Genomic DNA, 69732 nt, shown 5'->3' with positions numbered 1-69732 from the left:
GCAGGAAGTTCCTGGTATAGGGATAGAGGCTGTGACTCCTGACTGCAGCCTCCACTGTGCCAAGTCCCCAGGTGACCTGCCTTGGGATGGACCTCAGGGTCTGAGGGCTGACTAAACACCATGGGGTCTTCCAAGAGGGGCATTGCTGCATTTTCCAAGTATCTGCAGCCCCTCCAAGGACTTGTACTGCAAAATCTATTTGCTGGTCCCTGCAAGGGCCACGAGCTCCTGGGACTGCCCCACTAAGGGTGGACATCACCTGTGGAAGTTCTCATACAGCAGCAGCTGTCCCAGGGGATGGGCTGTGACACCAAGTGCCTCTTGTCCCATCTTAGGGGTAAGGGATAGCCCTGAGTGTGTCCAACATCAAGCACAGCGAGGTCCTAACCCTGAACTGGCACCCACCCAAGGCAACAAACACCACAAAAAGAGGGGATCCTCTCCTGGGAATTGCTGCGGCTCTCCCAGCATTGTCTCCCCGTGGCCTTGAGCATCTCCCTGGCGGCCGTGGTGCTGAGCTGCACGTTCCAAGGTGAGCGAGGCTGGACGAACAATTGCCCCCCAAAACACTGGCGCCTGCTGGGGAAGCCCAGACTGCTGTTTGTGCCAGAAGACACACAAACATCTCAGAAAACAGCCCTGACCTCCTTCCCCCTTTTTCTGCTTATCTCTGCATCCCTGGGGTAACCCAGAGCAGAGATATTCTGGGAGCCCAGCGCTGCCGTTTCCTCCCGGCACTGTTTCCTTCGGGGTCAGCGCCACCACCCTCTCCTGACAGGACCCCACGGGATGCCCACGGTCCCCTGGGATGCTCAGGGCTATCTCTGGGAGGACATCAGCCAGGGGAGGAGGAAACCCTTCGACAGGAGCTGATGGTCCAGGAGCCGGGCAGGCTGGAGGGTGCTGAGCGAGGAAGAAAAACAGGAAAGTGGCTACAGATAAGGAAAAGGACCTGGAAGAGGAATATTGAGGAATAATGGAGGGTAGAGAGGGGAATGAGGATCACAGCAGACGTCGTGCCGCGAGAGGAAGCTACTGAAAGGAAAGCAGCCCAGAAATATCCTTCTCATTGTAATGGGGAAAGGATCTGAGCCTCACAGCACAGGGGTGCTCAGCAGGTCTGTGTGCAGGGGTTGTCACACACCCACAGGTCATACCTGAATGGGAAACTCCAAAAACCTGTGAGAAAATGATAATTAGCCTGTTGTGAAGACTGCTAATTAATCTGTTAGTGGCCTGTTTCCCATTGTTCTCAAGCTACATCAGGGAAGGTATAGGTTGGATATTAGGAAGAAATTTTTCACTGAAAGAATAATAAAGTACTGGAATGCTCTTCCCAGGGAGGTGGTAGAATCACCATCTCTGGATTTGTTTAGAAAAAGACTGGACATGGCACTTGGTGCTATGCTCTAGTTGAGGTGTTAGGGCATAGGTTGGACTCAATCTTAGAGGTCTCTTCCAACCTCATCATTCTGTGATTCTGTGATTCTGTTGTGAGACTGAACTTCGTGCATGCTGTCCCTAAAGAAAGACAGTCCTGGGGACAGGGACAGTTCTGGATGGGGCTCTGAGCAGCCTGGTCTAGTGGAAGGTGTCCCTGCCCATGGCAGGGGTTTGGAACCAGGTCACCTTTAAGGTCCCTCCCAACCCAACCCATTCCATGACTGTCTGATTCTATGATTCTTTGTTTCTATGGTTGGGTGTGAACCAGTCCCTTGGATCCTGCTGGGCTGGAACAAACCATAGAGAGGGGCTTGTGCCCATATCCCAGGTGTGTCCTGCCTCAGGTTCCCTGTGCAGGTGCCCTGCTGTTTAATCTCAATGTGGCAGAACACAACAACTGCATTTCCTGGCTGATTTCTGCAGTCACCACCACTTTCTGCTGATCACTTCCATGTTATCACCTTGGAGCAGGTCACACTTGTGGCACATGGAAATCTCATCATTACTCCAAGACACTGCCTTTCTTCTCCATTTACATGGATAAAACCTCAACCCACATCCATCCTGATCAGCCATAACCCATGGAGGAACCCTCCCCAAAACACAGATGGGTGCAAAGGAGGCACACCCAACCTGGTGTTCCTTCAGAATCATTTCTTTGGGACCTCTTCCCTACAGGAGCCTGCTGGGAATGTCCTGATGGCCAAACTGTGCCGAGGGCTTGTTTAGCTCTGTGCTCACTGGTCAGTGTTAAAAGCAACAAGTGGCTAATTTAAAAGTGCAGACAAATTTAATTCCCTCCTGGATGGGAAGGATTATCCCTGTCTTGCCAAGGTAACTTGGCAGCAGCGAGGGGCTCATAGATGATAACCCCAGAAGGGAAGAGGTCAATCCTCCAGACACAGCAGAGGTTGAGGAGACCTCCATGGTGCTAGCATCCCCTGGGATGAGATGGGATGCAGAACACCAACTCTGCTGCCAGACAAGAGGTGTGAGCAGAGGAGCCTGAGCAGAATCATCCCAGTGACCTGATCCAGGAGCCACCACTGACAGCGCTGGGGATGGAAACTGAAATTCCAGCCTCAGAGTCACAAGCACACAGGGAACTTGACCAGGATGTGGTTGGTGACACATCCTGGATATGAGAAAGTGGTGTCTGGGACAAGTGTGATACAAAACTGCCACTAATTAGGGAAAAAAAGAAGGGCTCAGTGAGTTATTTGTGCATGGGATGCAGAGAGAAGCAGCCCCTTTTCCCCTCTCCAACATAAAAAGAGTGAAGTGAGAGATATATGTTAAATCCATGTGCTCTCTGGAGTCATCAGCACCAAAGAGACATGGACCTGTTGGAGTGAGCCCAGAGGAGTCCACAGAGATGCTCCAAGGGCTGGGGCCCCTCTGCTGTGGAGCCAGGCTGGGAGAGCTGGGGGTGCTCACCTGGAGAGGAGAAGGATCCAGGGAGAGCTCAGAGCCCCTTCCAGGGCCTAAAGGGGCTCCAGGAGAGCTGGAGAGGGACTGGGGACAAGGGATGGAGGGACAGGACACAGAATATGGCTTCCCACTGCCAGAGGGCAGGGATAGATGGGATATTGGGAAGGAATTGTTGGATGTGAGGGAGGTGAGGCCCTGGCACAGGGTGCCCAGAGAAGCTGTGGCTGCTCCTGGATCCCTGGAAGTGTCCAAGGCCAGGTTGGATGGGGCTTGGAGCAGCCTGGGATAGTGGAAGTTGTCCCTGCCCATGGCAGGGCTGTGGAACTGGATGAGCTTTTAGGTCCCTTCCAGCCCAAACCATTCAGCCCTGAAAAATCGGATTTGAACAGAACCTGACTTTGAACACTCCCAGAGACGGGGCAGCCACAGCAACTTTTTCCAGGGCCTCACCACCTGCACTGCACAAACTTTTTCTCATATCTAATCTTAATTGACTCCCCTTTAGTTTAAAACCACCACCCCTTGTCATGTCACAGCAGGCTCTGCTAAAAAGCTTCTCCCCATCTTTTGTTCCACCACCTTCATCCACAAACCTCATTTCTTGGTCTAAGGCTGATGAGAGAGTCACTGTTGCAGATCATCCATGAGAAACGCACTCATCTCTGCCCCATGCCTAAGTTACAGAAGGTCCCTGCACATATTTTGGGATCCACTTTTACCTCAGGATTGTCCAGCTGGTGACTGACTATGGCTGGTGGGATGACTTCCCATTGTCTCTGAAGGCATTTTTGCAGTGTTCCACCATGTGACTCTGGTGAGTGACAGGGCTGTTGTGGGGGCTGATAACTGGATTAGCTCGAGCCAGGAATGCTTCTGCCTACAGTCAGCAGTGTCAGAACTCAGTGCATCCCTCTGGGTGTCCAGAGTTGCCAAGGACTCCGCTGGGGGGCTCAGAGACCCTGGCATGCTGCCCAGAACACCTGGGGATTTGATTTGGACCCTTGGAGCAAGTTGCCAACTTTGTATGAGGACGTGAAAGTAACACAGGTTTGAATAGTGTAATAATAAAATGATCACAGGGTGAAAATATAGATTTTAGGATTTTTGGTATAGGGGTTATGAAGACAAGATGGAGGAACTTGGGCATGTCCAGCCTTTCTTCTTCTTCTTCTTCTTCTTCTTCTTCTTCTTCTTCTTCTTCTTCTTCTTCTTCTTCTTCTTGCTCTCCATTTTCTGCAGTGATTTTGGCACTTTGTGTTTGCTTTGGAGTAGAAGTGCATGGTCTAACATAGGTGATAGGTATTGGGAATTAAGTGTAAATATGTTACACGTAGTTTGTAGTATAAAAGGACAACACCGCCTCGGGGGCGGTCAGAATGCCTGTGGCTGCCTTGCTGAGCAGATCTCGGCTGGGTAGAAAGAAAATTTTATAGATAAGAATTAATAAACAACCTCAAGACCAAAAAGTGAAGAGTCCAGACTCGTCCTTCAGCCACACAGGCCGAAGCAGAGACATCCTGCACATCTTGGGGCAGCAATTATCAACAGCAACCTGAGAAGCAGGGGCTCGGATCATCCCCCACCGTGTCAGCTCACAAAACCCAAAAATCCCTTCTGCAGCCTGTGCTGAGCCCACCGCAGTGTGTCACTCCCCAGGGGACCCTGCTAACGAGCTGTGCTTGAGGAGCAGCCTCTCCCAGCAGATAGCAGCTCCCAGAGCAGCATCTCCCAGCAGATAGCAGGGAATAGACAGCCTGGGAGCCACCATGCTGATGGTGAAACCTCCCATTAATCACAGGAGCACGGCCACCACCTCCCCATCCCAGCCACCAGAAGCAGTCACAGCCCCAGGCAGACAAAACATCCACGTTTTCCCCACTCCCATGTGTTTCCCCTCCATGTGCTCTGCGTCAGGAGTTGTCTGGTGCTGAGATAGGGCTGCCCCTGGGTTGTGGATCATAAATTGAAGGATTGTGTTGTCATCCAGCCTCATCCTTGGAAACATCAGCCTGGAGGGTCCGTAATGCAAATCCTTAACTGTTCCATTGTGCAGGTCCTAACAGGCAAATCCATAACTGTCCTGCTTGGGGAGATAAAGCTGTTGCCATGCCAGCAAGGGGGACCTCAGCTTCCCTTTTGCTTCCAGAGTTGGTTCCTTTGGGCCATCACCTTCCCATGGTCTCAAGACAGCACTGCCAGACTCCTCACCTTGAAATAAAACCAGGGCAGCATCTTCTTGGGCTTTCCTTGAAAGCAGCAGCCTGGAGGGAGGGATTATTTAATTTCTGTGGTTTTCACCCCAACACAAATGAAATGTGTTTCATTTGAAGTGGCTGCTATGGGCCAAGAAGACACCCAGACCTTTGGGAGAAAAGGGGCAAATGCCAAACTCGAGATAGGCATGAACTTGGAATAAACGTAGTGATTTCCAGAGCAAATTGAAATGAGGAAGAGCCTTTGAAATGAGGAAGAAATTCTCTATTATAGGGGTGATGAGGTTGCCCAGGAGAGTTGTGGATTCCCTGTCCCTGGAAGTGTTCCAGGCCAGGCTGGATGGAGCTTGGAGCAAGCTGGGATAGTGGGAGGTGTCCCTGCCCATGGAAGGGACTGGAATGGGATGGTCTTTCCGGTCCCTTCCAACCTAAAACAATCTATGATTCTGTGAAATCACATCTGTATTTTTAGCTTGTCCTGCAGACCTCACTGGGACGTGTTGCCCTGGCAAGTGCTGCCAGCTCCACATCTCTATCCCCAAGTTTTGTAGCTCCCTAAAATCTTCCCATCACCCAGTTGCAGGTTTGGTTTTGCCTCCACAGCTCCTGCAGCAAAAACTTTGCCGTTTCTTGGTGCCTCAGGACCACGGTATCAGGTCCTCCAGGCTGGGGATGAACTTCCAGTTTTAAAAAAAACTCATCCCCTAATTCTGCTTCCTCCACCTCCTCCAGATGAAGACAGGGATAGGCAGGCTTCAGGTTCTACCCTAAAAACCTGGATTATAGGCCCAGAGCTTGAGAAAAGTGGCATCAGCAGAAACCCAGAGAGATGCAGCACACAGTTTACAGCCATAGATGCAGTAGCTCTGTTGTGGTCTGATACAGCTGAGATATTTTCCACATTAATGTCTTCCCTGCTGGCTGGAGCTTCCCTCTGCCCTGGGAAGGATCTGCCTGACACCAAGGAGGGGTCAGACCCCTTGGGGTCCTGCTAGCCCAGCCAACATCCTTGCAGAGGCTCTCCTCATGTGTACATACACCCATATGAATTAAGAGATTCTTTTGCAGGAAGGGTGTTTTTGGATCTTACCCAAGGAATTTAGGACTGGCTCTAAAGGGTCAGGAGGCCTTGGGCCTGGCACAACTGTTCTGACAACACAAAATTCTCTTTTTCCTCTCCTTCTTCCATAGATGTGGGATCATGGGCTGGATGGAGGATGGGCTGGGTGGGCGTTCATGCCCATGCACCTCCCCTCCCTCCTCCTCCTCCTCCTCCCCATCACCATCCCCACCCCCTTCCACTCTTCTCAGCCATGATAAGCCCGCTGATGGAAAAAATGTTGTCACACATATCTCACTTCCAGTGTGTGGGAGTCGCTGATAATGGCGCAGAGATCTGGACAATAAAGACTCCTGACAGCTTTTGTGTCCATCCCAGGCACGGGGGGATAGTCCTGGATGAAGACCTGAATGACTGTGGGATTTGGGGAAGGGTCCTGCAAGCTGTGATCCTGGGGAGGAGGCTGGAGAGGGGAAAGGGCTCATCCACCCTCCCCATTTGGGGTGCAACGCCATTCCCTTGTACATTCCCCAAATTCCACCCTGCTCTGGGGCATCTCCAAACTGAGAGCCACGAGATTTTGGCTTCAGGTGGCTTTGCTGTTGTGCTGGGGAGCAGCCCAGCAGCTGCTCAGCACCGTGTTTGTTTTGGAGCGTCCCCATCAGCAGCGCTCCCTCGGTGGGGAGAGGGGGCTGCGCTGCTCCATCACTGCCCTTCTTCCACGTGGAGCTGATGAAAGAGCCCAGAGCAGCTCGCCAGGAGGGTGAAGTCATTTATTTATGCCTAGAAAAAAACGTGTACTTTATTGCACAGCCCCTGAGATGGGCCACTGAGCCACTGCCAGGTTTTTGTGCTGATGTGGAGAGCCGAGGTCAGCAGGGGCAGTGCCAGGGGCTGAGTTTATTCCCAGAAGAAGAAGGGATGTATGAACAGGGCATCAATTTATTCCTGGAAAAAAGTGACAGGTTTTGGTGGCAGAGGTTCATTTGACACAGAATCACACAATCATTTAGGCTGGAAAGGCCATTGAGACCATGGAGTCCAACCTGTGACCAATCCCTACTTTGTCACCAGCCCAGAGCACTGAGTGCCACATCCAGGCATTTCTTAGACATCTCCAGGCATGGAAACTCCAAACCTCCCTTCCAAAGGAGGTTTGGAAGCCCCTTCCAAAGCCTGACCACCCCTTCCGTGGAGAAATTCCTCCTGATGTCCAACCTGAACCTCCCCTGGCACAGCTTAAGGCCATTCCCTCTCATTTTATAACATTCCTAGTTTTTCGGTATCTATTTTCTCACTCTGGTTACAACAACTGAGAATTACTTTTGCAGAAAACTTTATTTATTCCAAGCAAAAGAAAATCAGCTTTATACATTTTCTAGCTGGAAGGAGACCCACCAGTTGTTTAGATTTCTGTCCCAATCCTCAGGGGCTGTAGATGTTCTCCCCAAAATTTCCCTTTCCCTCCAGAGCACTGGTCTCCAAAGTGAGCATGATGATCCATCAGAACAGGGGGTAAAATATTCTTTCTAACATAAAAAAAAATAATACAAAATTGAATTTATTTGAAGACCATTGCTGTGGGGAACTGTCTCTCTCCTTGGGCTCCCATGTCCCACAAGGCTTTTCCCTTCTGAAGGCTGTGTTGTAGAATATAGGAAGCCCAGTTTTCCCTGGATTTAGCCAAAAATATTTCACACTTTTCTGATCAAGCTATCTTTCTGGGGGAGACAAGAAAAGAGGGGGTGGTGTTAGCATTTTAAAAAGAATTAAGGTTTTGCATTCCACCTTGGAGAAAGGTGCCAAAACAAGAGAAGGACACAAAAGTCCATCCCTATACCATTTCCATGGTCAATTTGTACCCAGCTCTGCTTGAGAGCACTCCAGACCCTGAGCTTTGGGTATGGGACACATTAATTTATCTCCCTCCATCTGCCCTGATCTTCTCCTTTGATGGCAAGGGGAATCTTCTAACCTTTTCTAGATGGATTTTCCAGGTTGTCTGCCTGGGATATGAGAGGTTAAACCCCCCCAGTGTCATAATTCAGGACATCCCTCTGGCTGTCCTGGATTGCCCAGACCCCTGCCAGGGGCCTCAGAGACCCTGGCACAGAGCCCAAGGCATCGGTGACTTTGACAATGACCCATGGAAAAAGTCACCAACTTTATATGAAGATCTGCAAGCCATGAAAGTCTAAGTAGAATAATAACTAGTTTGTCACGGGGTGAAAAATAGATTTTTTGGGGTTTTTAGAATGGGGGTTCAGGGGGCAAGATAGATGAATCTGGGCATGTCCAGCTTTTCTCCTTCTTCTTGGCCTCCATCTTCTGCTGTGATGTTGGCACTTTTGTATTGGTTTAGAGTAGAAGCTCACTGTCTAACATAGGTGATAGGTATTGGGAAGTAATTGTAAATAATACACATGTAATTTTTGGTATAAAAAGATAAACCAAGGTGGTCAGTGTGCCATGAACTGACATGCTGGACAAATCTCAGCGGGTCAGAAAGAAAATGTATTAGATAAGAGCAAATAAACAACCTTGAGAATGAGAACTGAGGACTTCTGACTCCTTCTTCAACTGCTGGGCTGGGAAAAGAGACTTTCTGATGCATCTCAAGGTCATTCTAACCAGCTAAATCCCCAAGACCCCAGGAGCAAATCTGGGTGACAGCATCACCCTTGACTAGGCCGGGCTTTGGCACAGAGATGCTTTCCCCCTCTCCTGCAGCTGATAGCCAGCTCCATCCTTCAGGGAGTGATTTCCCTGCTGCCAGCGAGCTCAGACACACACACAGACACATCCCTGTGCACACAGCCTCTCACAGGGCTCATTCAGGGGCTCCCCACCTCCTTTCCTTCTCAGGTCCGGCATCCCAGCCCCGGGATGTCACCCTGCCCCTGATAAGGCGCAGGGGCGGCTGCCAGAGGAAGGCTCCCAGTTGCTCCCGGCGCCAGGCTGGGTAGAGGCAGACGTGTCTAACCCTCTGAAGGGCCAAAAACAGATGACATCACCCCCTGGTCGTGTCCATCCTCCCCCCAGAATCCCTATCACGCTTGGAGGAATGAGGAGGAAGAGGGAAGGCGAAGGGGGAGGAGGCCAGGGAAAAGGAGGGAAGGCAAAGGCTGGAGCTGGAAGTTGGTTACTTTGGCAAAAAGACAAAGTTCTGCAAAACTTCACCGTCCAGACTTCAAAAAGGTGGAAAAAGTGGAGGCTCAGTTCTGGCAGGTCCTGTTATCAAGGGGAGCCTTATCTCTCAATGGGGCTGATGGCTCCCGCTAGCCGCAGTGGCTGCTAACCTCTGGCTGAGCTTCCCGAGGCCCCTGAGGAGCCAGAGTGTCACTCAGCAATGGAGAGGACAAGCATCCAGGAGAGGGGACTGCCTGAAAGCATTGCCACCCTGTTTGCAGCCTGCAGAGCCACAGGAGCAAGGATGGGGTGTCCCAGCACAGAGCCCAGCAGGCCCTCACTGCCTCAGTTTGTGGTGGGGAGGAGTGAGGGGATCTTTCCTTGCTCACAATCCAGCCAGAGATGGGGCAGGTCTCCAGTGGGGTCACTGATTTTACTGGTTTCCTCCAGGGAAAGACTGGTGCCTCTGGGATGGAAAGCAGAGTGGGTTTAGGTTGAAGCCAGGTGTGTAGCTGGGGGTGGGAATTTTGCCCACCTCATTTTTTCCATGTCCTGAGTACCATACTGGGTGTTTTCCAGAGATAAATCTTCCAGTTTTTTTCTTGAGGAGATTTTCATACTCTTTCAAGCCAACTCTCTACTTACACCTCCTTCATCTCTATTTCTGCTCTCCTACACCAACTCCTTTTCACCTCACCACCTCCAAGGTGAGGAATTGTTGGGGGGTCCTGCTCCAGAGCACACCAGAGTGGGCAATTCACAAATTCCTTCAGTAAACAACAGTCCACAGCCAACAACTCTCATTCCCTGGTGAGGAACTGCTGGAAGTGAACTTGGCCTTGGCTCATTCCCACTCTTAATTCTACTCAGTAAATCAGCTTATGCAGGACAAGAGGCAGTGATACCCCTCGGGTGATATTGGGGTAGAGTTTGGAATCACTTGCACTATTAAAGTAAGATTTCACCTGGGAATGGCTCCATGCAGGGCAGATGCAGAGCCCACCACACTCCCTGTGAGACCAAGTGAATTGTTTGAATTGTTCTCCCTATGGGGATTTCTCAGCCTTACTCACCTTTACCTCCTCACAGAGGTGGATCACAGAATCATGGAATGGTTTGGGTTGGAAGGAAGCTTTAAGGGTCATTTATTCCAGCACTCCTGGAATGAGCAGGGACATCTTCCAAGGAGATCAGGTTGGATAACCTGAGTCACACACCCAGGTTCACCTTCTTGCTGTAGGAGAGGAAGAGTGGAAGAGGTTCTACAGTGACTTCTGAGAGAAGTTTGATAAGAGAATCCATGTTTACCCCTGAAAGAATTTTCTACCAAAGTCGTTGACATAGAAACCAAGAAAGAAAGAAGGATAAATAAGAGAAACCTGCAACTGCCTGTTCCAATGAGCACTTTCTTTGTCTTTCATGAGCAATGACTAAAGTGAAAACTTATGAGTTTTGTAAGAATGCATAAAAAGCATGCATCAGTTTGAAGCCTTCTGAAAATGGAGTGTGTTGCTTTGTATTGTTTTCACCTCAACTACAATAAGGAAGAGTAACTTCTGGAGGGAAAACCATACCTCTGTCTTGGATCCATCCCCTTGAAGAGGATGAATCCTGCCATGGCCTCTTCTGAGCAGAGCTAGAAATTGAGGTTGTTAAAGGCAATGACTGAGACAGAGGTGGAGGAATGGGTCCAAAGAGAGGTTTCATAACTGCTTGGACCAGCCCAGCAGATCCCTCTCTTGCTGTCACTCTGGAAGGACACTCCTTGTCCCTACACCACTGTTGCAGACATCTTTTATGAAAAATCCTTTCCTTAGGATTTTTCCTCCTGAGAAGCTGAGAGGCCTCAGGAACAAAATGTAAACAATGGTTATCTGCTGCTGTGGAATGCAACAGGTGGATCTGTGATTGGTCACATAGAGTTATTTCTAATTAATGGCCAATCACAGTCAGCTGGCTCGGACAGAGAGTCCAAGACAGACCCTTTGTTATCATTCCTTCTTTTTCTATTCTTAGCCAGCCTTCTGATGAAATCCTTTCTTCTATTCTTTTAGTATAGTTTTAATATAATATATATAATAAAATAATAAATCAAGCCTTCTGAAACATGGAGTCAGATCCTCGTCTCTTCCCTCATCCTAAGACCCCTGTGAACACAGTCACACACCACATCTGCCACCTTTGTGCAGACAATCTGGATCCCCCAGTGTACCTCCAGCACCATCAACCCCTGAGTGCCAGGCAGGGAGCTCCATCTGAGGGGGAAACACGGATCCAGCAGGACACAGCAAACCCAGAGGTTTATTGGTGGCGGACAAACCGAGCTGCACGTGGAGGTGCCTGAGGGCAGGCTCTGTGTACAGTTCTGGCTGCAGGATCGCTGTGCTGGCTCTCCTGGGGCTGTCACAGCCTCCTGGGGTGGCCGCTGTCACCGGCAGCAGCGCAGGCGGCCGCTGCTGCAGCTCCCTTCCCAGCGCTCCATGTGGAAGCACAGCCTCCGGCAGTGGCCACGGCTGTTCCTGCACTGCTGCGTGTCTGAAAGGCCTCTGGCTGCTGGGGAAAGAGGAGAGGACACCTGGTGAGGAGAGCTGGAACCTACTCAGAGCTCTAAAACCTACTGGGAACTCCACTGGTGCTGGTGGCTGAGCAATGGGATGCTCTCAGCTGGCAGCAGGGAAATTCAGGTGGTTCCATGGTGATGATCAGATGTGCTTGGGAGGAGCTTCTCCATCCAGCAAGCACTGGGAGTCTCCTAAAGACTGGCCTGGGAGAGACAGCCAGGTTTGGGTTGGCTGTGTCAGGTTGGGTGAGTTAGGTGAGGCTGGACAGCATCAAAAGACAGAGGAGGGCCTTTTGGACCACTTGTTTTACCTGTTGTTTCCTTTTGAGGTTTTTTGGCTTGGTGTTTTGGGGTTTTTGTTTGCTTGGGTTTTTCAAATCTTTTGCTTTTGTTTTGATTAAAAAGGCATGTGCTGCTTCTCTTTAGACACAGCAGAAACACCAAATTTGGGGGTTCTGGAGGGTCCACCACCACCAGTGGGGTGGGCAAACCCTTCTCTCTCCCTTCGTTGTCCCCAGGACTTGGGTTACATAAATGACAAGATAAGCAGGCTAAGCAAGTAATTATCCTCTTCTTTGTTATCAGGTTTGCCTTCTGCAAAAGTATATCACCAAAGTCCTGCTAAGATCAGAGTGACCTTACACCTGAATGAAACCCAAATCTCTGACATGTATACAAACAGACAGCAAAAAATGCCAAGTCATGGAATAAATTTCTATCAAACCAGAATCCCAGAAGAAAACAAACAAACAAACAAACAAAAATTATCTGCCTTTCCTTCTTCTTTTCCCCCTGAAAGATAGTTTTGATTTTATAGAATCAAAGATACACAGAATGATTTGTGTTGGAATGGACATTAAAGACCATCTACTTCCAACCTCCTGCCATGGGCAGGGACACCTCCCACTATCCCAGGCTGATCCAAGCCCCATCCAACCTTGCTCTGAATACTTCCAGGGATGGAGAGTCCACACCCTCTTTGGGCAACCTGTGCTAGGGCCTCACCACCCTCACAGCCAAGAATTCCTTCCCAATATCTAATTTACACCTACCCTCCTTCAGCTTAAGACCATTCCCCCTTGTCCTGTCCCTCCAAGCCCTTATCCCCAGTCCCTCTCCAGTTCTCCTGGAGCCCCTTTAGGCTCTGAAAGGGGCTCTAAGTTCTTCCTGGAGCTTTCTCCAGGTGAGCACCCCCAGCTCTTCCAGCCTGGTTCCAGAGCAGAGGGGCTCCAGCCCTTGGAGCATCTCTGTGGCCTCCTCTGGACTTGCCCCATCAGATTCTGATGCTGGGGATCCCAAATCTAGAGGCAGCTTTGCAGGTGGGATCTTACCAGAGCAGATCAGAGGGTGAAAATCACCTCCCTCAAGCTTCTGGCCACACTTGCATCTTCCTGCATTTGCCACACCTGTATTCCACTCATGGAGAATTTAATGGGATTCTCCTTGTTTGGTGGAGGATGAGGCTTTTATCCTGGTCAGGAGCAAAGCTCAGGTTCCTGGCTTAGGCTCAGCATTTCTGGGTGAGTTTTGAGGGTGCAGAGAAGAGGGGATGCACAATCCATGAACTCAGGACAGCTGCCTCCAGGAACTTCATGGAGAACCATCCCAGGAGAAATTTTTTCCTTGGAACCACGAGTTAGCTCAGCCTTGACCTGGGGGCCCTGTCTTGTCCTCTTCTACCTCAGAAGAGCCGGAACCTGCCTTTTCTCTCTCCACAGTCCTGCAGGAAGCCCTGTGAGGATTTTGTCCTTACCCGGAGTGCCCTGGAGGAGGAGAACGACAAGGACTGCCAGGAGCAGCTGGAGAACCCTCATGGCTCGGTGTGGGTGGAGGTTCCACCCCCAGGAGGAGTGAAGGGCCCTAAAGAGAGGAATAATAGGGAAATTCTGGATTTATAGAGGCCAGGGAGAGGGTTGTGTAATTTTCCTGGAGTGGAGGGAACTTTGTCAACCTCAGGTGCATTTCAACATGACGGCAAACAGTTGCACGGGGTCTGCCTGCTCTCAGTCACATCGTGTTACAGACAGAAAGGGAAAATAAAGGAAAAAAAATAGAGGGAAAAAGACCAAAAAGTGAGGGGGGAAATCAGGGTTTTGTTGACAATTACACTGAGCACTGGGGAGGCTGCTACTGCTTGCTGCTGGAGACAGGATGTTGGGACTGACCCAGTCTGGCTCTGCGTGTGTAGGCTTGAGCATGTGATGTTAAAATCCAGTCCAAGTGTTTGCAGTATCAAAATGTTGTGTTATGATTTGGTTTTGTGGTTTTTTTTTTTTTTTTTTATATTTCCAGCTCTCACTCTCTGTGTTTAGCACTGACACAGTCAAGTATGAAAAAATCCAGAGTCTCCTCCACTCCCCAACACACAGAGCTGGCTTGAAAATAATGGGATCCTTAAAGAAATCATGGATCTGCTTCAATTTCCCAACTTACAGGCTGCAGAGAGGATGCTTGCCAAGGTTTTGTTTACAGCTGCCAAGAAAAAAAAGGCAATTTAATATTTTATTCATTTATGTACTCATTCAAGGGGAAAGCTGGGATACCTCCCTGCAATACATTAGGAAAGCAGGTGGATTATAGCTCTCCCAGGGATCCTGGCAGGCTCTCAGGTTTGTACCAGTTCTCCAGGTCAGTTCCAGGAAATCAGTAGAGGTGAGACCTGCATTTCAACTTGGGAAAACAACACAAAGCAAACAATGAACAGGAATGTCCCCCAGCCAAGAACAAATGGAGGAAGAGGAAATAGAAACTTTATAAAGGTTTTTCCTACAGTAGTGATGCAGCGGAGGCCATCACCAAGTCTTCCCTTTTCCCTTCAGAAGTCGCCTCAATGGATTTTTCTTTGCAGACTGGATGCCAGGGGGTGCTGGATAATGCAAACCCCATGTCCTTCAGGCTGCTTGAACAGAACAAGGATCACCTTCGTCAAACAGTGCAGATAAAGGGGCCTTCACCAGCTGGACTTTGGAGTAGGGAACACCGAGCTCTTAGGAAGGGTGAGCTGCAAACTGGCCAGGCATAGCCTGGGAAGGGAGATGGACTTTGGAACACACCTGGGGGAGAGCTGGATGCAGGGATGTGTGTGAGTTTCTGGAAAAGGCAATAGCCCACCCTGTGCCTCTGAGGATTGGCATCTCCAATTTGAGAGATGGTGCAGTGGGATTTTGTGGAATTTTGGAATCATAGAATGGTTTGAGTTGGAAGGGACCTAAAAGCCCATCCAGTTCCACCCCCTGCCATGGGCAGGGACACCTTCCACTATCTCAGGCTGCTCCAAGCCCTGTCCAATCTGGCCCTGGGCACTTCCAGGGATCCAGAGACAGCCACAGCTTCTCTGCGTAACCTCTGCCAGGGCCTCCCCACCCTCTCAGGGAAGAAGCTCCAAAGCAAAGAATTTGGGCAGAGCTCATCCAGCAGAAAGGAGACAGCAGTCCTTGAGCTGCAGTCCAAGCAGGAAGGAATGTGTGGATGCTCCTGTGAGTGTCCTGCTCTGAGTGTGTGACATACAGTGTCTGAACATGTGTGTGCAGATGGTTTGGTGCTCTCCAGAGAGGATGTGGAGCATGGGGCCAGGGTACCACGTGGCCACGGTGTTCCCAATGTTGGATGGCAAAGGTCCAGGTGTTTGTTTGTCTCCAGCTCAGCTGCTCTCCCGTGCTGGGAGCAGCACCACTGCAGAGGGGGATTTGTGCCTGGAGCTGTTTGGATGCTGCAGGCTCCATGGGGACCAGGCTGCATCCTCTGCACCACTACGCTGCAGAACATGCCTTGGGAAAGAAATCCAGGACTATCCAATACCAACAAAAACCAGATTTCCTCCAGAAATCAGGGGCAGGAAACTTCTGTCCCATGGGCAACTGCTTGTACAACAGCTGGTCTGGCTCCCCTTGGCATGGTCCTGCTGCTGTGTTGGCCCCAGCCTCTGGTGAGCCCACTGGGGCTGGCCCAGCAGCCTCCCAGCCTCCCCTGCTCCCCAACCTGCCAGCAGATGTCTTTTCTCAGAGCTCACCATGCACAAAGGCTGATCTGTGCTCAGACACGTGGAACAGGAATGGGCTCCTGGGTGCTTGAGAGGTTTTGGGGCTGGGAGGAGCTGAATCAATCTATATCTGCTCCCTGGCCCCAAATGGGAGGGATGTTTCCACTGACTTCATTGCCTTCAGGCCGGGACCTGAGCAGGCTGATTTTTAAATGCATCTGGGATAAGTTCTTATTTTAAATGCAAACTGGGATAAGGTTTTGCCAGCAGGAGCAATTCCTGAAGTGAATAAACCCTTTTGCCAGCTTGTGATGCCACCTCCTACGCCCAATCCCACTGACAGCATTTTGCCAAACAAGCAAGCACTGATAGAACCCTGCAATTCAACCTGTGAAGAAATTATTGTGGGCTCAGCTCTGGGCTCAGATCTGGGCTCAGCCCTAGCCCAGAAACCCTCCATGGCTCTCTTTCCAGACACTCTTCATGGCCTTCTCAGAACTCTCTTCAACAGGTCCATGTCTGTCTCAAGTAGAGGCCCCAGAGCTGGACACTGCAAGAAATTATGGTTTTTGCCCCACAGAAAATGGCCAGAGCACACCTTGTGCAAACAACTTCTCCTTTCCAGTGCAGGGCCACATCCAGGTGTGAATTTTTGATCATTCCTGGCATGTGCCCACCTCCAAACCGTGCCAAGGAACAGAGGGGAAAACAGTTCATTTTCTGGCAGCACATTTGAGCAGCCATTGACTTCTGAGCCTCATGTGATTTGGTTTACTCGTGTAGGAGCAGCCTCAGTATCGTGGCCTGTCTTATCTCCCCAGCATACCCTGGAGCTGGGCTGTGCTCAGGTGATTCCTTTCACCCCACAGGACTGGGAAGAGCTCCAGGTGAGAGGGTGGAATGTTGGAATGTGACCCCTTTTCTCTTTATGTAGGAAGATCTGGGCACGCAGGGGGTTGCACTGGTTTGTGTGGCAGGGATGTGAGGGACACCCTGGATCCAAGGGGCTGCCCACGGCTGTGGCACCTCAGCTTCCCCAAGCAGGAGCCCACCCAGCCCCATCCTGCTCCTGACTGCACATCGCAGGGACGTTTTTAGGGCAGGAGAGGAGGATTTGGCTCTCTCTGCCAAACAAACACTGGCCTATTGCGTGGGAACAGCAAACAAATCCTGCTGAGGGAATTCATGCCATGCTTTGATGGACTGAAATCCCCAGTTATGCAGGAGGGTTGTGCTGGCTGACAGAGCTGGCACGAGGGTAGAGCTCTGTCCTGCCTCTGTGTGGCTGCAGAGATCCCAAATAAACATCCCAAAATGTCTGGATGATTTTTGCATCTTCTTTAGGTATAGGTGTGCTGAGGTAGTACTAAAGAACCCTTTTCTCTATCAGGCACAGACAGCTGGAGTTCAAAGCTCAATCAATAATTTCTTACTAAATGGCAGGGTGTGGGAACTGGATGATCTTTAAGGTCCCTTCCAACCCAAACCATCCTGGGATTCTGTGATGATTTTATGATTCTTCCTCCTCCCCAGGGTTACAGGGTACTCCAGCTAGGGTTTGATTAATCTGAGCAGCATTCCCTGTGATACACTTACACCAAAGCAGCTCATGCTGCTGTTCAAGCAACTCCCTGTCACCCTGATTTTTTAAGATTTTCTAAGCACTCTGAAGTTTACATTCTTGTAACAAACTTTCTCACACACTTTCTGTTAATAGCTTATTGTTTTGCATTCTTTTATGGAGGAGGAGAAATTTGATGGGCTGTTGGTTTGTCCAGTGTCATTGGAGAGGTGGCACTGTCACCTTCCAATCCACTGTCACTTTTGGAAATCTATAAATGTTAGAGTCAGAAAATGAACTTCCCTTTTTACCTTAAGAACAGCAGTGTGTCCGTGTTGTGTTGTTTCATTCATATAGTGACAACTCCCCATGAGCTGAGCTGGCTGCTTTGCCCAGGTGAGTTCAGGGGTAAAGAAACTACATCAAGAAAGAGTTTTACAAAGTCTGGAAGTGCCATTCATCCACCCTGTCCTTGGTGGTTTCTCTCTCCTCCCTCTCTGTGAGACTGGAAGGGAATTCAGTTCATCTTATCCATTGGGCAGAAATAATGATGGATTTTTGTTTTTTTTTTCTGGGTTTTTTATGTGTTTTTTTTTGTGTGTGTGTGTGTGTGTGTGTGTGTGTGTGTGTGTGTGTGTGTGTGTATGGTTTTTGTTTGTTTGTTTGTTTGGGGTTTTTGGGTTTTTTGTTTGTTTGTTTTTGTTTTGTTTTGTTTTTTTGGGTTTTTTTGTTGTTGTTGTTGTTGGGTTGTGATTTGGTGGTTTTTAAGGTTATTTCCATCCAGATCAGCAAACAAGGGAACACACAGCAGTGGGACAGCAGGATCATGACTGTGAGCATGCCCATTAGCACCAGAGGGACAATATTCCCTATAAACTGAGCTTTTCCACCTTTTCTGGTGGACTGGCCAGTAGGTCTGAAACACATCAGGGTCAGGATGCCCAGTGATTATGAGAGAAACCTGCAAGAGGTGAGCTGCAAGAGCCCACTCCTCACTTTCCTGGAAAACCAGGCTGTAACCAGGATGGCTAAGCATTCCCAGATGAGGGCCAGGAACAATGAACCCCGTGGATGAATGTGAGAAATAAACTGTTTGCTTTGGAGAGGTGCCTTGATCCCAAGCCCTTCCTGTGCTGTCCTCGTCCATCCCTGTGCGTCAGAGGCATGGGCTGGACACGGGCAGGAATTTGCCTCTGGATTCAGCCCTGTCCCTCTTTTCAGGGCTGGAACAATGAACTCTGTGGATGAATGTGAGAAATAAACTGATTTGGAGAGGTGCCTTGATCCCAAGCCCTCCCCGTGCTGTCCTCGTCCATCCGCGTGCGTCAGAGGCACGGGCAGGACACGGGCAGTAATTTGCCTCTGGATTCAGTTCTGTCCCTCTTTTCAGAATCAATTCCCAATCCAACAGCCTGCTCTGGGTTGTCTGGCTCTCCTGAGGGTTCATCCAGCTGCAGGAGAGCACTGGCATCACTGGAGTGCCAGTGATGACTCGAGGAGAGTAACTGGGCCGGTCATCAGTGAATGGAGACTCTTGGATAAATGGAGGCTCTTGGATGAACTGAGGCTCTTGGATGAATGAATTGTCATCCCTCTGGCAGTGGGGCCTGACCCTGCTGAGGTCAGAGGGAATTTTCCTGTTTGATTCATCAGAACAAGAATTTCATCTCCCAGAGAGGACTTTTCCCTGGCTCTGTCTGACCAGCGCCTCAGCTGGTGACACAGCTCTCTGATTACATCATTGTTTCCTTGCTTTCACAGAAATTATTGACCCAGAGAGAAATATTTTACCTGGAAAGGGAGACCAGGAGCTGACAAAGGCAGGGAAGTGTCAGAATTTTGTGTTGAAAAGACACAGAAGGGCTGAGAGGGGATTTGGACAGAAAATGAATTTAGGCAGAGGGAGCTCATAGGAAGAAAACTGTGAGGGACAAAAAGACTGATTTCCTTAGGGCTGGATGACCAAAAGGGAAAGGAGTTGCAGTCTGGAGAGGGTAGCCAGTCAGGACACAGATTTCAGATCTCCTCCCCACCATGTTTAAAATAAGTAAATCTGGGATTTAGGGAAAAAAATCGTTCACTGTGAGGGTGGAGAGGCCCTGGCACAGGGTGCCCAGAGAAGCTGTGGCTGCCCCAGGATCCCTGGAAGTGTCCAAGGCCAGGCTGGACAGGGCTTGGAGCAACCTGGGATAGTGGAAGGTGTCCCTGCCCATGGCAATGAGATGATCTTTAATGTCCCTTCCAATCCAATCCATTCTGGGATTCCATGACTGCCTTGAGAACCTGGCACAGCCTGGAAAAGAGAAGTGGATGGGGGTGGATCCTGCCTGAGAAGCACAGACCACACTCACCTTTATGTCAAACCAGGTGCCTTTTGCACCAAAAGTGATGCCAAAACGACTTTCCCCATTGCAGCTCTTTTGTCTGGGAAGGGAAATAAAGGCACAGAATCCCCCTGGTGTTCCTGGGAGGTGAGGAATGCTGTGGCCACTCCTGCTCAGTGCCATCCCACCACTGGCAGCGTTGCTGACTCACAGGTGGGCACTTTCTGCTTTGTTAAACCTCAGGTTTATTGGTTTCAGGTAAAGCAGAAAGGCAATTTTTCACCTGGGCATGTCAGATAACAATAAGAGTCCCCAAAGGACCACAGATATGAGTGGCCCCAGTTTGTTCTTGTCACACAATGTTCCCTAAAAAGTTACAGCAAAACCAAAGTGTTCAGGAGTCCATGAGTGAATCCACAGCCACAGAAACCACAAAATCTCCTTCCCAGCAGCTGCTCATGCCGTGCCAGTGGAGCCTGCAGCTCTCCATGTGCTGCAGGGGCTCCTCTGGAAACCTTCAGCTCTCTGTGGCAGCAGGTGACAGATTTTTGCAGCAGAGAATGACAGGTTCAAAGCAGAACTGAGCCAGGTATTCACCAGAAGCACAGCTTCCCACTCTGCACAGGCCCCCTCGGTGGTTACAGCTGTCAGGTCCATGGGCATCTCCTGGACAAGGGAGCAGCAAATTCATGGATAAAATTAGTGGGGTTCCTTTTTTCCATGTTCCCAGCCAGCCAAGAGAGCCTGGGCACCTTGAGCACACCCAGGGACAGGTTCAGATATCCCTGTTAGAAATCCCAAGCTGCTGAGCCAACCTCCCTCAGGGAATGTTTTATCATGGAGTTGTTTTTGCAGGATGTTGGCAAAGGCTGTGCATGGGAGGTCAGAGGGGCTGTCCTCTCCCTGCCAAGGAGGCAACTGCAGCCTGAGAAAAGGCAGGAACATTTTCCCAGAGCACAGGGCTTCTCCTAACTCAGTGTGTGCCCCATTTTCACAGCCTCCTCCCTGCTCATTTTTTTGTATTCCCCCAAGGGATTAAATAATGAATTTTCCCAAAGTACCTCACCCACTCTCTCACCCAAAAAACCTTTCCTCAGTACCTATGACACAGTAAAGAAAGATTATCCCTGTTCCCAGATATCCTGTTCACCACCCCAGGCCCTTCCTGGTCTTACCGTGCTGGGTCAGGGACATGACTATGAAAACAAGCACGAGGATCCCCATTCCTTTGGCTCTGCTGGAAAATCCCAGGGCTGGGAGTGACATTTCACAGGAGCCTCTGTGTGCTGCTGGCATGCTGGATGGCATCCTGGAAGAGGGGAGGAGTAGGCAGGAGTTAATTATATTCCAGTCCTCAAAGTAACATTTGCTGCTGAGAAACCCTTTTGTGTCGTTCTGACCCAGCTCTGCTGCTCCAAACAATGCTGACTTTTTTCACATTCACTGGTTACTGGCTTTCCTGATTCCTCTCCTTGGCAGCTGGTAGAATTCCAGCAGGAAAAGAAGAAACTCAGGGAGATCCTCTGCTCTTTGCCTGGAGCAAAATCTCTTGGAAGTGACAGGGAGGAGAGAAGCAACCTGCAAGGGAAGAGTCCTGATGATCTGCAAGGAGAAGAAGGATGCAGGCTGGGAGTGATTAATTTTTAATCTGAGCTCGTGTGAATATTTTCTCCAGCTGAAACCTGGCTGGTTTTTTTTCCCAGCTTTGGCTTCCAAGGAATTTGGGAGGCTTCGTTCCTGAGTGTGATGAGCACACAGTGCTGCTGGAAGAGCTGTTAGTTCAGCAGTGCCCCTCATGGAGGTAAATCTGTGGTGGGTGTGCAGTTCTGGCTGTAAAATGTGATGTTCCAGCTGCCCTGCATGGCCTTGCTGTTTGCTGTCCCTTCAGCTGTGGCAATAAAACTGCTCCGTGAACTCAAACTAGCAGGCTAAGGAGTAAAATTAAAAGCCCCTTTCTCCCTAAAAAATACCCAAACAGAACAATGTAATTAGAGTAATACAGTCATTTAAATTGGAAAATGCCTCCAAGGTCATCGAGTCCAACCATTCCCCAGCTCTCCCAAGTCACCACTAAATCATGTCCCCAGATGCCATATCTATATCTTTTAAATCCCTCAGGGATGGGGACTCCATCACAGCCCTGGGCACCCTGTTTTAATGCCTGACCACCCTTTCCATGCAGAAATTCCTCCTGATGTCCAACCTGAACCTCCCCTGGTGCAGTTTGAGGCCATTTCCTCTCCTCCTGTCCCTGTTCCCTGGGAGCAGAGCCCGACCCTCCCTGGCTGTCCCCTCCTGTCAGGAGTTGTGCAGAGCCACAAGGTCCCCCCTGAGCCTCCTTTTCTCCAGGCTGAGCCCCTTCCCAGCTCCCTCAGCTGCTCCCTGAAGTGTCCAAGGATATGGAACACAATGCTCTGGGCTGTGTGACAAGATGGGAATCAGTCACAGGTTGGACTTGAAGACCTTGGAGATCTTTTCCAACCTCAATGATTCTGTGATTAAGTGTCCTCAGTCCTCTAAAGCATCCAAGTGTAAAATCAAACATAAATAAGATTATGCTGGTAAGAAGGATTAGGGGATGGAGTTTCCAAGGATACAACAGCAAATTTTTGTGCAATTCTGCATGTGGGTGTAATAGAGAGACATTTTGCCCCTTTCCATAAATAAATGAACTGTTAAACCTGTTTATTTAGCATTTATTGCCTTCTTTACATAAAGACACATGTCACCTCTAGTTAATTACACACTTTGCATGTTGAGAACAGCAGGCACGTCTATAACACTCGGAATAAAACTTGTTTGCTTTCTTGGCTGTTCCTTTCCATGGTTTTCTGCAGTCCCACGAGGTCCTTGTCACACTTCTGTGCAGCACTTCCATCCCCTGCGAGGGCAGAGCCCCTCCTGCTTCTGCAGACATCTGATTTCTGGGGGCACGCAATGGCCCCCCTCATCCTGGCAGATGTGGAAGTTGGATGTGGTGTCTGCAATTCAGAGGGGTTGAGTCAAACCAGGAAACCTGACACAGCCATCCAAACCATCTCATACACAAAAATTTTCGGGAGGTTGTGTTTACTGTGTCTCCCAAAGCAAAGATGAACTTTGGGGGTTATCACAGCACTTCTGTAAAAGAAGGAATTTGTGACCTACCAGCTTGGAAAAGAATTAACTGAGGCAGGGGTATTGTAAAGCTGTGAAAAAGATGGATGCAGAATGAGTACCTTTCAAGTAGGTGGTACTTAATAAAATTGTGAAGGGTGAGGTTTTAAAATAAATGGAAGGAATTCCTAACCTGGGGAGAAAAATCCAGTAAGGTCTTTTAAACACAAGGATGCCTGAATCTAAAAATCCTGAGCTGCAATTTCACAAAATCCAGGATAATATAAATACAATATAATATAATATAATATAATATAATATAAATAATATAAATAATATAAATAATATAAATAATATAAATAATATAAATAATATAATATAATATAATATAATATAATATAATATAATGATGTGGTTGTGGTCACTTTACACACATAGACTAACTGCAAGGAAATATCCACTTGTGACCAAGATGCTGGATCAGGAATCCTGATGAGGAACTTCAGGATTAGCACAGTTGTTTCTAAAGTATATATTCATGGATGATTTATGTTGAGGATTATCTATTGAGAAGCACAAAAAACAAGCAATTCTGGGAAGATTCAGATAAAGTAACAGGGTCAGTTGGCATCTATTAAGCACAGCAGGGTGGGTGCAGCCAGCAGTCCCCCAACAGATAATCATAGGAAGATTTACCACAGAAAGAGAACTCTCTATGGGCCAAAACTTTTATTTTATCTCCCCAGTTGGATGTAGAGCTTTGGCTTATTTTGGCCAGTCCCAAAGGCTCCACACTGAGGTCAATGGAGGAACACACAGGTCCCTCTTTGTACATGGAAAGAGATGGCTTAGACCCACACCTGGAAGTGTCCAGGGCCAGGTTGGACGGGCTTGGAGCAACCTGGGATAGTGGAAGGTGTCTCTGCCCATGGCAGGGGGTGGAATGAAATGAACTTTGAACTTCCTTCTGAACCAATCCATTCTGTGATTTGGAGGCAAAGTCTGTTTGGCTGAGTTCAGCCATTTTCCCCCCAAATTAATTAATTTCCCTCCTGTACAGGTTCCCACACATACCAACACAGCAGGTCCTGCGGCGCCGATAGCAGGTCCCAAAGGCAGCGAAGGGCTCCGGGCAGGATTTCAGGTGGAAGCAGTAGCCGTGGTATTCCAAACAACGAGAGGTGTCCCTGGGCAAGCCGAGACCTATAGGGGTGTAAGAGCCAGGAGCTCTCCAAAATGCAGTTTATTCTATTCCAAGAGGTTACAGCAGTCCAGGGTGGTGGGTGACAGAGCCTACAACTACAGCTGTCAGCTCCAGCTGCAGGCAGGCCTGGAGACCCTTTGGTTTTGGTTACATTGCATTATATACTTTTCTTTGCTGAGCATCTTAATACAGTAGAGGCAATCTATACCTTAACTTTTACCTATAGCCTATCATAACTACTATAATTACCATATTCATGTTATTATTCTTCAGTCACTAAAAGATTAAGCTAGAAGTTGTTTTTCAGTTTTTTTTGCAGTGGAAAATTCTGAGACCTTTTTTCTACTTGCAACATTTGCTGACTTGTTTGCCTGTGCTATCTTTCTGCTTGGTAAAAATATCTTCTTGTTTGAGGTGGGTTTATCCTTTGCTCTAAGTCACGAAAACCCTTCTAACTAACATACATTTTGCCTCCTTGGTTATCCAGGAAGACTCAGCAATTCTTTTCTTCTATATCAAAACTTGCTTCCATCTCTATTCCTTCGTCAGATTCTACATTCAAAAATCTTTCTGCCAAGCATGCATATCTGTGAGACTTTCTTGTCAAACTTTCATCCTTCCCAACAGAGGGGGAATGGGATTCCCAGTTGTGCTGCAGGATCAGTCCATTCTCATCTCCATTCCTCCTGCTGAAACCCCACAAACCCCAGTTAGGGATCTGACACAAATACCCCCAAAACCCAGAAGGTGGAGGAACTCATGGGACCTCAGAGCATTTAAAGGAAGGTTTTTGTACAGCTGGAGTGAAATACAGAGGAAATTTGATGGAAATTTTCTGAACATATCCTGGCAATTTGTGCTATAATGGGAAGGGACAGCCCAGTCTTGGAAGCTTCTGAGTTCTGTGACTGCCGTGCTGCAGGGACATGCAAGGGACATGCAAGGTCATCACATGCCCTGGATATAAAATTATGACTTTTAAAAACCCCCAAAAGCAGGATCTGGCTCAATTAACATGAACAAGCAGTTTGCCCAGTCCCTTCTTTCTCTGGAAGCCTTTCTCCACAGTGAGGAGTTTCATTAAGCATGAAGAACAGGTAGGATAAAAACACAATCAGAAAATAAGTCAGTGCAGCAGAAGTGCTGAGAAAGGGGAAACAAGAATATTCAGACAGATGAAGTCAGTGGTGCAGTTCAACCTGAACAATACCAGGGAGCACCTCTGCTCTCTTCTACCTACACAGAGAGGACAATTTGTAACCTAGGGGTTAGAAGAGGAGGTGATTTCCATGGCGCCACCATCCAATAGTGCCACAAAAGACATTTCAAAGAGTCATAGGACCCAACACCTGGCAGAAGCTTGTGTGGGGAGGTTCTGGTGTGACACCTGCTCACCACAGGTTAACTTTTCACTTCTGCTTTTAGATAAAGGGAGCTGCTCTAAGGAAAGGAGCTGAAGAGAACGTTCTGCACCACCACACAAGCGAGCTGTGCCTCCTGCACAGGCAAACCCCAGCGTGGGGCTTAGCCCTTACCTGGAACAGCCTGGAGGAGGAAAAGCAGGAGAGCCATGAGGCAGGAGAAGAGCTTCATGGTGGAAGATCTCAGCTGCAGCCTGGAGACAGGGCCACAATGCCAGAACCTTTGAGCAGGGGAGGAAGGAGCACTCTGGCATTTATAGGGCAGTGGGAACAGCTGGGGCTGTCTGGGGAACCTTGGCAGGGGAAGGCAGCAGGTACAGCCTGACCTCTGCATGTGGCTAAACCTGAACAATGGTTCAGGGGCACAAAAACAAGGGGACAAATAGCTCTGCCTGCCTGCCTGACCACTGGGAGGGCCCCTTGTCAATATGGGTCCACCCAGAGAGCATCATTAACTTGAAATGTCAATGTGGTTGGTAATGGATAGTCTGGAGGAAATTAACCATTGTTTGGGGGAAGAGAAGGCAGCTGGAATATCATAGAATCATCATGGAATAGAATAGTTTGGGTTGGAAAGGACATTAGAGATCATCCAGTCCACCCCCCTGCCATGGGCAGGGAGAGCTTTCACTATCCCAGGTTACTCCAAGCCCCATCCAACCTGGCCTTGCACACTTCCAGGGATCCAGGAGCAGCCACAGCTTCACTGGACAACAGAGAATATCTGATCCTACTGCTTGTCCTGTGATGCAACAGCTGTTCCCAAGATAAATAAATAAATTATAATGATAATTTGTGTGTACATTTTAAATGTACACAAACATATAAAATCATTGGGTTTTTTTTCCTGTGAAAGGTTCTGTGAAGAAAAACAAAGTGGACAGTTCTCCTGTCCATGCCAGGGGCTTGGAACGAGATGATTTTTCATATCCCTTTCATCCCAAAACCTTCTGCCACTGCATGTTTCTATGATACATGAGGTGCAGATTATCAGTTTTCAGGTGTCACCAGCAGCACCTTCAACTTTGCAGGTGCACAAAGAGCACGTGACAAGTGAGATTAATGAGTTTTCCTCTGCATTTGTCTGTACAGAGTTTGGATGATACCAACAGACACATGGAGGTGGCAGCTGACAGCTCAGGCTCTCCCTCCATCATTTACTTCAGACTCTTTCTGTGCAAGGTATTTTTTGATGTTGTTCTGACCCAGCGGCCTTGATATCAACAATAAAACCTCCCCCTGGGCCATGTGCATTGTTCTCTGACTGCCTCCCTGCTTTCTTTGTTTGCTCTCCATTGCAAATTTGCAGGTGCCATCAAGTCCTGGATGAGGAGAGGTGTTTGTGTCCATTTCCAGGTACTCCAGGGACAGGGATGAAACAAAGGCTGCAACAAGAACCCTTCAGCTGGCTCGAGTTCCCTCTGAATCCAAGGATATCCTAGCTGAGATATTCATGTCAGCTCTGTGACAGGATCTGTCGTACTTTGTCAGACTGGAGCAGACACTCAGCTTTCTCAGCAATTATTTTTTAAATCATAAAAATATGGTCTTGTTCTGTAGTGATGGTCTGGAAATGTTTGCCTTTTAAAATTTTATTTCCATGGGAGGTGAAGTACAAATTTAAAACCTTAAGTGTGTTAACAATAGTGGAAGAGGAGTGATTGCCCAGTAATTTCACATACAAAATCCCTCCCCATCATTTCCAGCATGTCCTCACTATCAGACCACAAGTGCTGATACAATCACAGTCCCCTTCAAATTAGGATCAGAAATTACCCCAGTAAAAAACCCAACTCTTTGAAATTCAAGGACTGTCTCAGTCTGCCTTGATGCCTCTGCACTTTGTTTGCTCTTTTTTTGTTCTCCTCCTTTCCCGAGTTACTTTCCCAGGTTATTCCAGGTCAGAGACATGTTTTATATGGATCACAAAATAAATGTTCACACACAGTAGAAGTTCTGCCCCTTGTCTAAGGATCTAATGTGAGAAGATGCTGAGGGAGCTGGGAAAGGGGCTCAGCCTGGAGAAAAGGAGGCTCAGGGGGGACCTTGTGGCTCTGCACAACTCCCTGACAGGAGGGGACAGCCAGGGGTGGGTCAGGATTTTCTCCCAAGAAACAAGGGACAGAGCACCTCAAATTGCATCAGGGGAGGTTTAGATTGGAAATTAGGAACAATGCCTTCACAGAAACCTCTGTCCAGCCCTGGCACAGCTGCCCAGGGCACTGGTGGCGTCCCCATCCCTGTAGGGTTTTGCTGATCTGGCCTGGGACTCACATCCCTTTGAGTAAGGGAGTTTTTATGAGAAGGGAAGACTTATTCATTTTGAAGTTTTCAGTAATGGGATAGCTCTGAAAATAATACCTGGGACACTAAATTTATGGGAAACATCTGCTGTCCCAAAGCGCTTAGCCAGATTTGTGTTACAGCAATGTAAATCAGCAGGATTTGACTGCAGTTGGGCTGAAGTGGTCCTGAAGCTGGCTGAAAACGTGACTTTATTTACAACATTGTGAAGAGCAAGTGACAGAGTGGGATGAATGAGGAGAGGTGCCACTGGGGGTGGTCAGCAGGGAAAAATATGGGGAAAAAAATCTAATAGCAGCCATTGGGGTTGAACAGACAAAAACTTTGGGCTGTGGAGGAAAAAACACTGTATTTCCAGGAAGAAAACAAGCTGAATTTCCAGTTTGGTCTTGGGATAGAGGATTCTTCACTGAACAAAATTAATCTCGAGCCTGATTTACAGCTCATGGAGCCCATGAGCTGGTTCCTGGCTCCCTCTTGTGGGAAAAGGAGCTGGAGGAGGAAGGGACCTCATGGCGCAGAATTTGCTCTGGTGGAAAGGTGAAAGCAAGAGGAAATACCTCTTTGCTCCATCCTCAGCAGTGGTAATTCACAGAGTAAATGCATGGTGATTATTAATATGTTTGGACAGCAGAGGTGGGATTTGGTTTCAGGCATCAAATTTTAGAGACGAATCAAACTTTTGGAGAGAGTCACATTCAGGATAAGTATTTAACTATAATATTTTCTAACCTCATGGAATTTTATAACATTTCTACAACTTCAGAAATCTCTGTAACTATAGCAATACTGACAGCTCTGCTCTTACCAGGATTAGGCTGAGCCAGGGAGGAGTTTCCTGGTGCTTTGCCCATTGCACTGCTGCCCCAGCCCCTGCCTGTATTGCCCCTCTCCCGACACCCTGGTACCCAGCAGGCTGTCTCCAGCATGTCTCCATGGGGTGGGAATGAAGCTGGGAATGGAGTTGGAGAGGGCTAAGGAAGGCTTCACCTCCTTTCTGATACTGTTGTCCATGGCAGCTTTGCCTTAAGCACCCATGGGGAAAGGACTGGGCAGCTGCAGTGGTGGGACAAGGGGACAAGGGAGCATCCTGCCCTCCTTGCAGGAGCTCCAGGTGCCTCTCCCAGCTACCACAGGGCTGTGGCTGGGGCAGGACATCAGGAGCTGTGACCAGTCTGAGCCCATGGATGCTCCACTCTACCAAAAACATGTCTGAGTCCACAGCCAAAACCATTTCTGAGTTCACAGCCAAAATCCACCTTGGGCTGTCCTGTGTTCCCCCCCCAAGCCACCATCTGTCACAGACATCTTTTCTTGAAAATGCTTTCTTTAGGATTTTTTCTTTTTGAGAAGCTGAGAGGCTTCAGGAACAAAATGTAAATAATAGTTATCTGTTGCTGTAGAAGTCAACAGAAAGATCTTTGATTGGCCCATCTTAGATGTTTATAATTAATGGCTAATCACAGCTCAGCTACCTTGGACAGAGTCTGAAGCAACTGCCTTTGTTACTATTCTATTCTATTCTATTCTATTCTATTCTATTCTATTCTATTCTATTCTATTCTTAGCTTAGCTAGCCTTCTGAGATGAAACCTTTTCTTCTATTCCTTTAGTATAGTTTTAATGTAATATATATAATAAAATAATAAATTAAGCCTTCTGAGTCAGATCTCTATCTCTTCCCTCATCCTAAGCCCCCTGTGAACACTGTCACAACCACCCTCCCTTGGAGCATCCCTGAGCCCTCACTGACCCTGTAGCTCCCCTCATCCCACCCCACACCTCCATCCTGCAGCCTGGGCTGGTCTCTGCAGCCGCCCTCCCCTCAGGCTGCCCCTCCACAGCCACAGCTCTGCTCCCGGGGTGCAGGGACACCCCAGGGTGGTCCCCATGGAGAGGACATTCCCAGGGGGCAATGTGGGGCCCCTGGACCCCTTCACCCTGACCTCGTGGCGCAAGGGCAGTGCGTCTGACTCCAGATCAGAAGGCTGTGTGTTCAAATCACACCGGGGTCAGTCTGGGCCACCACTGACGCCCCTCTGCTTTTCTGGGGGGCTGTACTGTGGGAGGGTATCTTAGCCTGGGGGTGTATATTCTATTTCCATCTGTTAGAGGTGGCACAGTTTCTTCTGTTCGTTGGGAAGTTTTCTTTCTCTTACACAATCAATCCTCCCTTCAGTAGATATCTTCTGTCAATGGGCCAGTGAGTGTCCCTGCATGGCTGTTAAAATTACATCATCCCATTGGCAGATGCTCTGCCCAGAGGGAGGAGCCAAGCATTCCTACCTGGATATAATCTGAGGTTTGGAACACCACAGGTAATCTTTTGCAGTGGAATCCCAGAGGAGCAGCTTACTTCTCCTCTGCATTCCCAGAGGAAGACCAGGCCCATCTACAGCACCACTGGACCTTCAGAGGAAAAATCCACCCTCCTACAGGATCCCTGCTCCAAAAGAACCACAGCCGGCACTGCTGGAGGGCTGCAACCACCATTTAGTGGGACTGCTGCCAAAATCCTGACCCACAGGGGGTCAGGGCATATTCTGACTCTGACAGTGGTTTGTTTTCTTTTTGTACTATTGCATTTGTATTTTTAATTTTCCTAGTAAAGAACTGTTACTGCTCTTCCCATATCTTTGCCTGAGAGCCCCTTAATTTCAAAATTATGATAATTCAGAGGGAGGGGATTTGCATTTTCCATTTCAAGGAAGGCTCCTGCCTTCTTTAGCCGACACCTGTCTGTTCAAACCAAGACAGAGGGGCAGGACTCAGGGTGTAGGGACATGGACTAGACTATATGGGGAACATGATGCCCAGAGTTCTCCTATGAGCAGGGAGCTGTGCTGGATGGAAATTATGGGTCAGGATGCAAGCAGGGAGGTTGCATTGTGGTGGGTGTCTGCCATAATTTACCTCAAGAAGGAGTTAATGCCTTCCTCAGAAAAATGCAGGAAACTTTTTAACTCCAGTCTCAATCAATTCTGGAGGAGCTGGACATGCTTCCCTGGCATGTTAACACGGGGTGGTAGGGTCAGTCCAGGGGACTGAATATCTCCAAGGATCTGGAGATGTCTGGAGGGGAATCAAGAGCAATTAAACTGTGTAGGATTATGGGGAAAAGGGCAAGTTTCTGATGAAAAACATGGAAAGAATTTTTTCAAGAATATTGAGAAAGACTGTCTGGAAAGCTCTAGTCTGGGAAATCACAGCTCGGGCTCTGCCTGAACACTGTGGAAACAACCCCTAATTATCCGTGCCCAATGGAAGAAAGATGTGAAAAAAATGAAAGGCCAAGGATTTACCAAATGCAGACCATCCTAGACCAAAACAATACATTTATTTGAAGAGATGATTTCTTTGGTAGTCAAGTGGACACTGAGGAAAATCATTTCTCTTGGCTTTGGTTTCACCTCTGACAAGGTCTCCCAGACGTGTCCCTGCAGCAGGACACACACACAGAGCAGCTGAGCTCAATCCAAAGGCAAAGCAAAGGGCCAGGACCGGGCACTGAGCAGGTTGGGGTCAGGGGCTGGGGGTCCAGGGGACCCTTCACTGCTGGATGCTGAACTGGGTGTGCTTTGGGGTCTCTGTGGTAGGGGCAGAGGCTGTTCCACACAAGGAAGGACATGGCCAGCCTGGCAGGGACATGGGGGTGACCAGGGGACAGGGCCAGTGGTGCAATGGACAACGCGCCTGACTACGGATCAGGAGATTGCAGGTTCGACTCCTGCCTGGCTCAACACTTTTAGCCCAGGCAAATTCCTCCTGCTCCCTTCTCTCTGAGCACCTTCCTTCTCCCGACCATCATCCATCCTCCCTCAAGCTCCTCATGTCCTGTCCCACACTCCAAAAGGAGCAGGGATGGAGCCCACACCAGAGCCAGGGACGCCACAGCAAATCCCACAGCAAAATGCAGGTGCCTCCTGGCAATGCAGGTGCCTCCAGAACTGCTGTCCCACAGCCAGGACAGAGCCAGCACTCCCAGGATGTCCTGGCACCTCATGTGCCCTGGTACCAAGCCCCTTCCAAGGCTCACACTGGTCCTGCTGCCCTTTGTCAGTGCCTTGACAAATTCTGCTCTGGGAGCAGTGCCCTGCTCACAGCTTTGATGTCACAAAATTATATTCTTGTGATGGTGATATTGGAGAGATGGGAAAAAAAGCCTGGAAGGTTAAGGACGTCAGGAAGACAGCTGTCCCTTGTCACCTCCATCACCAGCTTCAGGGTGATCCAGGCAGGGCTTGAACCTGCAGACTCCTGATCCATAGTTGGATCTGTTCATTGAGAAACTGGCCCCAGCCTCTGATCCCACCTGCTGTCCTCACTTCAGGAACACCTGGATTTATTGGTGGTTAAAGGGAAGTGGCAGGATCTCACCTTGCTCCCACCTGCCCATTCCATTCAGCCTTGTCCTCCTCACCTGTGGTACCCCCGCTTCCACCACCCAGGAGAGGAGGTGCCTGTACTGAGCTCCAGGCTCAGCTCAGCTGCTCTGGAGGGTTGGAGGGCACATCTTGCCTTCCTATGGGATATGTGGTTAAACTTCCCAGGCTATATAGAACTCCCTGGAGTTGTGGTGCCCACTGGAGGGGAAAGCTTAGCCCAAGGCCATCTCCACTTGCTCCAGCCTGGTGACAGAGGAGTGGGCACGTGAGCTGTAGCGAGGAGATCTTGCTTGATGGCCAATTAGTCTGGGCTTTCCTACACATGGGAAACTTCAACCTTTCTGGCCCAAGCCACAGACACAGTGAAGGTACGAAACAGTGATGACAGAACGAGTGTGCAAATGTGGGATGAAGCAACAAAAGAACATGGAAATGGGAATGTTACATCAAATAACAGTGATTCATGTAGAAATGATACATGGCGGTCTCCAGTCCAGAATTCTGCTTAATTTTTGACATGCAGATGAGGACTGCATGCTCAGACTCTGGATATTTCCAAGGATGTAGAGGGTACAGCCTCTCTGGGCTCCTCTCTTGGTGATTTGCCATCTCACAGAGAATTTTTTTCACCAGTAAGTCCAGTCAGAGCCTGCCCTGATGAGAGGAAGTTTTGCTGTGCAGGAAGGGACAACACCAGGGAGAGGCAGGGCACCATGGGGGAAGATGTCCCATGTCACCATCAATGTGACAGCCAGGCTGTGGGCAGGAAAATTGCAAGCCAGGCAGGAGTCGAACCTGCAATCTCCTGATCTGTAGTCAGGCGCGTTGTCCATTGCACCACTGGCCCGGCCCTCATGGAACCCTGGGTGGGCTTTGTGACAGAATTAATCAAGTATAGGTAAAAATAGATTTTAGGAGATCCCTGGGAAGCAGGTGATCTAATCCCTGCTCAGAGCACAATGGTCTTTGACATCAGGTTGTAGCCAAATTTTAAATAACTCCAAGACTGGAAACTCCAAAGCTTCTCTGAGATCTTCTCCTACTTTGAGACCATTGCTGTCACATGGAGAACTTGGCAAGAAAGGGCAGCAGGACCAGGGTGACCTGTGGAGGGGGCTGGGACCAGAGCACACAAGTGTCAGGACATCCTGGGAGTGCTGGCCCTGTCCTGGCTGTGGGACAGCCGTTCTGGAGGCACCTGCATTCCACTGTGGGATTTTCTGTGGTGCCCCTGGTTCTGGTGTGGACTCCATTTCTGTCACCAGGCTGGAGCTTGAAGGAGGCAGCCTTGGGCTAAGCTTTCCCCTCCAGTGGGCACCACAACTCCAGGGAGTTCTATATAGCCTGGGAAGTTTAACCACATATCCCATAGGAAGGCAAGATGTGCCCTCCAACCCTCCAGAGCAGCTGAGCTGAGCCTGGAGCTCAGTACAGGCACCTCCTCTCCTGGGTGGTGGAAGCGGGGGTACCACAGGTGAGGAGGACAAGGCTGAATGGAATGGGCAGGTGGGAGCAAGGTGAGATCCTGCCACTTCCCTTTAACCACCAATAAATCCAGGTGTTCCTGAAGTGAGGACAGCAGGTGGGATCAGAGGCTGGGGCCAGTTTCTCAATGAACAGATCCAACTATGGATCAGGAGTCTGCAGGTTCAAGCCCTGCCTGGATCACCCTGAAGCTGGTGATGGAGGTGACAAGGGACAGCTGTCTTCCTGACGTCCTTAACCTTCCAGGCTTTTTTTCCCATCTCTCCAATATCACCATCACAAGAATATAATTTTGTGACATCAAAGCTGTGAGCAGGGCACTGCTCCCAGAGCAGAATTTGTCAAGGCACTGACAAAGGGCAGCAGGACCAGTGTGAGCCTTGGAAGGGGCTTGGTACCAGGGCACATGAGGTGCCAGGACATCCTGGGAGTGCTGGCTCTGTCCTGGCTGTGGGACAGCAGTTCTGGAGGCACCTGCATTGCCAGGAGGCACCTGCATTTTGCTGTGGGATTTGCTGTGGCGTCCCTGGCTCTGGTGTGGGCTCCATCCCTGCTCCTTTTGGAGTGTGGGACAGGACATGAGGAGCTTGAGGGAGGATGGATGATGGTCGGGAGAAGGAAGGTGCTCAGAGAGAAGGGAGCAGGAGGAATTTGCCTGGGCTAAAAGTGTTGAGCCAGGCAGGAGTCGAACCTGCAATCTCCTGATCCGTAGTCAGGCGCGTTGTCCATTGCGCCACTGGCCCTGTCCCCTGGTCACCCCCATGTCCCTGCCAGGCTGGCCATGTCCTTCCTTGTGTGGAACAGCCTCTGCCCCTACCACAGAGACCCCAAAGCACACCCAGTTCAGCATCCAGCAGTGAAGGGTCCCCTGGACCCCCAGCCCCTGACCCCAACCTGCTCAGTGCCCGGTCCTGGCCCTTTGCTTTGCCTTTGGATTGAGCTCAGCTGCTCTGTGTGTGTGTCCTGCTGCAGGGACACGTCTGGGAGACCTTGTCAGAGGTGAAACCAAAGCCAAGAGAAATGATTTTCCTCAGTGTCCATTCGGCCATCAAGGAAGGAATTGTATCATCCCAGAGTGTTCTGCCCTTGGGAAGTCCATGGTCCCTGTCTCCAGCCATCATCACATTTTTCCTTCATTTCAGGAATATTCTCACCTGGCCTCTGAGGTGGGATGTATCAGACTCTTCTTTTTTACTTTTTTCTTGAGAAAAACTCGTCATGCTGTTCATCAGAAACCTCTCTCTATTTCCATCATATTACACTGAACTATTGTCCTTAAACACTCCAGGAGTCCCCTGATTGACTGTATCAGCCCACACTGGTGTTCCAGGGAAATATCACATGGAGATAAGTCCAGATCCCCCAGGAGCGACTGAGTCTGCAGTTGTGAAGCTCTTTCCTCTTTTCAGAGAAAGCCTTCCCTCCCTTCAGCTTCCTCATGAGGCAAAGTGCAGCAGACACCTACTCACCCACCACACCTCCCTGCTTTGTCCTGCACTTTGGTTATGGCCTGTTCCCTGTGAATTATGGGTTTCATACATCTTCCAGGTGAATGGGGTTTCAGTCCCCAGGGAGGTGCTGAGCTGTGGAGTTTTTGCCCTTTTTTTGTTAAGGCTGGGCTTAAATGCGTGAGATGGAATTTCATGTTTGGACTCAGATGTTTATTAGTTCTTATCTATATTATAGTTTTACAAACTGTGAGTTCTACAGTATTTTATTTTAACAAAATAAAAATGGAGTTGTATCTCTCCCTATATAAGGTTTTTTTAAGGATAAACTGCTTAATTAAGGAATGGCACAAATTATTTTTATTTTTGACTTAATAACTAACTACTTGTGGCTTGCAATGAGAATTTTTAAAATCAATTACACAATACTACTCAAACTTAAAAAGAAGAAGGTGAAGAAGAAGGACTAGTTTCTGCTCTAAAACTTCTATTTTGTTTCATATATATTACTATATTCTAGGACTTTAAACTCTAAGTTTTCTACTATGTGATATTACACTCTTCTATTCAAAGTCCACACCCATAATCCCAGTTCTATGGAAATTTTGGAAGCTTTCTCCACAGCTTCAGGTCAAATGCAGTGTTCTCTTGGGGATCAGTGCCTGACAGCACAGAAAGTCTAGAATCCTTAGTAACCAGGGTTCCAACACTGGGCCACCCTTTTTTCTGTCCCTCTGGAGACACCACATCCAGGAGTGTGTCTCCTGGGAGAAGCTCTGCAGGGCTGCTCTGGGCAGGGGCCATTTTTAGCCTTCTTCCTCTGAAGCATCTCGTTTAGATATTCTAAATATCTAGAATATTTTGCTTTGCAAGGCAAGGCAGGCAACAATGGTGCCACTCCTCTGCCAGGTGAAGTAAAACTCCCATTCCCTCAAAGAATGCCCCACATTCCAGAATGATATTTGAGCAGAGAAGGCTCCACCCTGACCTCGTGGCGCAATGGTAGCGCGTCTGACTCCAGATCAGAAGGCTGTGTGTTCAAATCACACCGGGGTCATGTCCCCTTGCATCTTCTAGATGCTCCCTTTTGCCCTCCCACTCCATAACTCTGTATCCCAAATCCCTTCAGAAGGGCAGTGCATGACCATGGCAGAGTGGTCTTTCCTTGCTGGATGAGTGTTAAAAGTTTCTTCAAAGTATCACTTCAGCTTTCCCTTTCTCTATGTTTGAAAAGCTGATAGGAATAGAGGGGACCTCAGATGTGGCTTCGTGTCTGGATATCAATTCTTCTGGTCCCAAAATCCCTTTGGAAAGGCAAGGAACTGTTAGGGGGGATAAAATCCCTTAGTATGTTCTTCCTCAGATGGAATAATGCCAATTTCTCCCCATCTCTCTCCACATCCCTCATATTCAACTTCCCCACCACCTTGATGGCTCTCACTGAATTTGCTTCACTGTGTCAGTGAGTTTTTTTGTTGATTCTGTTGAAACATCTGGCTGTGGCGAGCCTAAGCTGAGCCATCAGGACTGGTCATCAGGATCTTTAACTCTCTTCTTAGTCTTCTCTTGATTCTCCATGGTGAGATGGACGGAGGGGATGGAGGGCTGGAAAAAAGGCTTGAAGGACCTTATATGAGTCATTATTCATAAAAAGTAGTTGAATTCCTTTAAGGGCTCTTTCAAGGTGAATTTAAAGATATATTAACAGGAGAAATACTGAGATAAGACAATGGATCAATAAGAAAGACAAGAACCTAAGATCCTTTATTCCACAACTCCTGGAGTGCCACCAAAGGGTTGAGTGAGCAGGGATTTCCTCAAGATGTCGCTGCCTCACTGCTTTCAATGTCACAGAATCATCGAGGTTGGAAAAGACCTCCAAGATCATTAAATCAAATGTCCTTGTCCTTATGGCTCTGTCTCCATAATGTGATTTTCTGTCTCTTGACTTCTCAGAATGGAAAGAAACTCAGGCATTTCATTTTGTAAATCTTCCACAGATGAAAAAGCCCCAGATAGCACAATTTTCAAGATGCTGTTGTTGGGACAACCGGCATTCTCTTGAAAGGATATTTGGTAGGAAGCATTATTCTTGTAGACTTCTCATCAAAAGTATTTTCACTGCAGGCAATGGGAACAGTTTTACATTTCATAAAAAATGCTGAGTTCACAACTATTCTCACTTTTCAAAGGGCCAAACTCTTAAGACTTCTGAAAGCCTTTTTTTTTTCTTTTAAGCCAGAGCATTTTCAGTCACAATCTAGGGAAGGTGTCCCTGCCCATGACAGAGGGGTTGGAACAGGAGGATCTTCAAGGTCCCCTTTCAACACAAACCTTTTGATGATTCTATGAAGAGCCTGGTGATGAGATTTAATCAAAGGGACACTTTAACAGAGAGTAGAACTTTGTGTCTCCCATTCAAGGAAAGTTGTCACAAGCTACTTAATAACCAAGATAATTTAATAATTTTGAGACTCTCCAAATGTTTCCAGTTAAAATACTCTGTCTTGCATAAACAAGGACATCTTTGAGGCCATATCAAATGGGAAATGTGAGGGGGAAAAGCTTAAAATATTCCATATTGCTGTAAATTCCTGTAACAAGTCCTCTTTCCTATATAACTTTATTTTCCAGTGAAAATCCAGTTCTCAGAGAATTATGATCAGCCCTATCGAGGTCTGTTACACAAAGTAGTTTACTCTGAATATTGTCTTAGAAATAGCTTGACCAGAGGAGGATGTGAAACCTGAAGCGGGCACTCCACACAGTGACAGATTGGGTTCAATTCTGGACTTTTTGTGTCCAGTGGAAATGTTTTTCTGTAGAAACTTGAAGTATATTTTTTTAGGCAGCAAGGTTGGTTTGTTTTCTTTTGCTTTTTTTTCTGTCTGTATAAGCAACAGTGTCACTCTTGTGTCACCAGGCTTCCTTCTAGAATGATCCCATGACTGTTTTGGACACTGAAGTTTTGTTTTCATTTCTCTCCACCCTGTTGGTTCAAGTCTCAGTGTCCAAGCTCAGGACAAGGCCACATCTCCCTGTGAGTGACCAAGGAAAGGTTGTTTTTGGTCTGCTGACCTTCCTAAGGATAAAGACCACAGAAACACAGAATGGAAAAGGTTGGAAGGCACCACTGGAAGTCATTTGGCCCAACCTTCCTGCTCAAGCAGACTCATCCTAGAAGACATTGCTCAGGATTGTGTCCAGACAATTCTGGAATATCTCTAGTGAGGGAGATTCCACCTCCTCTCTGGGCAACTTGTAGGTCCTCCTGTTTGTGGAGAGAGGATAATTTCATGCCAAAAGAGAGATCTTTAGCCTCTATTCCCTCAGCACTTGAACCAATCAATGAAGAGACTGATGGAGAAGTGATGGACGAACCTATTAACATTTAGACACCAGGAGGAATTTCTTCATGGAAAGGGTGCTCAGGAGTTGGGATGGGCTGCCCAGGGAGGTGGTGGAGTTTCCATCCCTGGAAGTGTCCATGGAATTACTGGACATGGCACTCAGTGCTCTGACAAGGTGGGGATCAATCACGGGTTGGACTCGGTGGTCTGGGAGATCTTTTCCAACTTAAATAATTCAGTAATTCTGTGATTCTAACAGATTTTGTGTCTCCCATTTCCTCTGGCCAAGCCTGTCCCTGGTGCTGTCATCCCTTCCCTGTTTACATCCACATCTCACTCCTGCCTTAGTGTGCAGCAGGATGGGGGTGTCAGGGCTGTGATTGCTCAGTCTTCCATGTGGGGATGAATTTTTATAAATATCTTCAGCAATGGCATGGAAAAAAACCCCTAAGAGTAGGGTTTTGGCAATTTTATTCCAGCTATTTAAAAGCCCCACTGACATCAAGGAACTTCATAAAATGGACCAAGTGGGAAAATATATAACAGAAGTACTTGGGGGTAATGGATTTAGGGGAAAATAACCCAGGTTGTGACACTGGGTAATTTATTTCCCAACGTACATTTTGTTGACAGCATGTGGTTGATATTTATCTTTCTCTGCAATCAGGAGGCAGAAGGGTTTTCAGTTTGTACACTGATATCTTTAAAATCAGGCCATAAACCAGTATGGGATGGATTATCAGCTAAGAATCTTCAAGAGAGAAATATTTCCTTGGATTACTTTCATGGAAAAACAACAATAAAAAAAGGCTCAAAGCAATTTCTTATCTCTATCTCTGTTGCAATACCCAAGCCTGAAAATCATCAAGCTTCTTTGCCATCAGATTTCAGACTTTAATTCATAATTAATTTCTTGAAAACTCTTTTTTTCTAGTTTTTCAGCTGTTTTGCCAGGTGCAGACCCAGAATGTACTCATGAATGATTTTCAGTTTGTTGTCTTAGAAACTGGGTGAATATTAGAACAAATTCCAAGAAAACCTGGACAAAGCACAGGGACCACCCTTGTAAGCAGACACCAATGCTGGCAGAGATGTAATCAAGAGTAGATTTTAAAAACGAATAAATGTCTAAATGAATGCAAGCCAGAGCTCATCAGTACCCACCATTCTAATTTCATTCCCTGCTCTATCACAGTCCATTTGCTTTTCAAAGCCCCAAAAGTGTGTTAGACACTTTTTGTGCCTTATATTTGCAGTGCAGAGGTCATGATGGGAATTTTTCCCAAGGAAAAAAAAGGCAAGATGGAGCAGATGGCCTTGCTGAGCATATCACTCCCCATCTCCAAGGTTGATAGCGAAATAATATAGCTCTAAGACTTTTGAGCATGGAAAATCAACCAAATTTCTTTCCTTTCCCTGAATTTTCCCTTGGGATTTTGTCTCTTATGTAAGAACTGTCCCTTATGTAAGGAGCTGTCTGCAAATGGGATTTGATCCAACACCTGGCTTGCTCCTTCCTTCCTTCCTTCCTTCCTTCCTTCCTTCCTTCCTTCCTTCCTTCCTTCCTTCCTTCCTTCCTTCCTTCCTTCCTTCCTTCCTTCCTTCCTTCCTTCCTTCCTTCCTTCCTTCCTTCCTTCCTTCCTTCCTTCCTTCCTTCCTTCCTTCCTTCCTTCCTTCCTTCCTTCCTTCCTTCCTTCCTTCCTTCCTTCCTTCCTTCCTTCCTTCCTTCCTTCCTTCCTTCCTTCCTTCCGAGATTTTATATCATATTCCTGTAACCAAAACTGTTCTTGCAACTAAATCACTCCACAAGACCTATGTCCTTTACATGGTGGAAGTGGCTGATTAAATACAGAACTGCTGTAATCTGAAAGGCCAATTAAATTTTAGGGTAAAAGCCAGAGATTTCACTTACTTGTGGTGTGATTGCAACAGCTTGAGTCCAAATAATGTATCAGCAAAACTGCTGAGTGTCCTGGGGCAGGAGGAGTGAGTGGAGGGGAGGGAGGGAAGGAAAAGCTCTGTATACCCTCTCCTGTGAGAACATGCATCTCAAAATGTCCTGGAGCAGCACCATGTCCATGCTGGCATTAAAGCAGTGTAGGGACAAAGGTACAGGGCCTGGCTCTGTAATATTGGCTAAACTGGCTCAGTTTGGGCCCAGAACAACTGTATAGGGGCGCTGGTGTGGGTTAGGAACCACTCCCTGTGGATAGTTTTAATCCAGCCACCTGTTCCTGAAGCTGAAGGAATTTAACAGTACGGATGTGGCCAGCCACCCTTGTTGCCCCAAAATCACAGAATGGTTTGGGCTGGAAATGACCTTTGCACCCACACCCACAAACTCAACCTCACTGCCCCTCTGGAGGGCTGGAGATGGAGTAAAAGATGGGCTAAACTTTATTTTACCCCCCCAGCAAAGGCGTGGGAGTGAAAATGTGCAGATGACTTGAGACATGAAGCCCTTAATGCTGCTAGGAAATCTTGGCCTTTCCAAAGTTTCCTAGAAGTGTGTGGCTCATTACCCAGGGGGAATCCCGTCCTTGAAGGAGGGGGCGAGGTGCTGCTGCTCAAGACGTGGTTTCCCAGGAAAGTCATGCACAGGGGAGCAGGAAATATTGGCCCTGTGTGGGTCTGTGGAGACCTCTGTACAGAGGGGGCTTGGGGTCATTGAAATAATCTCAAACATTTTGTAAACTTCAGCAGATGAGAGTCAGGACGGTTTATGCCATGTCAACATGTCTGTGAGGAAGTTAAAAAATTAACAACTCTGTGACTTCCCTGCATTTTAAGGGATTTTTTCATGCTGGAACTGTACAGCTGCTGCAATGTCAGCCCTGGAATCCTCCCAACTGAGACTGGAGCATGGAGACCAGCGTGGTGGGGAAAAATATCTGTGAATAGAGAGATGAAATAAAAGAGATTAAATGAAAGGAGAGGCAGAAAGTATATTTATGTGGTGCTCCCAGATAGACCACAGAATGGAACTTTTGGGTTGGATGGGACCTTAAAGATCATCTAGTTCCATCCTGTGCCATGGGCAGGGACACCTTCCACTATCCCAGGCTGCTCCAAGCCCTGTCCAACCTGGCCTTGGACACTTCCAGAGATCCAGGGGCAGCCACAGCTTTTCTGGGCACCCTGTGCCAGGGCCTCACCACCCTTATGCTTATCTCAAGGAGATATTTAAAGGATATCAGATATCAAGGAAATGCTCAGAGTCCTGTCTCTATGACTCCTAAGAAATATTATAGCCATCTAAAAAGTGCTTTCAATCAACAAATGGTGTAGTTCCAGGAAAAACTAATATCAAGGAGAAAAGTGTAAGAAAAAACATCAACTCAAATTTAAACTAGAACATGGGAAGCAAACAACTGGGTGATGTAGGAACAAGTGAAGAGACAGGCACTGCCACTTCTCATCCCCAGCAGATGTGGCCCATTGGGTGGGAGAAAGCAAACTCCACTCCCAGCTCTGGCCCCTGCATTACACAATGCCCTGATTGGCTCATTGGAAATCGGTGACATGCTTGATGATGTCATGGCTTGCACAACTGGGTTTTGTCCCTGATGTTGACCTTTGAAGCTGTGGGCTGCTTTACAGAGGGCTAGAAATGAGGTAACTGAGTAAATCAAAGTATCCAATTATTTCGGGTGACTCCTCCAGCTGGTTTTCTCTGTTCTTTAAAAGTGTCAAAGGCCAGGTTGGATGGGGCTTGGAGCAACCTGGAATAGTGGAAGGTGTCCCTGCTCATGGCAGGGGGTGGAACTGGATGTTCTTTAATCCTTCCTACCCACATCATCCTGTGATATGATATTTCAAGCCATAACTGAATGGACACAACTTTTTGTTAGATTAGTGATAACTTTTCTTTTCTGTGCCATCTGTACAAGTGGAGATCTGCAGTGGTTGACTCAGAGCGAGATTTACACATCCATAATTACTGTGATTTCTCTTGGGGACAGTGGCATCCAAGCAGAGACAGGAATGAAATTCCAAATTTTGATCAGGACACTCACCTGTGTAGAAGACAGATATTTAGATCTCAAAAAAAATTATTGTTATTATTTCTCATTTATAGCAGAAGAAGGATTGCTAGCAGCAGAACAGAGGAATTCAAGACAACCGATCCACAAGGAAGGGGAGAAGGACAATTGATGAAGCATCTTATAAAAGGCTCATTTGCAGCTGTTGCCAAACCAGACAAATGTGAATAAGTCACAGAATTACAGAATCACCGGGTTGGAAGAGACCTTCAAGATCATCAAGTCCAACCCATGCCCCAACACCTCAACTAAACCACGGCACCAAGTGCCACATCCAATCTTTTTTAAACACATCCAGGATGGTGACTCTACCACATCCCTGGGCAGACCATTCCAGAACTTGATCATTATTTCTGTAAAAAACTTTTTCCTAATATCAAACCTATATTTTCCTTGGTGCAGCTTGAGACTGTGTCCTCTCATTCTCTCAATTGCAATATGTAATAATTATAATATGATTAACTGCAAATACAATCTGGAAAGCTTCTGGACTCATAGCAGTGCCTTTCTCTGGGTTCTGATATTACATCATTTGACCATACCCATATTGTGCAATTCTTGGCTTCCAGTCCAAGGTGACCATACCAGGTGCCTGGTGGAATAGTTCCTAGCCAGGACTAATCATTGAAACAGCCCAGGAATTTTTGGCACAGGGCTAACAGAAGACAAAACTGCCAGGGCTATTCTAATAATTGAATATTGCTGATGATGAGTTTCCAGTGGTTGCATGCTGAATCACTGCTCACACTCTGCTGCCTGAATTAGCTGCAGCTCAATAAATTGTAATGTGATCTTGGATGTAGCAGGCACAAGGAAGTTGTCTATTGCAGATGAGAACAAGCAGAAGAACAGAGAACAATGTCATGCTGACATGTCTGATTACAGATATAAATTTATATGAATCCAATTCTTGTGGCTGCAGCATTAGCAGCTTCCTACCTAAAAAGTGTTGTGGTGTTGTGAGGGGTCCCCAGGACAAGGTGAGAGATGAGAATTTGACTCCATGTTCTCAGAACACTGATTATGATATGATATGATATGATATTATGTTTTAAGAAATTATATACTAAAACAATACTAAAGAAAAAGAGAGGATACATCAGAAGACAAGATAAGAATGATAATAAAAACCTGCGACAGACTCAGAGAGTCTGACACAGCTGGCTGTGATTGGTCCTTGATTAAAAACAATTTGCATGCTGGGTAAACAATTCTCCAAATCACAACACATCTCCAATTCCATAGCAGCCAAACAGGGAGAAGCTGAAGCTTCCCAGCTTCCCAGGAGAAGAAATCTTGGCAAAGGGATTTTTCGTAAAATATCATGGTGACAAACAAGAACAAGTGGAGTTTCATGATTCTGTTTTTGATGATGATGATGATTATGATGATGATGCCAAAGGCAACAGAAACTATCAAATACACCACAGGAGTAGACATTTAAATGATGCACAGAGGGAAGCATTTAGACCCTGCTCACTGTCTAATGAAGACAGTTCTGGTGTTTTAGCTTGTCATCAACTGTACAATAACTCTTTAAAATTAAGGCTTCTGTGTTATTCTGTAGAATACCATTCACACAGAAGTCTCAGTATTTTTCAGGAAAAGCATCAGTTCTAGGGCTGTGTGACAGATCAAGGAATTCCTCATCAGGACCAGAGAAGCACCAATCTTTTCTCCACAGCCTAAAGGAGATCCTGCCTTCCTCCTTCCTCTCAAACACTCATTATTATTCCTTCTCACCCTCCCCTCCACAGAGGAATTCCCCTTCAGCTGAGAGGCACAGAGGACAGTACATTCTCCCAGCTGTCATCTGAATTTCTGTTTAATGTTGACTCAGTGTCTGGATTGCAGCAGGAGGGCACAAGCAGCTGAGATTGAAGCAGCCAAGGGCAGGTAATGATTGACCAGGCTCCCAGACCTCAGCACAGCAACATCCCTGAACCTGAAATGTACAGGGGCCTCCCCTTGTGCCCTTTCAGTGACTCCAGCCAATGTCTCACACACCAGGATTCATTAACTCATCAGCTGTATTTCTCGTCATCTGAAAATTTTAGGATATTTCTTTAATAAGAGACCTTTGTGGTTGTTGCCAAGCGCAGTGAGGACTGATGGAGAAACAGAGGTAAAACCTGCCCTGTGCACCCATTTAGCCCGTGGGAAATGGCACAAACCACTCTAATGACAATTGATGTGTAGGAATATTGTGTGTGAAAGCCAAATGCATCCATTAGAGGATGTCCACTGGTAAATTTTCATGGACAAAGCAACCTTGGCCCTCATTTTCCTATTCTCATTGTGCCCTTGTCATAGTTGAGACAGAGACAATACAAAGCAACACACTCCATTTTCAGAAGGCTTCAAACTGATTTTATTATAGCATGCATGCTTTTTATACATTCTTACAAAACTCATAAGTTTTCATTTTACTCATTGATCACAAAAGACAAAGTGGACATTGGAATAGGCAGTTGCAAGTTTCTCTTCTTTATCCTTCTTTCTTTCTTGGTTTCTATGTCAATGACCTTGGTAGAAAATTCCTTCAGGGTAAACATGGATCTTCTTCTCAAACTTCTCTCTGGCTCACAGAAGTCACTGTAAAAGCTCTTCCACATGCAGGATGATGTCGAAGGGTAGAAACATGGAATCACAGAATGGTTTGGGCTGGAAGGGAGCTTAAAGATAATCCAGTTTCAACCCTCTGCAATGGGCAGGGACACCTTCCCTTGCTCTAGGTTCCTCAAAGTCTGATCCAGCCTGGTTTTGAACAGTTCCAAGGATGTTCCACCTTCCATTAGAGCAGGCTGTTCCAGGTGGAGCAACCGGGGGTAGTGGAAGGTGTTCCTGCCCATGGCAAAGGTGGAACTGCATGCTTTTTAAGGTCCCTTCCAACCCAAATCTTTTCATGATTCAATAATAATGATTTGTGCTATCATTAGGAAAGCCAGGAGAATACCAGATTATGTTTTAACATGCATTTAGTTTTAATGGAACATAAGCACATGATTTCTTAAATAATCCTGTGCCTACGAGATTTTAAGGCATATTTATATTTACAATGGTAAAAGGAAGTTTTGCCACCATCCAAATACTTTTACCCTGTTTTAAACAAACTTTCTCAAAAGCATAGTAGTTTTTAGATTTTTCATTTGCCATTAGCTGATAAGTCACGCTTTAGAGAAAACACTGAGGCAAACCCCTCCTATATAACATCATGTATGGTGCTTGCTGTGAATTATTATGGGGGTAGTTTGTTACCCAAGGAGGGAACAAGAGAAGAAAAAACCCTGTTTTGCAGAAGACTGAAAAATCAGCTTGAAATGCTGTTTTCAAAAGTTTTCCCCACTCAACATTTCAGATTTTCCTTGTAGTATCATCTTTGGAAAGGGGCTGCTGGGGCAAAATTCAGGAAAATTGAATTGCAAAGTCCCCCCAGCTCCTCTTTGCTTAGAGAGCTGGATTTCTCTGGGAGAGGTATTTGCAGCTCCTTGAACTCCCAGCTCTTGTGTGGGAGTTAATGTTCAACAGAGATCTCCAGGACTTCATCCTGGCCCTGGGTACTGTGGGATAGAATTCCATGCACACACTTCCACGTTCCAGCCCCAGGTCACTGCTGTGCTGCACGAATTGTTCTGCTCCTTGCCTGTTTTATACAAGTTTTGCCTGGTTTTAAGCAAACCAGTTTGCTCCTGTCTTTGTTTTTGTTAGCACTCGAAGTCATGGAATTTTCCTCTTGCTCTGAGTGACATTTTCAGGTTGCCTGTGCTAGCAGGGCTCAAAGAGTTGGTCACTTCCATAGAATCATGGAATCCTTGAAGAGTTTGGGTTGGAAAGGACCTTAAAGCCCATCTCATTTCAACCCCCTGCCATGGGCAGGGACACCTTCCACTGGGCCAGATTGTTCCAAGCCCCATCTTTGGTTGTTTCCAGAGACATCCACCACCTCCCTCCCTGGGCAACCTGTGCCAGGGTTTTGCCACCCTCATTGCAAAAATCTTCTCTGTTTCCTAGAGGGCTGTTCTCCTTCTGCAAAATCTGTTCAGCAAAATCTGAGTGCTGTGGCAATCCATATAAATGAAATTATATAATTTAACTTTAATAATAGATTGACTCTGTTCCAGAGGAGGGAAAAAAAAAGCCATGGAAGTGAGTGGAGCTTTTTCAAATAATAAAAAGTAATTACAGCCTTCCCCAGTGACACACTCTGATTTTATTTGGGAAAAACACTCCTCCTCCCCAACTTGGATGTCTTATGGATAAGTGCTTCCATTTGCACAACATTCCCACACTGTTCTGTCTGTGTGAAAGACAGGTGAGAGGAATTCACATTTCAAAGGGTCTTGAGAAAAAAAAAAAAAAGGGTTTTATTTTTTGGTTTGTTCATGCTGGTTTTGCAGGTCAGGCATTTGCCCCCCTGTATCCCACTGAAGAGAAAAGAGAGGGGTGGCAAATTAAATTTCTTCTCCATTAGAAATGGGGAAAGCTTTCCTTGCTGGCAAAGGAAAAGATCATTTTTAAGGCAAGGGTACAAAAAAAAGAGGGACAAAAAAGGAGCACTTGGCATTTCTTGGTTAATTAGATTTTATGAGTGGAAGAGGGAAATCAGTGTTTATCTTGCTGGTCTTTGCTGCATAAACTCACTTTGTTGCCTCTCTCTCAGCTGCTTGATCTGGCCCATTACTGTGCAAATTAAACATAAACCTCGGTAATGTTTTCATCCTTCTAACAATTCTTGGAACAAAAATGCCATTAACTCCGAGTTAAATATAATGAATGAGGTAATAAGGAAGCAAACCACTGAACCAGAATGTCAGAGGTAGGAACTGCAGAAACACTTGGGCTGTGACAGTGTTTAAGCTGTTTATTAGCCCAGGATTTTGTGAAGAAGAACTTTCCCTGCATTGATCTCCTTCTAAGAAAATGCACAGTCACAGGGATCATGCTCTGAAGTGAAGCCCCAGAAGATGCTGCCCTTCAAAGCATTGTGTCAGACACAATTCTTGTGGAATCAGCACATTCTCCCGACCTTTCAGGGCAATAAGAGGGGAAATAGTTGGCATTGCATCACAAACTTGTGCATGTATATGAAGTAGTTTATTTCCTTTAAAGGAAATTAGATATATTAGTGAGTGTTGGAACTCTTAACTCCTGCAGTTTTTAATCTGGACAAACAAACTGAATGCAATGAGGTCAGAATTTGCGCCCTAAGGCTGAAGGTAGAGCAGTGGCAATGATGTGGGATGAAATGCCAGGCTGAATGGGGCTTGGAGCAACCTGTTCCATGACAGGGGTGTTGGAATGAGATGATTTTTAGGGTCCCTTCCAACCCAAACTGTTCTGTGATTCTGTGATACAAATGAGGAGTGAAGGAGGGGGAGAGCTTTGTGTCAGCCCCCTGCAGTGGGTGAGGTTGTCCTGAGACCTGCTCAAAAAGTGACAGAGAACAGTTGCATCACCTCAAGTCTTTCCCAATGCTTTCCTCTGCCTTTGACATCATCCACCTGGCTACAGGGATGGGGAGATGGAGACAAAATGTTACATGAACTGCCAGCGAGTGACAAACCCAGGGTCAAAGCTGGGTCTCCACTCCAATGGTCAAGCCATGTTAGGGAAGGTATAGGTTGGATATTAGGAAGAAATTTTTCACTGAAAGAATAATAAAGTGCTGGAATGCTCTTCCCAGGGAGGTGATAGAATCGCCATCTCTGGGTGTGTTTAAAAAAAGACTGGACATGGCACTTGGTGCTATAGTCTAGTTGAGACATTAGGGCATAGGTTGGACTCGATGATCTTAAAGGTTTCTTCCAACCTCATCATTCTGTGATTCTGTGATTCTGTGACTTCCAAGTCCCCCTGACCCATCCTGGTGCCTGTGTTGGGAAGAGGTTTCCAAAAGCCATGAAAATTGGTGCAGCTCAGTCAGGCTTGGCTGATGGTCAGATTATATAACTGACCCATGGGGTGGAAATTCACCCTTGGGGGATTGCAACACATTCACTGCCACCTGTGATAAGGGGTCTAGTCCCTCTCCAGAAAGTTCATGGCAGTTACTCATTGACTTGTCACACTTGCACAACCCCAAGGGCCCTATAAATACCGGGTGTCTGTCCCAGCCCTTGCTCAAGCCAGCTACAGCCACCATTGGGCTTTCAGGTGCTCTGCAGGACCTCACAATCCACAAGCAGCTGATAGCCATGAAGATCCTCTACCTGCTCTTCGCTGTCTTCCTCCTCCTCTTCCAGGCCACTTCAGGTGAGAAGCAAAACTCCTATAAAGAGCAAAAGGGTTTGTAAGCAGAAGAGTGTTCACAGGGGGGCAAAAAGCCACCATCAGCTGAAAGGCAAAATCTGATGGTGCAGCGGTGGGACCAGGAGCATCTGGGCTCAGGGTGCCCCTCTTGCTAAAAAAAGACAACACATGACTTGTTGAGCATTTACCTCTCATCATTTCAGGCAGAAAGCAGAGATTTTAACTTCTGCCACTCCCCACAGGTTCTGCAGACCCTCTTTTTGCTGACACCACCGCGTGCCGGAGCGCACAGGGAAGCTTCTGCCGCGCCGGGGCCTGCCCACCCACCTTCGCTGCCACGGGGACCTGCCACGGGGGGCTGATGAACTGCTGCTCCAAGTAGGTGACAAAACATCTCAGGGGCATCAGAAGGTCCCCTGTTTTATCCCCTGTTTCTCTGAATAATCAGCAAAACTTTAGTGGGGCTTGCAGGGCAACCCTCGGCGGGAAGGTCCAGAGAGAGGAGAAACACGTGCATAATGTTGATGTGTGTTTAGGGAGAAAATTCATTTGAATGGAAGTTATGTATGGGAGAAAGGGATCAGAAGGGTCAAAATGTCCAAGTATTTTTCACTTTATTTTGAATTTTTATGAGAAAAGAAAGGAAGCTTTTTCAAGAAATTGTTAGGAAAATACTTCACAGCATTTATACCCATCAGGGAAAGCTTTTTATCATCTCTCTGGTTTCATTTTAAAATTTACCTAGAAAACATACATTTAAAGGGGGGAAAGTGTTCACAGAACTTTGCTTCTCAACCTCTCCCCATCTCTCCTTCCTTCCATCACTGCACAACTCTTAGAAAGGTGAAGCGGAGTGAATTTGTCAGTGAGTGGAGACTTAGGTGTGCATTTCAGTTTGACCTTGGAAACCACTTTCAAATAATGTCTGGAGTTTCCCTGATAGCCAGATATTTTTTATTTCCTTAAGGTTTTGGACATACTTTTGGGGAATGCTTTTCAGCTTAAAATAAAACACATTCTCCATCTACTTAATTCTTAGAATAACTTTGTTCCATTAATGGCCACGAGATGATCCCTGCCAGCTCCACTGACATTCACAACCCCAAATTCAGAGACAGATTAGGAAAGGTTCCATTACCTTTGATGAAGAGGACTGGTGTGATGATAAAATTTATCCCAGCCATGATGTTCAGGCAGATCCCCAGCCACTGATGTGACAGGACAGACCTTGGCTCAAAACAAAGGGAGAGCTCAGATCTGTGATGTCTGAATTTCCCAGAACTCCTTATTGTGTGATTCCATTATTTATAGAATTGCCATGGTTTAAAGGTTCCCCAAAACTGAATAAATCTGATGAGGTGGTTCTAGAAAAAAAGTTTTATACATTTATTCAGCAAATGGGGATCCTCAGTGGTTTCAGGAAACCCAAGTAATTCCAATAATAGGGCAGGTTTGTTACCAGGAGAATAAGATGCTAAGGAATAAGATGCTAAGGATGCATTTGGGAATTCAGGAAAGCAAATGGAACAGAAGGAACCTGATATTAGATTAATTTACAAAGCAGTGATGTGATCCCTCAGTTTCTGTGACCACTCATCCTCCTTGAGAAGCAATTTCCACTGATAGCAAATGGACTGGGAGGTGCAGGTGGGAGAACTCCAACATCAAATTTCTGTCAGAACATCTGCTAGACCTGACACAAAGAAAACTGAGCCTGAGAAAGGAACAAGAGCTCTCAAGTCTGGTTTCAGGTGTAATTTTCCTACAGAAATACTCTTTCTTTAAAAATGTACCTGATACTGATGGATGTTAGTGTTCAGGATTAAAGTTCTTATATTGGCAGATTTTCAGCTGAGCTGACCAATACAAGAGTAGAAGTTAAAACCAACAGAGTATTCTGAAGTACAATATAAATATTTTTTTCCAGCTCAGGTTGCTTGAAAAGAAATCTTTGAATTTAGACATGAAGGGCTTGAAACAGCAGGATACACCGAGATGTTTAGTGGCATTTGAGGTGCCTTGGAGTATTTAAATCATATTGATGTATCTGGCTGAGTTAATTCTGAGGGAAAACATTGATTTTCAGAAAAGATAGTTGTCTGGAGGCCAAGCAGATATCCCAGACCACTTCAGATGGCACTAAACTTGTGTGTTCAGCAATTACATCAAATCCCCAGTTTTTATTTTGGTGCAAACTGAATAAAAAATGTCATTACAAGTGGTCACATAACTAATTTCCCAGTGGCCACAGTTTTATACACTGGTAATTTGCAGAGCTGGACACCCAACATATACAGGGATGTAGGTTTTTAAACCTGCAGGCTGAACCCACCCTGTAGGTTCATTTTGAAAGGTAATTAGAAGGTGTTGGGGCTTTTGGGGAATGAACCGAGGTGGAATTGCAGCACAATAACAAGACCCTTTGCATCCTTGCAGGATTTTGGCAGAATAAGAAGAAAAGGCTTTCCTGGATCAGAGCCCTTGGACCAGCAACATTTCCACTGCCTTGAGGAGCTGATTTTCATGGATTCCTCCTCTGTCTAAAGCCTCCTGCAAATGAGCTTTAAAAGAAGCTTCCAGAGGGCATGTCCTGTTAGCACACCGCTTCTGGAGATCCGGGTTTTTCCACGCTGAAGTCACTCCCTTTTTGCTTTTAATACTCAAGCCACTTTGGCTCCTTGGCCACCTATTCCAGCCTACCTCACATGGGTGTTTGGAGGTTCAATCGCTTCAGGTTCATGCAGCTCTTGGAGGATGTGAAGCAATATATATATTATTATTTTATTCGCACATGAAAATAAAGGTTTTCTTGAACCAAAACCCGTGATCTTTGTTGTTACTCACAGTAATTTCCTCTCTGGTTTTGACTCAAGGCTCAGAGTGATTTTTTAAAGAATTTTTAAATTCTTTAAAAGTATTTTTTTAAAGAAGGGAGTCTGTGCAGTCTCACATATTCCCAAAGGATTTGGGAAAGGGAATGACTAAAAGCAACCAGTTTTGGTGATGGTGATAAAAATGGGTAATGAAATTTAGGATTACAGGAATGAAAGCTGAGTGGGAAGAACTTTACAGGCAGCTCTTGACACAGAGGGTAATTGTATGGCAACCAATAAACACGAGCAGTATTGCAATATGCAATATATATATATATAAATAAATAAATATATAAAATATACAATATACAATACATAATATACAATATACAATATATAATATAATATAATATAATATAATATAATATAATATAATATAATATAATATAATATAATATAATATATACAATATATATTATATATTATATAATATATAATATATAATATATAATATATAATACATAGCACATAACATATAACACATAACACATAACATATAACATATAACACATAACACATAACATATAACACATAACACATAACATATAACATATAACATATAACATAACATATAACATAAAACATATAACATAACATATATAATAGATGATATATGAGCATTAAAAAAACACACCTACACCTAAATTTATTAACACAACGACGGGGTCTGAACTATCCCTCCACAGAGACAAGATTTTGGATGATGTATAGACTGGGTTTTAAAACATCAGATCTGTTTTTAATAACAGTCACAAAATTCAGTGTTTAAAGAACACACTGTAGCAAGGACATCTCACTGCCCACAGCCCGGACACGACCAACTTACAAAACAGACATTGATGATTTTCTCTACATCCCTCAAGTTCCTTCTGTATGCTGGTTTTGGCTGGGGTGGATTTAATTTACTTCCCAGTATGGAATGATTTGGGTTTGTGCTGGGAACTGTGCTGATAATTCAGGGATGTTTTTTGCTATGGCTTTTTTGCTCCTTTCTGCTCCTCACCCCACCTACGAGAGGGCTGGGGGTGACAAGGATTTGGGAGGGGAGAGAGCCAGGAGAGCTGGCACCAGGTGACCCAAGGGATCTTCCAGACCATGTGGGGTCATGCTCAATAAAACTTGCAGGAAGAACAAGGAAGGAAGGAAGGGACACTTGGAGTGATGGAGTTTTTCTTCCCAAGACACTGTTACCTGTGGTGGATTCCTGGGGATGGCTGCACACCTGCCTGCCCATGGGAAGTGGTGAATAAATTCCTTGTTCTGCTTTGCTTGCACAGATTTTGTTTTGGCTGTTAATCTGTCTCTATCTCAACCCACAAGTTTTTTCACTTTCATTCTTCTGAATTCCTTCCCATTCCACCAGGGCAGAAGTGAGCAAGAGCTGCCTGAAGCTGAATTTCTGGCTTGGGTGAAGCCACAACATCCTGAAGAAAATCTCTGCTATTAAATCTGGATAAATTCAGAACAGACTGAGCCTCAGATTTCCCTGTTACTTCAATGAAACCCATCTCTGGTGTGTAAATCACAGAGGTGTTATTCCAAAAGGGATTGTCTCCCTTTCTGTCGCTGAGTACAGGACCTTATTGCCATCAAGGTCTCATTTCAGCCCAGCAGTCGCCTCTTGGGATCTCTAGCTGGTCAGAGTGACCCTGAGATACATCAGAAAGTCTCTTTTCCCAGCCTAGTGGTTGAAGAAGGAGTCAGGGCTCTTCATTTCTCGGTCTCAAGGTTGTTTATTGTATCTTATCTATAAAATTGTTTCTCCCGTCCAGTCGAGATCCACTCAGCAGGACAGTCAGAGGCACTCTGCCCGCCTCAGAGGTGGTGTTATCTTTTTATACTAAAAACTACATGTACAATATTTACCATAACTTCCCAATACCTGTCACAGAATCACAGAATCACACAGAATCACAGAAATTCTAGGCTGGAAGAGACCTGTAAGATCATCGAGTCCAACCCATGTTCTAACACTTCAACTAGATCATGGCACCAAGTGCCACATCCAGTCTTTTTTTAAACTCTTCGAGGGATGATGACTCCACCACCCCCCTGGGTAGATGATTCCAGTATTTGACCACTCTTTCTGTAAAATACTTCCTCCTTAATTCTAGCTTGCATCTCCCTTGGCGCAGCTTGAGATGTGTCCTCTTGTTCTGTCTGTTGTGGCCCGGAGAAAGAGACCGACCCCCAGTTCACCACAGCCACCCTTCAGGAAGTTGAAGCGAGTGATAATGTCACCCCTGAGTCTCCTTTTCTCCAGGCTGAACAACCCCAGCTCCCTCAGTCGTTCTTCATACGGCTTGTGCTCCAAGCCCCTCACCAGCCTCGTTGCTCTCCTTTGGACACGCTCAAGCATCTCAACGTCCCTCCTAAAGTGAGGGGCCCAGAACTGGATGCAATACTCCAGGTGAGGCCTCACCAGTGCTGAGTACAGGGGGAGAATGACCTCCCTGCTCCTGCTGGCCACACCGTTCCTGATACTGGCCAGGATGCCATTGGCCTTCTTGGCCACCTGGGCACACTTCTGGCTCATGTTCAGCCGACTGTCAACCAGCACCCCCAGGTCCCTTTCCACCTGAACACTCTCCAGCCACACCGTCCCTAGCTTGTATAATTGCAGGGGGTTATTGTGGCCAAAGTGCAGGACTCGGCACTTGGATTTATTGAAATTCATCACATTTGATTCTGCCCATCCATCCAACCGTTCCAAGTCCCTCTGCAAAGCCCTATGTCCCTCTAACAGATCAACACACATTCTCAGCTTAGTGTCGTCTGCAAATTTGCTGATAAAAGACTCTAAACCCTCATCCATGTCATCAATAAAAATATTAAACAGAACTGGCCCCAGCACAGACCCCTGAGGGACACCACTGGTGACTGCCCGCCAGCTGGATGCAGCACCATTCACCACCACTCTCTGGGCCCGGCCATGCAGCCAGTTCTGAACCCAGCAAAGAGTGCTCCTGTCCAAGCCACGGCCTGCGAGTTTGTCTGGGGGAATGTTGTGGGAGACAGTGTCAAAGGCCTTGCTGAAATCCAAGTAAACAACATCTACAGCCTTCCCTGCATCCACCAGGCGGGTTACCTGATCATAAAAGGTGACCGGGTTGGTCAAACATGAGCTACCCCTCCTAAATCCATGCTGGCTTTGTCTGATACCCTGGCCATCCTGTAAATTTTGCGTGATGGCGCATAATATAAACTGTTCCATTATTTTGCCAGGTACTGAGGTCAGGCTAACTGGTCTATAATTACCAGGATCCTCCTTTGCACCTTTTTTGTGAATGGGTATCACATTGGCCAGCTTCCAGTCATCCGGAACCTCACCAGTGAGCCATGACTGTTGGTAAATGATGGAGAGTGGCTTTGCAAACTCATTTGCCAGCTCTCTCATTACCCTGGGGTGGATCCCGTCTGCATTTTAGTAATTCTATGACAGCTTCCTCTTGGATAATATGGGGTCCATTCTGCTCCCTGACACCATCAACCAGCCCAGACGGGCGGGTGTTTTGAGGGCGAGTCATCTTCCCACTAAAAACTGAGGCAAAATAGGCATTAAGCTCTTCTGCCTTTTCCTCATCTGCAAATACTAAGTTCACTCCTTTGTCCAAAAGAACAAAGGCTGGTCTTGCCTTTCTTTCTACCATTAATGTATTTATAAAAACATTTTTTATTATCCTTTACAGAAGTCGCCATTCTAAGTTCAAACTGAGCTTTGGCCTCCCTAATTTTTTTTCTGCATGCTCTAGCAGCCTTCTTGAATACTTTCTCAGAGACCTGACCCTTCTTCCAACACTGATACATCCTTACCTATGTTAGACAGTGAGCTTCTACTCTAAATCAATCCAAAAGTGCCAACATCACAGCAGAAGATGGAGGCCAAGAAGAAGAAGGAGAAAGGCTGGACACACCCATATTCCTTCATCTTGCCCCCTGAACCCCCATTCTAAAAACTCCAAAAATCTATTTTTCACCCTGTGATAAATTCACTACTGTTCTACTGAAACTTTAGTGGCTTGTAATCCTTCATATAAAGGTTGGTGATTGTTTTTTTCCAAGGGCTAAATCCAAGGCACAGGGGTCTTGGGCTCTATGCCAGGGTCTCTGAGCCCCCCCAGGGAGGGGCTCGAATCCTCCAGGGCAGCCAGAGGAATTTCCTGGGTTCCAACAGCCACGCTCACTCCAGGCTCATTCTTCCTTTTGTGCCCAATTTCTATGGAGCCCCTTGAGTGCCCATCTCACCTCTGCCCCCTCCATGAGCCTGAGTGGAACCTGGCCTTGGCCTCATGTGAGACAGCTCCCACTGCTCTCCTCTGTTGATGGCCCTACAGGGATCTGCTTCTCCCATCCCAGTTCCCTGCCCTGTTTCTCTCCTGCAGTAACCACTGAGAGTCTTTCCCAAGGATTTTCTCATTCCATGTCTATTCAGAACTTGTCTCCTAGGACACCATTTGTGTTTCCCCATGGAGGGCTGTCTGGGCAGCAGCTCAAACCAAACTCTCTGACAGTGTTCAAGTTATGGGAGAAAAGGATTGTTTTGGTTGATATTCCCCTTCCAAAGCTGATGCTGGACCTCAGAAAAACTCATCCTTGGTGGCCTGAAGAACAGATCAGTTTTCAAAATTATGATTGGAACAGAGCTTTCCAAAATTCTGCTATCAGTGACTTATCCCCCTCTCTGCTCTGGTCCATGGGCAGGACACAGACTGGAGGTGGTCCCATGACTGGCCTTGGACAGACACTTTAGTCACTTGGAACTGGAGTTTCCCACTGAAAATTAGTTTTATGCATGAGCAGCCTTTATTGAGTGCTCTGTCAAGGAGAACAAACATCGTGTACCCTCTGCCCACTGCCACCTTCACTGTGGCTGCAAACACTGGTCCCTCTCTCTGTCACTTGTTCCATGCCCTTAACTTCAGGACAGGGGAACTCAACATCACTTCCTGCCTCTGCCTGTTTATTTATTGCTGGAACAGAGGAAATTGTCACTAAATTAATTCTCCCTTTCTGATCAGGCAGATTAGCAGCTCATCAGTTGTAATTAAAAACAGGGAAATTCTTTCAGAGCCAAAGGTTTTTGCACTGGTTTCCCCATAGTCCACAATACAGACCACAGGTGGTGATTTCCCAAGGTATAAAGATGAATTTCCCAAGCTCCCTGAAGAACCAACAAGCCAAACAGATGAATTTTCTCTTTCTGAGTGGCAAAATTATTTTCCTTCAAAAGGACAGGTCCCATACAAAATCCACCACCCACTACTCGGCTGCCAGGTCAAATATTACAATAATGTCTCTAACAGAGACCTCAAGATCAACAGCTTCCTGTCAGTCACAGCCTCAATGATTTGTCTGTTCACTTCAGACTGTTGGGATCATCTTTTCCTGGTCCTCAAGAAGAAGAAAGAAGTGGAGCACTGTGTCCAAGCTCCCTTTCCCTGGTGCCAAGCAGTCTTCAAGGGGGCTGTTATCACCCCAGGTAAATTTATGTTTCCATGGAGGGAGTCTGGACCTGGGACAGGCACTGCTGCCACTCTCCAGCTGGAGTTGGAGGAGGGAGTTGAGGAGGCTGGAGCCATTCTCCCTTTCCTTCCCTTTCCCTGGCATTGTTTGCTTCCAAAGAGCATTGAGCCATCTGTGACATCATGGCCCAGCTGCTGCTCAGCAGCCTTACTCCCCAAATTAAACACCCCTGCCCCTTGTGCTGCCTGGGACAGGCAGGAGGGGAATTATGCAAGGAATAGAAAAGCACTTTTCTCTTTTCCAATAAATTCTGTTATTTCTACGAGTTTCACACTTGATGGTTTCCTTACAGTTGGCAGTGTTTTAAGATCACAGATTCCACTTTTTTTTCTTCCTTTTTGTCTTTCCAGAAGTGAAATTGAGGGTGCAGGTGGATGTGCTGTGTGACAGTGTTCACAGGGGTTCTTGGATGAGGGAAGAGACGAGGATCTGACTCCATATTTCAGAAGGCTTGATTTATTGTTTTATGATATATATTACATTAAAACTATACTAAAGGAATAGAAGAAAAGGTTTTCATCAGAAGGTTAGCTAAGAATAGAAAAGAAAGAATGATAACAAAAGCTTGTGACTTGAACAGAGAGCCTGAGCCAGCTGGTCTGTGATTGGCCATTAATTAGAAACAACCACATGAGACCAATCACAGACCCACCTGTTGCATTCCACAGCAGCAGATAATCAATGTTTACATTTTGTTCCTGAGGCCTCTCAGATTCTCAGGAGGAAAAATCCCAAGGAAAGGATTTTTCATAAAAGTTGTCTGTGACAGTGCTGCCTGTCTGAAACCTTGTGCAGGTGCTCAGAGTGGTTTGGGTTGTGGGGTTGTGTCCATGTCCTGGAACACAAATCAGGCATCAGGGAGATGGTCAGTGTTCCCTATGACTCCCTTTAAATAAAATTCCAGGCACACAGGGACACAGAGTGATTTAATATAAATGACTGACTCCTTGAAACTTCTATATCCAGGGGGGAGATGGAGGAGAAGTGACAGCAACAGCCTCATCTTGTGCCACTGGCTCAGGCTCTAAATGTGTGTGTGAAAATACAAATGTGCATTTTCATGTGTGTGAAAATACAGGGCCTTTCCCTAACCCATCACTGCCCACCCCAGCTCTCACAGCTCCTGGCAGAGGTCTGAAGGATAATTTCCTCACCATGTTCCTAAAGGATGTGGGCTCAATGAAGTATGGGTGGGAATTTGTTTTCTTTGCCATCTGTGTCCCGTTGCCCCTCCTCAACCTCCTCGTCCATCCACAAGAAGATTTTTGCTTGTTTCTAGCCCTGATATTTATAATTAATGGGGTTTCTTAATAAACCTGAAGCCCTTTCCAACTTGCAGCAACTTGCAGCAACTTGCAGCAGCTGATTCAGCAGGCACAGACCTCTCTGCCCTCTGTGAGCAGTCAGAGCTGACCCCTGTTCTTGCCCTCCCTCATCTCAGTTTGCTGCTCTGGCTGAAGCTGTAAATAATTAATCACCCTCGTGACTTTGTTTCACTGATGATTTGTGGTTTGTCTTGTTTGCCTGAAAAAAAAAAGTTCACTTGAAGTTCCTGTATGTCACAGGAGTGGCATTTTTTAGTGACAGGTACAAGGGTTTAAGAGACCTTTACAGAGTTCTGATGACACTTCTTCTGATCCATTTTAGATAAGGCTGGACCTTCACATGCATGAAAAAAAAAAAGATTAGATTTCATTTTCAGATACAGAAATAAGTTACAAGGTGATAAGAGAGATGGAGATACCGCACAGAAGTGGATTTGATATGTTGAATCTGTGAAATCAGAGATGTGAGCCTCTTCATACCCCATTCAGCAAAGTGATTGACAGCAAGCGAAAATGTCATTAAACCAAGACCATTTGGGCAAGAATGAGTAATTTTAGACATTCCATGCAGACTAGATATGGGAAGAAGGTTCAGACTATGATATCATTGATTTCAGACAGATCTTAGGGGTTGCTGGAGGGAATTAGGATCTGTCTCCTATGATAGCATGGCACAACACACAGCAGTGCTCCTTTCAGTCCTTTCTGTTTAATGACTTCTGTGGCATTTGGTACCAATCCATGGCTAGAGTCACAAATAAAAGGTACAGAGAGTGACTGAGCTGAGTGAACCATGTTGGAAAACTCCTGGGAGTGCCAGTTTGATAGCCAGGAGGGGGAATATTCATGATCCTTTCAGCCCTGCTCTGTCTCCTTCTGTTACAGCCCTACAACTCCAACCCAAGCAAGGATTAAATCTCTGATCCTTTCCTGCATTTGTCTCCATCATCACAGAATGGTTTGGGTTGGAAAGGACCTTAAAGATCATCCCATTCCAGGCCTCTGCCTGGGTAGGAATATTTTCCACTATCCCAGGTTGCTCCAAGCCCTGTCTAACCTGTACTTGAACACTTCCAGGGATGGGGCAGCCACAGCTTTTCAGAACAACCTGTTCCATTGTCTCACCACCCTCACAATGAAGGAGTTTTCCCCAATATCTCACCTAAACTTGCTCTTTCAGCTTGAAGCCATTGCCCCTTGCCCTGCCACTCCATGCTCTTGCCTCCAAGAAGGCGTTTTCTCCTTTGCTCACCCTGCCTGGTGGCTGAGGGGGAGGACAAGCTGGCACAAGACCATGGCCAAGAGCCACAGGGCACCATCAGTTCTGCATGGTTTACAGCCCTGCAGATCCCAGGAACCCGCCTCCCTCCTGCTCCAATCCCCTGCCCTCCCTGGGCACAGCCCACCAGCTGGCACGGGTCAGCCAGCCAGACATGGTCACAGCTCAGGTCGGGCATCTCCTAACGTGAGAGGTTGCAACACGTCCCTACCTCACCAGTCTCCATGGGAACAGGGCAGTGAACTCTCTGCTCCCCATGCAGCCACTCCTCCACCCCCCTGTTCTGTCCCAGAGCCTTTATATGCAGAGGCACCACCTGTGCTCAGTCTCGGACAGCTTCTGTTCACACTGGTGTTGTCTCCATCCCTGCCAAAGCTGCCTAGCTGCCAGCTGCCAGTCATGAGAATCCTCTTCTTCCTCGTTGCTGTTCTCTTCTTCCTCTTCCAGGCTGCTCCAGGTAAGGCTGAAAAGAGATGAGATGAGATGGAGGCTCAAAGGGCGAGGATGCAGAGAAGATCATTAGATCCCAGTGCTCAGGGTCAGATTACCTCTCTGCTCCTGGAATCCATCACTTTCCTGTTAGAATTCCCTTTCCCTGGTCATTGTCTTAATTTTCAAGCTATCAATTCAAGGTTCTTGATAGTCATACTGATGGTTTCTAGTATGTGATGACAAAATGACAAAAAAGGATGGTCCTGTATTGACCTTGGTGCCAGAAAGTGTTTTGGAACAACTCAAGTGGCTTCATGTGGCACATACAGAACACCCAGGGCACAGCCAGAGTTGCTCTATGAAAAGCTGATCCTGCTTGACCTCTATGACAAGGTGTCCCATCTAGTGGATTAGATATCTAGCTGAATTTTGTTAAATACTTGACACCATTTCCCACAGAGTTTTCTTGGAGCAACTGGCTGCTCCTGGGCAGGGAGTTGGGCACAGCCAGCGTTGGTCCATGAAAAGCTGATCCTGCTTGACCAACTTGATCTCTTCTATGACAAGGTGTCCCATTTAGTGGTTTAGATACCTAGCTGAATTTTGTTAAATCCTTGACACCATTTCCCACAGAGTTCTCTTGGAGAAATTGGCTGCTCCTGGCTTGGATGGGTGCACTGTTCACTGAGTTAAAAACTGTCAGGATGGCCAGGCCTAGAGAGGTGTGGGGAATGGAGTTAAGTCCAACTGAGGCTGATACTAGTGGTGCTCCCCAGGGCTCAGTACTGGGGCTGGTCCTGTTTAATATCTTAATTAATGATCCAGATGAGGGGACTGAGGGAAACCTCAGCAAATTTGCAAATTACACAAAGTCAGGTGGGAGTGTTCATCAGCTGGAGGGCAGGAAGCCTCTGCAGAGGGATCTGGACAGACTGGATCCATGGGATGAGACAAATTGTGTGAGGGTCAAGAAGGCCAACTGCTGTTCACGTCAACCCCTGCAGCTCCAAGCCAGGGCAGAGTGGCTCAAAAACTGGAAAAGGCCCTGGGGGTGCTATGGCAGCAGCTGGACATGAGCCAGGTGTGCCCAGGTGGGCAAGAGGCCAAAGGCACCTGGGCTGTGCCAGCTCTGGGGTGGCAGCAGGGCCAGGGCAGTGCTGTCCCCTGTGCTGGCACTGCTGGGGCACCTCCAGTGCTGGGGAGCTCTGGGACAAGAGGGACACTGAGGGGACGGAGCATCTCCAGGGAAGGGAATGGAGCTGAGGAAGGGGCTGGAGCACCAGGAGGGGCTGAGGGAGCTGGGAAAGGGGCCCAGCCTGGAGAAAAGGAGGCTCAGGGGGGACCTTGTGGCTCTGCACAACTCCCTGACAGGAGGGGACAGCCATGGGGGTCTGCTCTGCTCCCAGGGAACAGGGACAGGACAAGATAAAATGATGTCAAGTTGTACCTGGGGAGGTTTAGATTAGATATTAGGAAACATTTGTTAACCAGAAGTTCTCCAACCCTGGCAAAGCTGTCCAGGACAGTGGATTCCCCATCCCTGCAGGGATTTAAAAGACATATGGATGTAGCACTTGGGGACATGGGTCAGTGGGGGCCTTGGCTTTGCTGGAGATGGTTGGACTCACTGGTCATGGAGGATCCAAGGACCCTTTTCCAACCTGAACAATTCCCTGAGGATTTTATCGAGGCAATCGTTAGAATAATACTAAAGATGTAACCCAGCAACATGAGAGCTTTCTATTCTCATATTCTGACCCACATGTCCTTGACTGTGTATTCTAGATTAGGAAACCTCATCTGATTTTGGGAAAAATCTTATCTTGACTGTTGTCTCTTGCCTGAATTTCATATTGGCCACATGTATTAAGTGGTTTTGGAGCCCCTGTATCATTCCAGGCTATTTGGGTGTCTTTGAATCAGCTCAAGTTGTCTCAGTTTGATTTGCAGTAGTCTCAAATTTGCACCATCTTTCTTAGACCATCAAGAAGGAAAAAAATGTAGAACCATTGAGACAAAATCTCTACTACATGTTTTGGGATTGCCTTCATGGGCTTTTCCTACTTCATGCACCACAAAGTGTATTATTTGTATCAAAACACCTTGTGACCCCTGAGATGGCTGCAGGAATGGCACAATTCCAGTAGAATCTTTGGGGAAGGGCCACCAGTTATTTTCTATCTCTTCATAAAGATTATATATTAACCACTATAATAGTGTATATATTATTATATTAATAATTAAATATAATATATAATATAAAAAATAGAAAAATAGAAAATTATATAATATAAAAAAGTATATAAAATATATTCAATATATAAATATATAATATATAAATATAATTATAAATATATAAATATAAAAATATATAAGTATATTTAACAATGTAATTATTATATTAATAATTATTTATAATATATTATATATTTTATATTAATAGATTATATAAAACACTATAATCTTCATAAGATTTTATAAAACACTACAGAGCTTTTTAACTTAAGGGAAAACAAGGTAAAATCAGCTGAGTGACATCAAAAACATGTAATCCTTGAACAATATGGGATTAAGAGAAAGGACTCAAGAATCACTGGGACAAAGTGGTTGAAATGTTAGAGGCCTGATTTAGAATAAAGCTGTGATGCCTTCCAAATTAGGGATGGAATCCGATTTGATGACAAAACCTTAGCACAGTGCCAGGTAAATCTCATGCCTCGAGTCCCCAGTCCTCTGCCAGGACAATCAAACATGAATTTTCCCTATTTTTCTGCAGCTTACAGCCAGGAAGCCGCTGACACTCTGGCCTGCAGGCAGAGCCGGGGCTCCTGCTCCTTCGTGCCCTGCTCTGCTCCTCTGGTTGACATCGGGACCTGCCGCGGTGGGAAGCTAAAATGCTGCAAATGGTAAGAGAAATTCCTCCAGGGAAGGGCTGCTGCACCAAAAGCAAGAAGAATCGCTGAGCTTTTCCCCTTTTCAGCATCAAAGACCCTTCTCCAGCCCCCTACAAAATCCAAAAAGTACCTGCTAATTGCTGGGGTTGATGTGTGGTGAAAACAAAACAGAGTTTTTGTGGTGTTGGAATATTCCAGAGAAAAAGAGAAATTGTTTGCAAGAGTGAAAGGACAAGGGGCAATGGTTTCAATCTGGCAGAGAACAGATCTGGATTAGATGTTAGGAAGAAATTTGTCCCTGTGAGGGTGGTGAGGCCCTGGCACAGGGTGCCCAGAGAAGCTGTGGCTGCCCCATCCCTGGAAATGTTCAAGGCCAGGTTGGATGGGGCTTGGAGCAACCTGGGATAGTGGAAGGTGTCCCTGGTATTCTGGGGCATCAGCAGCCACAAGTGAGCAGCTGTGGGGTGTGCTGAGAGGTGACTCCATTCTCTACTTTATCTGGTTGTCTTATGGCCAGAAACACAGGTCCAGCTCAGTCTCCAGCTGTCTTTACCCTCATGGGGTCCCCATGTCTCCAGCAGTCTGAGGTGTCAAGGTATAATTTATTTGTTTGGTGGATGAGCTAAGCATCTGAATTTTCTCTGCAGGACCCCCAGCTCCTAAATTTGACACCTCACTGACACCACTCAGACAAGAGCTCTGGACATCTGGGACATCTCCCATGTCTGGACATCGATGGATCCTGTCCTCGGTGCCCTGAGGAGCCTTTCCCATGGGGGTGGAGGCCCTCAGGAGCACAACAACATCTGAGGAGTTCTTGTCCAATAAAGATATTTGCAGTTTCAATTCCAATAAAAACAAGTTCTTGTGAAACCATGTTGCTGATACTTACTCATGTATGTCAGGGTGGATTTTGTTGGTTTTGTTGTCTGTAAAAATCAGCCTATAAATGAATTTTATTTAACTACCTTAAGTTCATGTGTCATCAAGTCCTGTTAAATCACCCTGTGTTGCAATGATTTATGTGGCAACAGTTATATTAATAATTGGAAAAGCATTAGAGCCCATTCCAGCTGCCATTCCAGCCCAGAACTGGGATTCAGGAGACAGGATCAGTCCTCTACTCCTGTCCAGGGCTGCATCTGCCAGCCCAACCTGACATATTTGGAATTTCAGGGTGGCAGAAGGGCTTGAAGCTGCATGACCACATTCACAAAATTCTGCTCCTTCTGTCTCTATTTAGCGTAGACGAGCATCATGTCCATGGAATTTAATTTCTCTGTACCCCAAACAGTGGGCTGTGTGTCCATCAGCCTGGATTCTCATCACCAAGACTCATCCTCTCCTTCCCTTCCCCATCCCCAACACCCCCAGTGCAAAGGCCACAAGGATTTGGGACAGGGGGTGACTCAAGGTGTCCTTACTCTCCATGCCAGGAGCTCCTGGAGGGATTCAGGGCTTCCATGGGTGCTCAGCCTGATCAGTTTGTGCCAGCTCTGCAGTGGCCTCATCACTCTGGGTTTGGAGAGTCACAGAATCATGGAATGGTTTGGGTGGGGAAGAACTTTAAAGATACCCAGTTCCACTTCAGTCACAGGCAGGGACACCTTCCACTGTCCCAGGTTGTTCCAAGTCCTGCCCAACCTGGCCTTGAAGTTATTCTTGGTCAAATTAATAATGATTAGGACAAGGACATATTCCTGTCACATGGGTTTGGTTTCCTCCCCTTTTCTTGGATAAGTTTACCACAAGGCACATCTCACACTGATTCCAGGTGAGACCCTCCAACAAAAGCTCACAGCAAGAGAATTCCTCACAGGAATAAGGAGATTGTTCCTCCTCACAGGGATAAGGATCAAACACAGATCTTCCAGGGCAAGTCTATTAAAATTTATTGAGATGTATAGACTGTGAAATATAAACACCTTAGCTGAGCATTCTGGCATTACTCACATTATTGCTGACTCCAAAAGGAAAATAAAATAATAATAATAAAAAATTTAAAATAATAACTGTTCTGAGGGCCAAAGGAAGAACTTTGCATCCTCTCACAGGCACAGACCCCTGCATGCTGGTGACCTCTCTGGGACAGATGTTGGTTGGCACAATGAAATTTCAGCAACAAAACATTTTTTAAATGAAAAATATTGATTTTTTTTTTTAAGAATTGCGTTGGAGTTTCTTTGGGTCATTAGGGCTGCATGTGGAGGGGTTTGTTCTCTTTCTGTTGTTCACATTGTGCCATGTGCCTGCATGTGTCAAATGAATATTTTCTGCTCAGAATTCCAGATTTTCCAGTGAGATGATACATCCCTTAAGTTGCCAGAAGCTTTGGTTAGCCCACCTCTGATATCAGTGGTCGCTAATCATACTGCAAAAAAAAAAAAAAAAAAAAGTAAGAAACTTTCAGATTTTGTGCTTACAACCAGGAAAGAAATTAAATAAAATGCACAGAAGGGACTGAATAAGCACCAAGGACTGATATTCCCGAATCTAACTCTTCAGGATATTCACAGTCCTGCTGCTTCTGAATTTTCTGAATTTTAATCATGAATTGCTTTTCTATTTTAATTAATGATGAATTGACCACAATCTTTGCCTGAAGCTTCCTCCTCCTCTTGGAATTTTTAGCACGGAAAAGTGTTTCTGCTGCTAAAGTTTTGTTTTTAACATCTCTTGCTACTAATATTGAACAAAGTTTAAGTAAGGGCCTCCAAAAATAAAACAGTCTGCAGCATTTTACAAAGAATGAAAGAAACAGAAAATTAAATGTTAGAATCAGTGGAGGCAGAGTGTAAATATTCAGGGATATTTGTTGCTGCAGTTTCACATTAAAAACGTGAATAAATATATGGGGTAAACTTCAGGATTCCAGTAAGGAATTTGAGGGAAAAAAAAATAAATTAATCACAGAATTAAAGAATAATTTTGATTTGAAGGGACCTAAAAGACCATCTGGTTTCAACTCCAAGCCATGGGCAGAGACACCTTTCACTAGACCAGATATTTTGATTTTTTCTAGAAGAGGAAGTTTATGGAACTGGAGGAAAATATCTTGGACAACAACATGACTTTCAGGCTGTTATTCTGAATATGGGACCAGGCAGCCTTTGCAAGGTGGAAGATACAGGTTTTCTATGAATCTGACCCAAAAATCCCAGGTTTCAGGACAGCAAGCACATCGAGAGATGTGTCCTTTGAAGCCAGTACTACTCATCATGAGCAACTTGAACCAGCCAATGGGAACAGCAGCAAAAAGAATTAATTTCTGGCTAATTAATTCTCTCTGCCAAAGAAGTTTCACTGTGATCTTCCCCATGAGGCACTTGAGCTGCACCATTAATGCTACAGAGGGAAGCAGTGAGGAAATCCCCAGGAAATCTGAGTGTGCAGAGCCTCTGCTTGTGCTGGAGGAATTTTCCATCTAAAGGCCAGAGCAGATGTCCAAAAATGAGTAATAAATGAGTAATAAACCCCAAGAAATCCCAGGAAATGTTCAAGGACAGGATGGTCATGCCTTGAAGCAACCGGATCTTGTTGAAGGTGTCCATGACCATGGGGGTGGAACAGATGACCTTGACAGGCCCTGTCCAACCCAAGCCCTTCTGTGGGTGTGTGATCCATCACATGCTGGACTCACCACGGTCCTGCAGCAGGGAATTCCCTGCTGGCAGCTTCCAAAGGGTCTCGTGTGGGGCAAGGGGCAGCGGGGGCTGGAACAGACACCCCCAGCCTGTCTGCACTGCACCTCGGTGCTGGGGGCACGCAGGAAACCTGGGCACAATGGAAAATAAACAATGCAGAGTCGTGATTTCCTTCCCAAAGACCAAGAGCAATCCAGGTTATAGCATGGCAGCAGTCTTGAAGTTTCCCTGCAGGCTGGCCACTTCCATACCGTTAAATTCCCTTATTTTCCAAACTGGGAGGGTTCAATGCATCCAATGGACTCATTTGGCGTCTGGTCACTGCTAAAAATGTGCCCAACACCCTGGCAGCACTTTAGGCAAAAGGGACTAAACCTATTTCTATTTCTATTTCTATTTCTATTTCTATTTCTATTTTTTCTGGTTTTATTTTTATTCCTATTTTTTTTCATTCTCACAATTTTTCCTCTGCATTACCTTAAAGTTTATTCAACTCTTACCTGAAGTGCCCTGGAGCATTAAGAGGAGAACAGCAAAGAAAAAAGAAAAGATCTTCATGTCCAAATTCGGTGCCACCAAATACAACAGATGCTAAGAAAAAAACAGAAAGAAGTAATGAATTTAACCTGCATTTGTCATCACCCACCACAAACAGCATTAATGACAAATTAGCTTCAATTTTTTAATAAAATGGGCATTTATGTAATAGAGTAAAAGTTCTAGAATGAATCTATTGAAATAGCAGTTATTAAGGAAAAGTAAATTTGAAAGCATCCTGTATAAGATTGATAAAATGTATTTATGACTATAATTTTTTTATTAATTTTTTTATTTGAGCTATTTTGCTGAATCTGGCTGGGATGGAGTTAACTTTAATCATGGCAGCCCATACCGTGCAGTGCTTCATGTTCAAAGCAAGTTACTTCATGACTAAAATATCCATTTTATTTAATTAATAAATTAAGCCTTTCCTATTTATTTGAATATAAACACTCAGAAGCTTTAATTACTCAAATAATGGTAATTTTTAGATGACAAGCCAGTCATTACTCCTTGAAATATCTTTACAGAAAATCTAAGCAGCCATCTATCCATCCTGGAAGCCCTGGGTTGTCTCTCCACCATCATTTTTCACTGAAGATTCCAGCTACCTTTGGAAAATAATACCAACTAATTTAATAATTAAGAATCACCATCATTGAATATAACAATCAACCAAATGCATTACTGAAACACCAAGCATTGACCATTTCAGATTTTCATGGGGATTTAATTAAGCTGCAATATTCTACATCTTGTATGATTAATTTCTTTTTAGAGAAGCAACACATTTTATCAAAAATTAGGTGTTTTTCTCCTCTTTGGTTGAAATTGGTGTGAAAACTGCACCTTTAGCTCGTCCAAGAGGACCTGAGGAGAGAGGGGCCAGTGGGTCCTACCTGGTTCCGCTGTAGGGGATCTTCACAGAGTGATGTCTCACCCCAGAACAGCTGCTTTTATACATTCTGTGGGTGACAGAGCTGCCACAGACTAGCTGGCCAAGGACATGGACTTGCCACAGCAATTCCCAGCAGCTGAAATGTCACTTCCCAGCAGCTGGTGGGGGACAGTGACCTCTTGTGAGCTCCCTCCCCTTTCCCTGGGACATGAGTTGGCCCTTCCCAAAAACACCTTACACCGCCCCAGTGTGTGCCAAACACATCAATCCCTCGTGGGCAGTGGGAAACTGTCAGACAATCTCCTTTTCTGACCCAGAAAAGGGGCAACTGAGAGGCTTTTAAAAAACTTATATTCAATTTTCAGTCTCATGTGAAGGGTGAGACAATACAGATGTTGTTATTCATGTCATCACAATCAGAAACCATCCATTTCCTAATTACAATACACTATAAGTGTTTCTTGGCCTATCAGCTTTTTGCCACACTGTGCTGTAGATGCCTTAAAGCCAATCATCTAAAATTACCCCTTGTGGGTCCTACTACAATGCATCTTTCATAGTTCTATTTCTCCAAAGTATCTAGTCTTATTTGCAAGGCCATCTTTTGAAATTTTTTTCTAGCTCCACTTCTCTCTCAACAATATCTGTCCCATTCCATTGCATTTCTAAGTCAGCATTTCTTATCTCAAAGTTTGCATATGGATGCATATTGTGTAGGCCTTCTGTGAGGCCCTAAGAACTCTCTACAGATCCATTTCCCACAGAAAACGATGGCCTGGGACACACGGGTTGGGATCCAAGGGGTACCTCACCCTGCAGGGCTCTGTCTGGAGCCTGGAAATGCATCCACAGCCCCAGAACAGCTGAATTGGGGAAGCTCAGATTTTGCAATGACTCTCCTGTATGAAATACAGGTGAAAGCCCTCTGTGTTCATAGAATCCCAGAATGGTTTGGGTTGGAAGGGACCTTAAAACTCATCCAGTTCCACCCTCTGCCATGGGCAGGGACACCTTCCATTATCCCAGGTTGATCCAAGCCCTGTCCAGCCTGGCCTTGGACACTTCCAGGGATCCAGGGGCAGCCACAGCTTCTCTGGGCACCCTGTGCCAGGGCCTCACCGTCCTCACTGGGGAGGACTCCAATATCCCATCTGACCCTGTCCTCTGGCAGTAGGAAGCCATTCCCTGTGTCCTGTCCCTCCAGGCCCTCGTCCCAAGTCCCTCTCCATCTCTGCTGGAGGCCCTTTAGGCCCTGGAAGGGTCTCCAAGGTCTTCCTGGAGCCTTCTCCAGATGAACAACCCCAGCTCTCCCAGCCTGGCTCCAAAGCAGAGGGGCTCCAGCCCTTGGAGCATCTCCTTGGTCTCCTCTGGACTCTCTCCAGGAGCTCCACGTCCTTATGTTGGGGACCCCAGGTAGGACATCACAAGAGCAAATTGCCCTCCCTTGATCTGTTGGTCCCTCTTTCATTCTCATGGATTTGCCACAATTGTGTTCTGCTTGTCCCACAGAAAATATTTATGTTTGGATAATTAATTCCAGGGGAGCATGTCACAGTCATGTTTTCTGGAGAAATCCCTCTGCCCAGGATTCTTCTCCTGGGAAGCTGAGAAGTCTCAGAGAAAAAGGAAAACAATAATT

The 69732-nt window shown here is 46.4% G+C and overlaps 4 protein-coding genes, 1 long non-coding RNA gene and 5 other non-coding genes across 10 annotated transcripts in view; 5 read left to right on the top strand and 5 right to left on the bottom strand.

Moving 5' to 3' along the window:
• Positions 1–11559: 11559 nt before the first annotated feature.
• On the bottom strand, positions 11560–13650 carry LOC131556252 (gallinacin-13-like). The gene is made up of 2 exons (XM_058802721.1): positions 13590–13650; positions 11560–11826 (listed from the first exon to the last, which is right to left on the bottom strand). Exons 1-2 carry the CDS (start codon positions 13648–13650, stop codon positions 11705–11707), a joined length of 183 nt encoding a protein of 60 aa, XP_058658704.1. The 3' UTR covers positions 11560–11704.
• Positions 13651–22553: 8903 nt separating this feature from the next.
• LOC131556297 (gallinacin-11-like) lies at positions 22554–25593 on the bottom strand. Its single transcript, XM_058802774.1, has 3 exons — positions 25536–25593; positions 23871–23999; positions 22554–22681 (listed from the first exon to the last, which is right to left on the bottom strand). The coding sequence occupies exons 1-3, from the start codon at positions 25591–25593 to the stop codon at positions 22554–22556; spliced, it is 315 nt and encodes a 104-aa protein (XP_058658757.1).
• A 4075-nt stretch (positions 25594–29668) lies between these two features.
• On the top strand, positions 29669–29740 carry TRNAW-CCA (transfer RNA tryptophan (anticodon CCA)). The gene has a single exon. It is a non-coding gene; the product is annotated as a tRNA-Trp (tRNA).
• A 1651-nt stretch (positions 29741–31391) lies between these two features.
• On the top strand, positions 31392–31464 carry TRNAR-ACG (transfer RNA arginine (anticodon ACG)). The gene has a single exon. It is a non-coding gene; the product is annotated as a tRNA-Arg (tRNA).
• Positions 31465–32884: 1420 nt separating this feature from the next.
• Positions 32885–32957, bottom strand: TRNAC-ACA (transfer RNA cysteine (anticodon ACA)). The gene has a single exon. It is a non-coding gene; the product is annotated as a tRNA-Cys (tRNA).
• Positions 32958–34265: 1308 nt separating this feature from the next.
• TRNAR-ACG (transfer RNA arginine (anticodon ACG)) lies at positions 34266–34338 on the bottom strand. The gene has a single exon. It is a non-coding gene; the product is annotated as a tRNA-Arg (tRNA).
• Positions 34339–36028: 1690 nt separating this feature from the next.
• Positions 36029–36100, top strand: TRNAW-CCA (transfer RNA tryptophan (anticodon CCA)). The gene has a single exon. It is a non-coding gene; the product is annotated as a tRNA-Trp (tRNA).
• A 12484-nt stretch (positions 36101–48584) lies between these two features.
• On the top strand, positions 48585–51505 carry LOC131555877 (uncharacterized). The gene is made up of 3 exons (XR_009274556.1): positions 48585–48688; positions 48928–49063; positions 51122–51505. It is a non-coding gene; the product is annotated as an uncharacterized LOC131555877 (long non-coding RNA).
• An 8419-nt stretch (positions 51506–59924) lies between these two features.
• Positions 59925–63027, top strand: LOC131556061 (gallinacin-9). Its single transcript, XM_058802456.1, has 2 exons — positions 59925–60142; positions 62894–63027. Exons 1-2 carry the CDS (start codon positions 60085–60087, stop codon positions 63025–63027), a joined length of 192 nt encoding a protein of 63 aa, XP_058658439.1. The 5' UTR covers positions 59925–60084.
• Positions 63028–64879: 1852 nt separating this feature from the next.
• The window catches only part of LOC131555486 (gallinacin-8-like), an 8450-nt gene continuing 3597 nt past the window's right edge, over positions 64880–69732 (bottom strand). Inside the window, 3 exon segments of the mRNA XM_058801523.1 lie at positions 64880–65382; positions 66652–66785; positions 67156–67246. Of these exon segments, the coding sequence (XP_058657506.1) occupies positions 65374–65382; positions 66652–66785; positions 67156–67246 (234 nt within the window). The 3' untranslated portion in view covers positions 64880–65373.

This window comes from Ammospiza caudacuta, chromosome 3, assembly GCF_027887145.1.
Source record: "Ammospiza caudacuta isolate bAmmCau1 chromosome 3, bAmmCau1.pri, whole genome shotgun sequence".
NCBI lineage: Eukaryota > Metazoa > Chordata > Aves > Passeriformes > Passerellidae > Ammospiza > Ammospiza caudacuta.
This window is presented reverse-complemented; position numbering and strand designations above follow the sequence as displayed.

Coding starts and splice junctions, on each gene's coding strand:
- LOC131556061 (XM_058802456.1), top strand. CDS start 60,085: ATGAGAATCCTCTTCTTCCTCGTTGCTGTTCTCTTCTTCCTCTTCCAG. Junction 60,143..62,893: donor CCTCTTCCAGGCTGCTCCAG/GTAAGGCTGAAA, acceptor ATTTTTCTGCAG/CTTACAGCCAGGAAGCCGCT.
- LOC131556252 (XM_058802721.1), bottom strand. CDS start 13,650: ATGAGGGTTCTCCAGCTGCTCCTGGCAGTCCTTGTCGTTCTCCTCCTC. Junction 11,827..13,589: donor CCTCCTCCAGGGCACTCCGG/GTAAGGACAAAA, acceptor TTTCCCCAGCAG/CCAGAGGCCTTTCAGACACG.
- LOC131556297 (XM_058802774.1), bottom strand. CDS start 25,593: ATGAAGCTCTTCTCCTGCCTCATGGCTCTCCTGCTTTTCCTCCTCCAG. Junction 24,000..25,535: donor CCTCCTCCAGGCTGTTCCAG/GTAAGGGCTAAG, acceptor ACACCCCTATAG/GTCTCGGCTTGCCCAGGGAC. Junction 22,682..23,870: donor CCGCAGGACCTGCTGTGTTG/GTATGTGTGGGA, acceptor TCTGAATTGCAG/ACACCACATCCAACTTCCAC.